Source organism: Haemorhous mexicanus, chromosome 2 (assembly GCF_027477595.1).
Source record: "Haemorhous mexicanus isolate bHaeMex1 chromosome 2, bHaeMex1.pri, whole genome shotgun sequence".
NCBI lineage: Eukaryota > Metazoa > Chordata > Aves > Passeriformes > Fringillidae > Haemorhous > Haemorhous mexicanus.
In genome coordinates this window covers 70860068-70932156 of record NC_082342.1, presented here as the reverse complement: position 1 = coordinate 70932156, position 72089 = coordinate 70860068, and the positions used below count along the sequence as shown (strand labels likewise).

Below are 72089 nucleotides of genomic sequence, written 5' to 3'. Positions count from 1 at the left end.
TGTACACTATCTTATGAATCAGGTGAAGCAGCTTGTCCTGTTATCCCATCCATAGCTTCGATAATAATGTTGTGTTATCTGAGAAGACCTCATTTCTCCCTCTTCCAGGAGGAAAAATTATCAAAGTGCCTTGAGAAGTGAGGTTTAGTCTCAGTATGTATGTTTCCAGAACACAAGAAAAGGACTAACCCGTATATTTTCTGACCTTCCCACCTTACCTTCCTCTACCCCACTACTTGTGGCAAGGTGCCGTATGTGTGTTGCCCTTGTGCTTCTCCCCACACTGTAGTCACACCAGCAGAGAACTCCAGAGTGGGAGAGTCAGGCCAGCCTCACTCCAAGCCACAGCTGGAGACTGGATATGACAATGAAATCTCTGAAGCCATCTGAAAGAAACTGACTGCTTAGTGGTTGGTTGGTTGGTTGGTTGGTTGGTTGGTTGGTTGGTTGGTTGGTTGGTTGGTGGAGGTTTTTTCTGCAAGCCCAGCTGACTTTTACCGATTTCAGGTGTCCCTTACTTCAAGGACTTTAGTCCACTTCTCTAACCTAGCAGGAATTGCTGAGTTTTGCTAAGCCCAAGCCACAGACAATAAAGCTCATGTAAAAGGTGAGAAGCATGTGCAGGTAGAACCCATACACTCCAGCCAGTTTTTCAAAAGTGAAGGTGCTACTGGGACACCAGTTGGCATGTATGGAGAGTCCAGGTATATCTGAGATAGTTTTTATTCTGATGTGTTTAAAATGAGAATGTCGATCAATGCCTAGAAAGATGTCATTTCTTTTCCAAAAATTTTATTTGTTTTGACTTTGGCAAAGACAAGGCGGAAAAATGTTTCATATCTTTCTGTTTATTTAGTTGTGTTTATTTCTAAACTTCTAATTGCTCTGAGGAAATCACCTCATTAGAGATGATTTCCAGAGAATGCAAACTGAACTGCTAGGTAGCACTGTAAGAGCTCTTTCCAACAGGAATTAGGAAAGATCATTGGAAATGTTAGTGGTTGTGTTTATAGGGCTTAGACAACTTTTTTCCAGTTGGCTTTAAGGTATGATTAAATTGTTTTGCATAGCCAAGAACTGCAGGAAGACTGCTGCTTTTGAATACTTTACTAGGAAATTGTTTCAGCTAGAACATTATTTTTGAAAATGTTCATTTGCTACTATTCTGGAAATGTTCACGCCCAGCCCTCAGTGGGTTTTAGTGCTTGCAAAGGGCTCAATCAAACTTCTACTGAAATTAATGGAAAAATATGAGTAGTGGAAAAGTCTCTAAACATAATCAAGTGTATCCTTGTCTACTTACTCAGAAGACTTAACTGCCATGATTCATAAATGAACCACAGAGAAGGAGTACAAGAGATAAAATCTTGTCCTATCTGAACAAAACTGGGCTGTCAGCTAAAAGGCAAAGATGACATCGCCGATGCAGCCTTTTTTTGCTTCTCCTTTATTCTCCTCTACTTCTGTCATCCTTCCCAAAACTAATATGCATTGCAAATTAGATTTTCACTCTGAATAATAACTCACCATTATCAAGGCCTAATTATAATCTCTCTTTATATTTACTATTGATTTTTTGTAATCTTGATATATAGAGAGATAAGCATTAGAACATTTCACCCTGCTTAGATAGTGTACTGTTGAAATCAGTGGGAGCAGCAGTTGGTCCTTATCCAAAGCCTGTTGAAGGAAACTAGGATCTTTTCATTAATTTGGACAGTTTTCATTTCAGATTCTTGTGGAGGACCAAAGGGAAACTGTTGCTGAGGTACAAAAGCTTTTTTCCCGCCTTTCCAGATTAACCTTAAAACTCAGTTTATGAAAAGGTTTACTTTTTTCCTTTCCTTTAAACTCAACAAGGTCTTTTAAAATAGAGTGAAATTTGAGATTTCCATTGATAATCCCTTTCATACAAATAAAAAGAGTCATCTTGTATAAATAACCTTGGGTTATTAAGGAAAGACGACTGCAAACAAAAAAAAAAATTGCATTTGCAATACTGAATGTAGGCAGCATTTGTACCTGGCAAAAACATTTTGTATGCTACTATATTGTCTTTGAACTTATTTCCCATGGGAGTAGCTGTTGCTCAAGAAAACAGGTGTTTCAGTATAATACCTGGAGGGCATCATTTAAGTAAGTTAAAACATTATTTGTTTAAGGAACCCACTCAAGGTTTCTTGCACTCTGTTTTGACACAGTTCAGCAGAAGATATTTATTAGGATTTAAATAGTCTATGGTTCCTAAATGCAAATGCCCATGACTGCTACATAAATCTGTTTAGACCTGCTAACAATTTAAAACTTAACCAGGACATCTCATTTTCTATGGTCTAGCTTTGTTTCAAAACTCTGAAAAAAAAGGGCATTAAGCCTTTTGTTTATCCTGTCTATAGTATCAGACTGAGACCACTGCAGTCACGTTGGCCGATGTCCTGCTGCTGACTCCTGTGAGTTGTGCCCACTCTGTGGAAAGTGCTCACATTTTCACCCTTGGGGAATCAGATTTCTCTTACCTAATGCCAGCATCTCCAAGTTAGACAGAAGTCTAAGGTAATCACTGCAGTTCCCTTAGATAATAAAAAAGGAGGACATTTTCAAAGGCACACTCATCACCCCATCATCCGGTGCGAGGGATTTCCAGTTGAGCTGCCCAACTCTTGGTTGATGACAGAGAGAGCCTCTGCACCTAGCAGACTTTCTGTGGCCAGATTTCCATGTGGATGGTGTTAAGGGAATTAACAGAGATGTGACTCATGATTTATGGAGCGTGCCTGCACTGGTGGGTACAGAGAGCCCCAAGTTCATCCCATCCACACTCTAGCTCAGTCAGCTAGCTCTGAGGAAAGGCAAAATGAGCTCAGGGCTGCCACCACCTTTCTGGGTAAATCACGCCCTTGCAAGATGAGGTGTAAGTAGCCAGTTACTGCTTTCAGCTGCACCCAAAGATATATGCTGGTCATTCCTGATAAAAGAAAATAATTTAAAAAATCAATAAGAAAAGATAACCGAATGATGTCCAAAAATGCCCTCTTTCTGACCTTGAGTGTGAAAATAAGAAATGGAGAAGAGAGGAGCTATGTCTCACAAGATAGAACTAATGAATATGTGAGAATAGGATTTCTTTTTAAAGTCCATTAAGCTCTAATTGCTCTAAAAGGAGCCAAGTTCCCTAACAGCAGCTTCTGCACAGTGGCCAATGCTCTTCTTCCCATGTGCAGACCACTCTTCTCTAAGTGTAGAGCAGATTCAGAGGTGTCTAGGGCATGAGTTAAAATACTTATTTTTGAAGCTCTCTTCATCTTCTCTGAGTGCTGGGAGTTCTATTTTTATGGTGAAAGTAAGCACAGTAACACAAGTGCTACTTTTTAAATGGCACACTTGATGCACTTTAACAAGTTAAGCATATTGAATGTGTCTGGTGGTGAAATTTGTGAAGAAAAATACAGAAAATATTCTTTTTCTTCGTGCCTAAATATGTGATTTTAAAGCTGGCATGTGTGCTGTTTTAAAATGTTAAGCTTTGCTTTTGAGTATAGAACTTCTGATTTTTTTTCCATTGGAGATTAGATGAAGATGAATCAATTCTGGAAACAGTTATTATGCTGTCTATCATTTGAGTTCTGGTTCTCCTAACAGAGAAAATCATTCTCTAGTTTAAGTAAATCTTGATAACACTATATCTCCTTATTTCCATCTACTTCTTTCAATATTGTAACTAAATTGAATAATTTAGTGACAAATGAGGTCATAGATGCAAGACAAATCTGTTGGGTCATCTGTTTCAAAGCTATTTAGGAATGCAGAACTTGATTCTAAACTCTCTGTAGATAAATATGACTTTTTAGTTTTAGTCCAAATATGTAGTCTAAAAGCAAAACATTGCTGATGTCCATCAAGGATTTTGACTAAAAATAGTTTTATTTTGAACTTTTCACCTTGTTCTTTACCTATACATTTTTGCAGTGTATGGAATTTGGTATTTCATCTATTTTTCTCTGTTTTCTTTGCATATCTATGGTTTTATGTGCCTGTGTCTAGGTCAGAACTTACTGCAGTGTGTAGTCAGAAATCAATATATGGTTAATCTTTGCTGTGTTCTCTTCAGTTCTCTTTTCTTCTACTATGTCAATCTTCTTGTGTCATCTTCAGATAGAGATGTCAGTGAAAAATTAGTCCTGTTTGTCTAGCTTACACATCTAACATGCTACTAAGTTTAGTTTCTTAGGGAACTTATTCTCTATAATTAGGTGCTTATAAAGTCAACAGAAAAATGTAGGTGCTTTCAAAGTCATCCAAAAAGAATTACTGCACATTTAGTTTTAGATATCTAAGCCAAGCACCTACTTTTCTCTTTTACTATGCAGACAACTTCACTGATCGCTGTAATGATTCCCTAGATCCCTGAAAATTAGTTGCCTAAGCTAGACAGCAGCAATCCCTTGTAGAGGAATTCATATGACCTGTGCTGAACTATCTGCATTTGAAGTAGTTATATTCTTATACATCTGACCTTTGTCAGAAATCTTTCTCAAGCATTGCATAATAGAATATTTTCACTGATTATAAAAGATTATTATCTCAGAAGGAGGTACAAATGGAGTGTAGGTATTGAAATTTGGAAAGATTAATACCACTGTTTGTAACAGTTGCCTCGGTAGGAAAGGCTTCTGAAAAGGGCAGGCTGCTCATTAAATTAGGAATCATCCCCTCTCAAGTTTTCTGAGAGTCATTGTGTGAAAAAAGAAGTACAGCTTAAGACATACTTAAATATTTGAAGTGCACATGCCAAATCCAGTAAAGAGTTTGAATCAAAAACTTCTGCGGGGTCCATCATGATTTCTACCTGTATTCATATCCTTGCTAGTTACAGCTGTTTTCTTAGGTTATTATTCACAGTATATTTATCTTTTGTTACGTGAAAATCAGGTTTTATAGAATAAGGAAAAAGCTGAAGAATAATTTTCAGTTTTACTGGAAGATAAAGGTACTCCAAGCACACTCAGCATCTTACCAGGTAAGTCCACAATTAGAAAGAGGCTCTTTATATCTTCATCATAAATCACAAGAAATACTTTGAAACAAGACAGGAGATCCTCAGTTTCATGTGACTTCAAATTCTGTGTTACTAATTAACATTGCTAAGAATAAAGGCCATGTGAAAAGCATATCCCAACATCGTACGCAGCTCCTCGTTATCATGAGCAAACAGACTATAGAATGCTTGTCATAAACTGATCAAAGACTTCTAAATGGTTAGGTTTCTTCCTTCCATAACTTTTCTTGTAAGACTTACAACTTTTTCATGGAATCATAGAGTCATGGAAATGTTTGGTTTGGAAGGGACTTTAAAAATCATATCATTCTAACCCCTCTGCGGACAGGGACACCTTCCACTAGACCAGATTGCTCAAAGCCCTATCCAGCTAGCCTGGAACATTTCAAGGGAAGGAGCATTTATATCTTAGAATCCTTTTTTTATTTTTTACTCTGAACTCTCTTTGTTACTAACTTTTAGCTATCTGTTCTGTTCCAACGTGATAATTTAGTTTAAAAGAATTCTTTTGCCTTCTTATGTTTGTCCCCTGAGCTTAAGAAGAGACCATCCATTTATCCTCTAAGCTTTCAGTCTGTCTAATTAAGGAGCCAAAGACTTGGTTCTACACCGAGGGACTTAGTACATTAAGGCCACACAAATTTTTGATCTTTGAATGCAAGAGTGGAAATCCCATGTGATGCATTTCAATTCTTTGTCCGAGGATTTGGTACAGCCCGGTGCTAATAAATGACATTCACTCACAAGACCCAACATGCCAACACCTAACTAACCCCAAAAGACACCGCAGAGTGAGGGGTGTATCAGAGATTCTCACCATGGCCTGTACCATGATATTCATTTTTCTGGTTTTACTTTCACTTGAAATATCTTGTCTGGTACACCCTAAGAATAATGTGCTAAGCCATTGTCTTCAGAGATCTGAGTTCCTAGTTCAACAGAGAATCCAGCCAGGATATACTGGAGCATTTATGCACACAGCAGAAGTTAAGACTTGAAATGGCAAATAGGAATTGATGTGACTGGTAGAACTATCCCTGAAATTGTTCACAATGGCTGTAGATTATTTTGAGACATGCTGGGATATCCATGTCATCCAAAATCTCAGCTTTAACAACAAAAAAAAGAGAAAAGAGAGTCAACACCATCAATGTTCCATTATTTTAATAGTATTATGTCATTGCAATTAGTTGTTTAGGAAGAAGGATTTAGAATGTCTTTATTTTAAAAGCAAAAGTAGGGAGAATCATCACCTGTGTAAATTTTACACAAAAGCATCAGAGCATGTTAAGAAAGCATACAAAAGCAAAACAGACAAAAAGTGACATAAAATGTCATACACAGGAATTCTGATATTAGAATAGTTTAGTTTAATACAAACAAGGTGTTTGAAAAAATTATTTTGTTAATCTATTAGAACAGTAAATTTTTCAGCTTCTCTTAAATCTTTCTCTTTCAGTCTGAGTCATATTTCTAGGCCACTAAGAGAACATACCTAGATTTTTTCACATAGTGTGAAGGCTGTTGTCATCCTGATTTTGAAACTCAATGAAATCATAATTGCAATTGTAAGACCAAATATAACCTTGTTATTAAGCAAATAACTAGTTCGAGCTTCCCTGAAATTTCCCCCACCCAACAGCATACAATATATGAAGGTTTTCACATTCTTTGTCAGATTTATTTGGTTGTCAGTTCAGTTACTGATGCAATTAAAAGGTGCTAGTAAGTATTAAATTTGTGGCAGGAAAAAAACCCCTATTTGTGGACTTCACTCATTCATCACTATTTTAAAGACACTTTTTGGAGTTTGATTACATAGCAACATTCCATTAAAAACTTCCCCAGCGGCAAATTTGCTGTAGTTGCCAGAAATGTATCATTCAGCAGTCATGGTGGCAGTTAGATTGGGTATTCTGGTAAAATTATTTTGTTTCAGTGTTATAAATATTTGTGGACGCACTAATGTAAAATTTAAAATCTTCAGTTGCTTGAAAATTAATATAAGATGCTTTTATCACTATGCCTGTTGAAATTTTTTCATTAAAAGAATTTTTTTTTCTCATTGCAAAGACCCATTTGGTATCTATGGCTGTCCAAATAATACTGGTATGGATCAGTAGAGATTGCATTTAATTATGTTAAAATAATTGCACAGGAATAGAAGAAAAAAGAATTAATCCTTTAATAATTAGTCTAGACATTTTTTTTTTCTTTTGAAAGCCATGTGCAAGCAAAGTTAATTTATCTTACCTGTCTTCAGGGCATCAACTCAGTATATAAGTCTAGGACATCTTTGATTCCTTAGATGCACCATGCCTTCAGCAGTCTTATCAGAAGAGTGCAAGACGTTTGGATTCTGTTCAATGTCAAGTCAACACAGATTTTTTAGACCATCTAGGATATTAGTGCATTAGTGCACTGGGTGCTGGTGTTTATGCAAACAACGTGACACCCAGACAGTTAAATTGTCATTTGGTTGAGATTCATTCATCAGGAGAGAAGTGTCTACACATAAGAGTACCCTCTAACATGTGAAAGCAATTTGATCTCCAGTCAATTCACTGAATTCAGCTGACCACATCTAGGCCTCTACTGTAGATGCAATTGAATTGGCTCTCCAGAGCTTATTGGTTCTATTCAGAGTCAGCTCAGCTACTCAAAGGTAGAAATTCTGTTCCCTATAAGCTGTTCTAGGATACTCTGACTGGCTTCCAGCTTCTGATCCAGAAGAGTTTGGGGTTCTCCTATACATATCTGTCTGCCAGCCCCAAACTATGTCCCAGGTTCCTAGAATATTCTCCTCAGCACTCCTGAAAAGATAGCTGAATCAACCCTTGAATAACTAAAATGAGAATTCACACACCTATCTCATGTGCAAATACTTGTACTTGTTCACATTAAATTTCCCCAACCTGTCTGATTCCTGACAGAGTCAGCCAAGCCTAACCTTGTTTCCCAGTATGCCTCTAGAACCAGCAACTGCCATGGGTACCTCCAATGGGAAACTCAGACTGTTCAAAGATCAGGGATAGGTAGGGTGAGATGCCCATTTCTCTCCCTCAACAGTCCTTCACAATTCCTCCAGAGAGCTGAAGACCCATGTTATTCATGAATGTTATGGGCACTGCAGGTGAACAAAGGTGGTGCTGAGGTGAGGAGTCATATGAAGCCTACAGACGGAAGAACTTTTTCAGAACTGCTTTTAAGATTCCAGGAAAAAGCCAGCAGGAATACATGCTGCTAGGGTTAAGTGACAAGAATTTAAAAACCAGGATTCAGATGGAAGTCACAAAAAATTAATTACTTAGGGGTCACACTTGTGAATTTTTGTAGCTCAGATCTTATCAATGTATAGGGGAGAGGGGAAGGGATGAGTGTGCTGGTATTTGATTTTATGCCTTTGTCATAAGTTCAAATATGTATGAAACTTTAGTCAGATATTTTAATTATTTTGTTTTCACCAAGTCAATTAATAAATAAGGCACAATTACAAAAGAATCCATAATCCTAGCACAGAACTGTATTTAGATGCATGTTTTGGGGAAAAAAAAAGAAAGGCACTGGGAATTCACATTTTGAGAACTTCCTTCTGTGTGGGCTAATTAGATGCAAAACAGATAGTTTCCTTTCATTACTGTGTAGGGCTGTCATTTAAGGCACAGTCTGAATGGATATGGAACAGCTGTTCTTTAGTTCTCCAGACTAGAATCTGACAGCTAAAGTTCAGTAAATCAAGAGCTCCAACAAAGTCAGGAAAAGGCTGCTGTGCTTAGTGCTTTTACTAGGGCTAGCAGTTCATGAAAGTGTATCAGGCCTCTGCCCAATGTACAGGGAGATGCAGAGTCAAAACCTTGATTTAAGATGATGATTTCGTGGGTCTTCATTGGTACCTCTTAAAAAGCTTAAAGGTCTTAACCCATTATCTGTAACCCTCATTAATTAACCTAGGAATAATCTACATTAATCTAAGGTTAACAACCTGGCACAATTTAAATAGGTTCTTATCTTCTTTCAAAAAAATAGAAAGACAATGGCAATACGCAATTCTTCGACTGGACATCAACTTCCGATTTTTGAGACAGTGGGAGCCAGGACAGTTCAGAACACTGGAGAATTAGTGACTCTCTAGGATCCACATCTCTGGATCCTTTGATTCCTTTAATATACAATCTTTTAAGGTGACCCATTTGTTTTCTTCCACAGATCTAAGGCCTTTCCTACCTATTCTTTATGTCTCATCTTGAAGTGGGATTAATGAGATTATTTCTCTATGCTTGGCTGTAACTTAAACCAGTCACTCCATCTTCATCCAGATACATCTAGCCATTAAGTCCTGTCACTGTTGTTTTAGCAATTATAAGTTATGACTACCATATTGCCTAATTTTGACACTTAGATTCTTCCTGAAGAAAAAAGGATTTGAACAGACTCAGATGTTAACTACAGCAAGTCTGAATTTTTAGACCACTAAAATAGTTTCAAACTGAGTACATTTTCAAGTCATAAATACATTGAATATATTTTTAATTAAATATAATATTTGTATTTATAAAACATGGGAAGAAATTCTAAAAAAATTCTCCTACCTGTCATCTTTTCCAGTGCCTCTAAGGTGTGCTTGCTGCAGCTGTGGATGAACATGTGTGACACATCTCATCTGCTTTTGTTGTAATGTCCTATAGCACTGACAGGAATCACACAAACACAAAACATCAGAGCCAGAATGCAGTGCAAAACCCACCAATCCAGGTACTACTTCAATGAAGATTTTTACATTAGTGGATGTAAAAAGGAAATTTTGAGACCCAATATATCACCCTTTGGATTAGGTTAGAGCCAACTGGTTTTAAATTCTATGCATCTGCTGAAAACATAGAAATCAGCTTAGTTCTTTTCATATAGGTCTATTTGATAGGGTAGGTAGGTGCCTATATTCACATGGGCACATAAGCATATCTGGGCAGGATTTTAAATTAATAACTATTTAATTTGCAAAGAAGGTTACCATTATTAAAGACATGTTAATACCAATGGATAAGATGGTTAACCTCCTTTTATAAACTGCCAACATGTAGTGATATTTTATGGGATTTTTTATGAGTTTCATCACAGTGAAATGCTGGTTCTTCTTTATAATCCAATCTGTTTTACTGACTCACAAAGGGTGGAGCAAAATGTCAAAGTCTTTTAGTCCTTCACTTAGAACTGTTTGTAATACTGAGCAATTATATATTTATCTGCTTATTAACATCAAGTACAACATTATGTGAACTCATGATCCACAATTACCATTGTAAAACTAACTCTAAAGTACAACAGAACAACCTTGACATGTAAAGAGAGAGAATCCTCTGGATCTGAGGATATACAAACAGAACTCCAGCCTGTCATTAGGAAGTGTCTGTGAGGGGAGCCCCAAACATCACGCCAAGAAGAATAGAATTTGGCCAGAGATCATGGCTTCTGTCTAGCAGTTACTAAATATTGCCTGTCTGCTGTAATACAGGAGTACTTGTATTAGCTGTTTTGGGATAGAGAGGAAAGAGATCACGTGTGTGCGAGTCTGCTTTCTCTCCTGTTAATTCATGGAAGTGAGGAATTTCAGTTTACATCTTAAAACTGGGATAGTTGGATTAACAATACACATTGTTTTCTTTGCTGGTCAAAAAAGAAAAAAAAAAACAAAAGAAAAATGATGTATATAGATACATTGTATTGCATGGAGTTTCTGGTGATTCATGTCAGGTAGGGAGGAGTCAAAGTTTTGTGAAAACCTCTCATGGGAGTCTGTGCTATGTGTCTATTCCTTGAGGAGTGCAAGAAAACCCCAAAGCTCCTATTCACAGCTTTTCCAAGATTTTAGAAAGTGTTCTTCTTTTCTGTAGGAATGAAACAGAAGATTTTCACAATCAACAAATAAAAAATGAGAAAGCCCTGTTTCCAATGAGGTTGGTTATCACTTAGCTTTCGGGTACTTTCCTGTCCTGTCATTTCACATACCTCAGGTTAGTACCCTTATCACCTAGTTATTACTCAGTTTTTTAGGATGAACCTTCTCCATTACTCCTTATGCAATTCATAGTAATAAACTTATGTTGGCATCTAAGTATTAATTGGAGAAGAGAACTCAATTAGAGTATTATTCATCTGTGGTAATTGTACTAAGCACTGGACCTAAACTAGGGTAATATTTAATTTGATTTTTCTCACTAGAACCAAGTGAATTAAAAATCTCAATTGCAGCAGGGAAGGGAAGAAAAGAACAGAAAAAGAAAGAAAACCCAAAAATTGATATCACATAATAGTCCAAATTTTGGCAAGGAGAACTGTCCATTTTTAAGTGACTTGGGAGCCCAAATTTTGTAATTCAAAGAGGCAGATTTTTAAAGATAGACAAAGATTTAGAGAGAGACGTAAGGTGAAGATTTTTTAAAGCATGGATCAGTCAGCAGAATAAAATCATTGAAATCAGTAGGAGTCTGTTCTGGAAATAATGCATTGTTTAGAAATCAGCCAGAGCCAGAATGTCCAAGTCCATAGAGCGTTTTGATTGCCCATGCTTTTATTGATCAAGATAATACAGCAAGCTCCAATGACTGGTGCCCAACCATTTTTGAGGTACAATACTCAAACATAGAGTAATTGTTTTCCTATAACCTATTTCATAGTAATTCCAGAGAAACTGAGACAGCCCAAACAAGAAACAATGAGACTTGTTCTGTCAGAATAACTTTTATCTCAGCACTAAGATACCTTTTTGGGAGGTCAAAGTAAGATAAATGCTGATGGTAAGACCCAAACCTAAGTCCTTCTGAGGGGTCTGGTCATTTAACCACTGTGCTATGGAGGGAAACCATAAAATCTTTCTGGCTTTCTCAGATTTCTTGGTCTTTTCTCAGATTTCTCAGTCTTCTTTTCTCCCACGCAGGTGGCTTGATATAGTGGAGAAGCCTCGTGACCTGAAGCTGCCAGGTGTGGTAAGTGGGGAACATGTAGGTTGTCCTAGCTTTTGCTGTCTAATGTGCCTGTATGCAAGCTAGTTATCTAAATTGCTAATAGGTAAAAGTTTAGTGGAGTTTTGGAAACAGCTCAGCTGACCAGGTGAGCACTGTCACATTGTCTTTCTGAGAGTGACCTACACAGACTATGTCTCAGCAAGATTGTAGAACCATTCGTGTAGACTCCTACGTTCTACATACTCAATTTCAGGCCATGTGCTTTGGGAAGACCAGTATTGTTTTGTCTCAAGTAAGTGCAAACCCACCCCACACTCAGCAAATCTAAACTGTTTCTGAGTGTGTAACACTTTCAATACCTAGGCCTGCCATCAGTGAAAAGAAACAAGCATCATCAGAGGAGAGCTTAATTCTGCAGTGAGACAAATCTCCCTCCAGAGATCTGTGTCTCTTTTGACAAGAAGGGACGCTATGTTGAATAGCATCTAAGCAGTATGAAACCAGCCTTTCCAGTCTGGAGCTGCTGTGTTGTGGCATGCTTTGGACAAACTCTTCTTAATCGTTACCTTTGGCTCAACAGATCGGTTCTTATATTTCTGTGCTGCTGTGTACACACCCTATGTACACGTGTGTCAATGGACATAAAATACAAGTGTACTTTTGGTGAATCTATCGATTTCAGGAAGCATGACTACTATGAAAAATGAAACTTTTTATCTGAATTACATAGCTTTTACAAATATAATTAGTGGGATGGAAATGACAACCCTAGCCATTGTCATTAGCAACTATGACAGCCTAGATTTATTGTCATGACATATCAGTTGTAAAAGGGACTTAATCCATGATTCAGAAGAGGGAGTACCCATGATCACAATTGTTTTCATTAATAAACATCAGCTCCAACACCTATTTGAACTCTAACTGCTCTGTTACAGAGACTTCCAGAATAAGCTTTTTAGTCTGTTTAGCCCCAACTCTCATGACTACAAGCAAACCTGAGAACTTCCTACAGTCACCACAGAAACATAAGTAAACAGTCTAAATTCTTCAAGACAGCATGAATACAGAATGAAACTTTTAATGAGGAGGTCAAAGTTTCTAACTGCGCCGACTTGAAGAGCATGTTAGGTAAACCTACATAGTAATTAAGAGCAGTCTTGAAAAAGCAGGATCCTTCCATTTATATTATTCCTTCAAGGACTGAATGAACTGGCTGTGCCTGAATTCCTAATTTGGAGGAACCTGGGTGAGAGGAGAGAGAAGTCACCATGGCAGGGCATGGGGAGGCATACTTGCCCTGGCAGATCTGGGAGGTCATGGTTTGTCCAAGCCTCAAGCTACTGCTGCATTCCTGAAAAATGCACAGAAGTTGAGTCTGATTTTCAGGGTGACTGCATGGAGGTAGACACCTTGCTGTAAGCAAATTTAAAGGAGTTTCTTGGAAGACTTAAAAACCAAGGTTGAAACCTACTATTAGGATCACAGCATTTCTGTCTCACATGATAAGTTGCCTATTTGATGTTTCATTAAAGTTCAAGTTCTGAGACAAAAGGTTATCTAAAGATCTTTTTTTTTATTCTTAATGAGAATTTAAGACACATTGCCCTTCTGTATACAGTCGATGGAAGGAAAGAGACACCTCCAGTAGGTGATTCATCTCATCATAAGATAGGCATTCAAGATAGGTCATACAATTTGCCTCTGGTCGTGTTTATTTTCTCCTACACTAACTCTAAAAGGAGCCTTGGTTGACTAGGTCACATTTAGGTGTCCAATTTTCAGACAGCTGGAAGCCATCTGAAGGCACTGAGAACCTCAGCAAGGAGACCAGTTAGCCTGGGCTTTGTGTTGCATTAATGGGATGCACATGGAGTTTGACTTCCTTGAGGACTGGGCAGAGCACTCAGTGACTGAAAAAGACTGCATAGGCACACCCTGTGAGAGATTATCTGAGGGAATTCCCTGAAGAGAGAATGTTTTATCCTACCTGCAGCAAATCTTAAGCAATAGTGGCAAAAATGCTGTAAAGTGCTTGGGAGAAGTGATGAAGAAAACAGAAAGATATCTCCCAAGGAGCAGAATTTCTTTATCTGTCCTGACCTCAGTATGGGAGGAGGACAGCCACAGGGATTCCTCCATGCATCTACCACCCTGAATAACATGAAACCAATGACAATGAAATATCTGCAATTTCCAGGCACATTTGGCCTAGGGGTTCAAGTGGTCACAGCAGGTTTCCTTCGTCACTCCAGTTTTTACAACATGCATAACAGACCTTTATTCTTCCACTTTGGTTTATGGCTTCTTGTACAAGACAATGAATACTAATTGTTGGCCATGTTTATGACAGCAGTGTCCCCAGCAATTCATCAGATGAATGGACTATCATCTCGGACTTCACAAACCTCTTGTAGGTTTCATGGTTTTGACAGCTAAGATTTATGACTTTCAGGATTAACTCTAAGGTGCACCTGCTTTCCCAGGCTTTGACTGAACAGAGGAAGAGGAAGAGTGGATGGACTAAGTGAATAATGGCTTTTGAGTGGACTTCATGTGGAGATGTCAAAAGATTCCCTAGCGGAGGCTGTGCAGCATAACTGGATAGCTTAGGGGTCATTGCACTGTGCAGAAAGGTCTGGATGATCCAATGCACTTCAAATCACTGTCTTTATACTTCAGTCAATAAGTTATTCAATATGTGCAGTCTAAGAGGTAACCACAACAAAAAATCTAGACAAAAAAATCAGTGAATTAACCTTGTAATCATCAGTCTGAAAAAGATAAGCTTCCTTGACTGGCCAAACATGGCTGGGATAAATGGTCTGGCATTTCTCTTCACCTGCTCATTTGGGAGCTCGAACCCTAACTTAATAGTGCTGTCATATGAACTAAGAGTTGCTGGGAAGATACACACCACGTAATTAGCAAAACTATTGAATCTGGGTACAGCATATGGAAATGAATGCCTCATCCATTTCCCTCATGTCCCAGGAAAACATGCACTGCTTTGTGCATAACCATTCAGCACAGTTTCACTCAGTGATCATTCAGTGCAGACCACAAATGCTGGGTCTGCAGTGCACCCTGAAGTATGTCTGGATGCACACCACACACTGTCGCTCTGGCAGGTCTGATAGATTGAATTTATTGCTTCAGAGCAACATGCACACTTAGTACCCAGATGCCCAGAGCTTTCAAACAGTCCTGCCTAATTCTAGCAGGAGCTGTCATGAGATTTTCTTCACAATGTTCTTTGACTAATTGCAGCCTAAATTAACCCTGAAGTAATTTTAAAGGTATTTGAGACAGATGCACTAGAGGTTCATATGACCTAAACAGTCAATAGGGAGAAGCAGACACTTCTCAGAATGCTGAATCACCTTCCAGAGGTGCTTTACTTTCTTTGCTGACTCCCTGGGGGCCTGGAACAATGAAGTTTCTGGCTTGCATTCTTCAGCTAAAGGTGTTTGGGGGAGGAATTCAGGCCATGCAATCCCTGGTAGAAGAGCACAGAGCAGGTCAGACTGCATTCCCTTGAGCAGCTTTCTCATGGAGCCCCACAGGGCCTGGCTACATGGTCTTCACCAACAAACAGAAGAGATCTGGGACCTGGTCCCAAGTCAAGTGATGCTATTTGCCTCACATTCCCTCTTCTCTGGGCTGGCTGCCTCTACAGCTGGTTTCCTCTGGGCAAAAGCAACTGAAGCAGCCCAAGCTGAGACCAGTAGCAATTAAACTGTGAACCATTAATGCTCAAGCTTGGTCAATGGCCCTAGCTGACTTTTCCAGTCTCATTATTGCCCTACACACTAGCATTTAGATTTTTGAGAAGTTCTAAAAATAGCACTTCCTTAGTCTCTGCCAATATTAGTCAAGGATGCATTTATACCAACAAGGGTTTGTGCTTCAGGTTCTTTAGCAAAATACCTATCAAGTCTTCCCATTCACTCCTCAGCTACTAGTACAGATAATTAGTCTAATTTTGAAAATTATTGTATATTTGGACAACATGCTTTTACATGCTGCCTCCAACAGGACATATGAACCACTTTAGCACAGGCAGGTACTTAATTCCCCCAGCTGAGTCTTTTTGACTGTTTTAGTTAGTATTGTGGCTGTATATATCTCCACATTAATCATAAATTTTAGAATTCTTTGGAAAAAATGGCAAGTTTGGCATAAAAAGGCAGCCAAGAAACCAATTTGAGAAACCCTGCTCTTATGCTGTAGCCCAGCGTTACTCATTCTACTGTCACTGGCAGATGGTTCATTAAATATTTATTGAGAAATAATAAATAATAACAACAACATTGACAACAACAGCTTATTTACACACATCTTCCCACAAGCTATTGAATGAAAACCTTTTCCTCTGTGAGGATAGTCAGACAGGGTGCAGGCTGTCCAAAGACCTTTTTCAGTGTCTGTCTTTGGAAGTGTTCAAGATCCAGCTGAGCAACCTGGTCTGGGCACAGAGCTGCCTCTGCTTTGTGCAGTAGGTTGGGCTGGAGGGGTCCTCCAGTGCTATGACCCCACAATCCTATAAAACCAGTGAGAATGAGAATATATTAGAAAGAAAATGTCTCCTGACATTTAGTCCAATATTGATTTGGTTGTAAATGAAAAATACTGTAGCAACACAGCACAAGATGGTTCTTGTGTCTAATTGAAGAGATGAGGTGGTTAGTGAAGGAAAAAGTTTTTTGTAGAAAATTTCATCTTAGCAGTTAATTTACTGGATTTTTCTTTTTTAAAAGTCTAATTCATGTATTTGCATACTTAGAGTGCTGCTTGCAAATTGTTAAGAAGTCTTGTCAGAATCTTCCCAAAAAGTAAAGCAGTTTCATCTGAATACATAAGTTTGTCGTTGATTTCAGTAACTCCACCACAGCAAGGTTCAGCTAACTTCAGTTTATTTCCACGTCAAATGAGTTATCTATATTCCTTTATTTTCAACACAGGAACATGGGCTGTATCATATAAATGTTTGTATTTTACTGTTTACTTATAGACTTGTTGTACTGAAGTGGTTCTGTGTTTTGTTCCATAGTTCAGTGCTTGAGTCATTAGAAATTGTCCATTTGTTTCATATTTTTTAGCCAACTATTTAACTAGAAATTGATCTGACACATTTTCACATATTTTTTCTGAGACTGGAAAATATTTCAATGGTAATAATCACAGGCACGTCTTGGATTCATTTGCTTAGTTTCTACACATAGATAAGAATCACACATTCAAAATGCTACAGATAGTGAACATGACTGTTTTAGCAAAACATGCTGTTTTGAGATCAAAGGTGAGGTATATATGTCACCTGGAAAAGACTGTTTTATAATTGCATGGATAAAAGGAATCCTGCTTATATTAGTATACTGTTATTGATCTCTTTCATTGTAAACGAGTCCTTTGGGGATAGGCAAATTACCCTGGAAGATGAGGGAAGAACCCTACTTCCTTTATCTCTTTGTCTTTATCTCTTCTACTTGAGCAACTGATAGACAGTAACCCCTGATCCACGGAGCCTAGTGAATCAAGCAACCTACAACAAGAGCAGTGTCTGTCAGCTGCTCAGCTCCCTGAGCACAGCACAGGGGGCTATTCTGAATGCCAAGATTTGGTAAACAGCCCGAAAAATTAAAAGTTGCCTTATCAGATGCAGCCTGCCTGTATTCACTAGTGTGGATGGAAGGGATGGAAGGGATGAAAGTCTCTGTCCATTCTCCTTCTGTACTGAGCTGCTGCTGCTTGGTGCTGCTATCACACACCAGATGTGTTTCAACCCAGAGGTATTTGCAGACAGTTTGATATCAGAAGCAGAATGTCTGAAACTCACACAGTGCTTTGTGACTGTTGTGCAATCTGTGTATATGGGGATACTGTCCATCATCTCACCATACTGACCCAGATCAGATCATCAAACTCACAGAGGCTGAGGGCAGAGCAGGAACCCTCAATATCCCTCTTCATCTGTAAAAAGCCTCACACAATGACCTTGGTCTGTAGTGATCCTTCAGTGTGCTGCACATGGGGGATTAGGAGGATTAACATCACAGAAAATCATATCATAGCCATTTAAATGTCTTCATATAATTTCAAGTATTTTCCATGGTGTGTGGGACTCAGAGAAATCTGGAATTTAAACTGACACTGGCAACAAAGAGATCCAGTCAGCAACTTCTACTCACTTTACAATTTGATAAAAATCATCATTGTTCAGTTTGAGTGAAGAGTGAACAAAAAGCCTTGAGTCATCCCCTGCAGAGTTAGCTGTCAAACTATCAATGAAATATTTCAGTCTGTGTCTCTGCTTCTTAACCACTTACCAACTAACAGTTCAAATACTTTTTTCATTTTTCATGGGCCAATTCTTCTCATTCCTTACCCAAGGTCTAGTTGGAAAAAAATTGTGAAAAGGAGTTTGAACTTGTACAATCAAGTTGTTTTTGCATTACCAGAGTACTTGTAACAGTGAGAAGTGTATTAAATAATCACTCTGCTGGTGTGCAATTCAAAAATTACTTGGTAAATACCTTTTCAAATTCTCCTAAAAGTAACAAAAACTTTCCAAAGTCAAGAAAAAAATGTTTGCTCATTTGATGTCTATCTAACAAAGGTAAAAAACAAAGAGGCAAGAATCTAACAAGTGCTGAATAGAAAAAAAAAGTATTTCAAGAGTCTGAGCTTGCGACCTCAGTGTGTGGTTCTCCTTTGAAAAATGATTCTCTACAGTTTTTCCAGTTCCCATCCTCTACTCCAAACTCTGTCCCTCTCTTTGCTCATTATTCCCAGTTTTAAAGATTGTGTGGGCTAACTTTAAAAAATTAAAGAAATCTTTTTAAAATGGGCATTTTTTTCCCTGATTGCAGTCCAATGGAAAACAGCTATAGGCCTCCCCCGTTGGTTTCCCAGCTCCAGAAACATGTTTGCCAATTTGCAGTTTATGTAATTTGCACTTCAAAATGTGGGCACATAACCTCAATGCTCTCAGAGTTGTGGGAATAAACAGAATTTCTCCACAAATCTTCAGGGGAACTTTTAATCAAAAGTCTGCCTGGGGCCGGATGTTATCATGCAACATGAAGAAGCAGGATTGTGATAGATCTACTCCCAGAAAGGTTTAATCAAATCTGTTCAGTCAGAGTGCTCTACCCTTGAGTCACTGATGGGCATAGGCAGTGCAGGAGTGTTGCAAGAATGTCTTTAAAGGAGCTCGGCACGGCATCCTCGTGTCCCTGGCGTTCAGCGTGGACAGCATAAAACACCAAGCCCTGCCTGCCTCTTGCTCCTCAGGTGATGGGTGATGTGTGCTCGCTCCCCTTCCCAGCTCCAGAATAAACAAGGTGGAGTGAATTCAATATCCTTTAAAGTCACATGTATTTGCATGTGCCTCTGGATAGTGTTTTCAAAACTCATTACTCCACAAATGAAGAATAATAAAAATATTTACCCTCATCAAAAGAGTAACCCTTAGGAAAAATCCATCAGAAATGGGACACCAGCAGTACAATTTGTTTCTTTCTAATTTTGTTGGGCTGCATATGAATTTGATATTTTGAGTATTTAACTAAACATTTATTAATACTACCGAGGTCTAATTTTGAATCTCAGTTGTGCTGGTGTTGTTCTGAAATAATTTCACCAAGTTAATGTTTTTGAATCCAGCAATCCATTAACACCTTCAGCCTGGAATTTGCCCAAGCCTACAGTTTTTTATCTGAGATTGTGGAATGAAGGCTCATGTCTGAAAGAGGCTCTAAAACAACCATTTAGCAATTTGCTTAGGATGCCAAGCCATCAGAAGGAGATCATCAGTGAAAAGTGGTTTAAGAATTTACTCCTCAGAGCAGACAGTGGGACAACTTACCTGTGGTACTGAAAAACACAGATTATTTTTTTTCTTTCCTCCAGGTACCTGGGTTCAGAAACAAAGGAGCATTTTATATAAAGTGGAAAGTCACAAAAGTGAGGCACAAAATCTACGTCACCAGGTTCACCCAGAGCTGTATTAGCCCAGTGCAGTAGAGCTTATGGTATTGATCACACCATGCCCTTGTTCAGCAGGGCCAAATTGCCCTAAAATTAATAGGAAGTTCATTTTCACCACCTGATTGTAAAATTAATTAAGTGCTCTGGTTGGGCAATATTTATTTTAACATTTCCCCCTGTTTCTTAAACCAAACACCTTCTGCTTAAAATAAATGGGACATGGAACTTTTAATAAATATGACTGTGTTGGAATGTGGTTACACTACTTCTTGCGTATAAGGTAGGGGATTATTTTGAAGAAGTAAGAGGACTCAGGGTATTACAAATGATTTCTCAGTTCAGTAAAAGAAAACATAACTTTTAGGAAAATGATTCGCAGTAACTCAGGTTTTGGTTTTCCTCCTACAGGAAAAGTACAGGGTAAGTAGGGATAGAGCTGAGTAGGAATTTTCAACAATTCAGACTTTCAGCTGAAAATAACGATCCAGTCAAGGGAAACCTTAGCTGGGAAAAGATTTGGTTTTAACAGCTTTTTTTTTTTACCCACAGGCTTTTAGGAATTATTTTCAGAATGTGCTTTTCTGTTGCTAATAATGTTGGAAACAGTAGTAGAGGAAAATTGACTTCTAAAAGAAGAAAAAAATGAATCCACAATGATTTCTAGAACACAGCTGCTCTGCAGGAAAGCTGCTAAGAACTGACTATCTTCTTCTTCTTGTCTCTATATGTATTTCTTCTTAAACAGTTTTTCAGATATATGCAAGTAATTCTAGAGCCCTTTGGAATACCAGGAGTGTTGGTATGATTCCTGCTGCCTCCTTGGCACAAAAAGCTTCACTAACAGTAGGAAGCACTTGATGCAAGAAAAAGGGTGCTATCCAAGCCACCACAGGTTTATGCCTTCACCCCTCTGTGCTCAGACATGAAGCCCCTTCAGAGAGCCCGTGAGAAGGCAGAGGGGAGACAGTTTCACCTGCAGCTTTTTAAATCATTCTGAGAGGGGTAGATTTACAGCACCCCTCCAGGCTAATGTAAAGGAGGTGTACTATCCTGCAAACAGGGACTAGAGATGTTTTACAAATTGTAAAAACAGGGAGGCAAAGCCAGAGCAAAGCCAGAAGTGAAATCTAGCCAATCTTGCAAACTGCTTGATTATTCTGTCTCAGAGTAGAAGCTGAGACTTCATCCCTCGAGTGAGCAACCTCTGAACCCATCTTATGCTAAGGTTCAGACTGCATTGATGATGGCTGTAAGTGTAAGGAGTACAGGTTTCATCAAATGTCTGAGAGCACACATGAAAGCACAGCAATTACAGAGGACAGGAATGAAGGGAAAAGCATTGACTTGCTGTGTGAATGTGAAACAGATCTTGTATCTTTCATAAATATTTACAAAGTAATTAGAAAAAAGGAAAGAAAATACACATCAACAAATGAGGCACATCAAAACACTGTCACTAAAGCTTGCATTTCAAAAAAGTTTCAGAGAAAGAGAAGCACAGCTGTAGTCTATAGAAAATTTCATTAATGTTTTCAAATCACTCATAGGATTTAGGTGCTGAAAGGCATGCTAAATTGGGATTTATACATAATCAGATCATTGAAAAACATACAAATGGCTGCCAGAGAAAAGCACAATGTTCACTTTTGAAATTACAAAAAATCCTTTGTTTCAAAGAGTGAATTGACTAAAGTATAGTTTCAGTGAAGCATGTTTTTGCTTTGGGTGTCATTATTTAGTTTGGCCTCCTTACCAGAGAAACCTTTTTACTGACTGCAGTTCCTTCAACTGTTGTTTTTATTCTCCAGCAACTTAAAAAAAAAAAAAAAAAGAAAAAGGAAAAAAAAAGGAAAATATCAAGGCAGCATCAGATGCTTCAAATTTAAATGAGAGCTGCTCTGTTTACCTTTAATTTTGAGATGGCAGTGGGGGTGAATTGCATGGGGCTTGATTGCTTGCCAGGATTTCTCAAACAGATGTATTTGAGCCTCCTCACTTAAATAATCTGGAAAATCAGGTTGGACTGGTTGAATCAAATGCTGGCAAGTGGGTAAAGAAAACATCCATCCAGCCATCCATCCATCCAGGCACCTCTATCGCTCCTATCGCCATGGTATCTGCACACCTTCAGCAGCAATGTCATGCAGCAGCCTCAGATTCCACACACCACCAAACATGCCCTTGGCAAAAGCCCAGCAGCTGTGCCAGAGATAAAGGATTATGGATGTTATGCCTATGCATACTAAAGAAAGGGTTTTTGCCCTTTAACAGCAGTTCCTGAGGTTTCTATGGCTAAGATATTCAAGCACACACATATCCTAAATCTCAGGTCTTAGCAATGATGAATAGCTCTGAATGTGCTCTTACAGTACATTCATTGAAGCCTTGTGATTAGAGAATGAATAAAACACATATTTCCTTTTATAGACAGATAGAGCTAGGAGGTAGCTTTTCAGATGGTTACTAGGTAAACTTGTTTGTCATAATTCTGTTTTCTCTTTTTACTTCTCTCGCTCTTTTTTTTTTTTTTTTTTTTTTTTTTTAATGTGAGAGCTGCCTGTCTCAACACCTGTAGAGACAGGAATTATTTAGATCAGAACACACTCCAAGGAAGGGGGAGGAAATGGGGGCAGAACTGAACTCTCTGTTTGGACAGCCACCCTTGCTGAAGGTAGTTCCCATGGATACAAAAGAAAAATACATTTCTCTGCAAAGAAAGAAGTTCCAATAGATAAATAGATAAGGTGTCCTGTACAGTGAGAACAAACTGTGATCCTCCTGAGTGGCACAATCCATAAAGAATATTTGAGAACAATACAGAGGGCAACCACAACCTGTATCCAAGAGTAGCATGACATGAAAAGGTCTGAATAAGGACTTGAATAATTTCTCCCTGTCCCCAGCCTACAAACAGATAGGATACTTCATGGGATTTTATATTGTGTGTACTTTGTAATGATTTAAGAGTCAATTCATTGCCAAGAATCAGAATAGGAATAAAAAAAGACTATCAAACTTTTCAGTATTACATTATAGAGATGTACACGGTGTGAAAGGTTGGTCCTTTGCATTGGTGCACTCTGAGCAACCACTGCTGGTCTCACAGCTCCCATCTTCCTTGTGTTCTACCACTTCAAGAGGCTGCTTCTTTCTTCTATTCTATACAGTCAAGCTGTGGAAGTCCTTCCCACAAGGAGCTGCAGATGTTGGATCTTAAGGTTGTTCTCACAAGACTGATCAAACACAGGATACACAAGATCTGTGAGGGCTGTTAAACACTAAGCTACCACCACTGGCTCAAGAAACACCTCCTGCCTCCGTGAGGAGGGCAGGAACAGTCCTTGCAGCCACTGGGGGAGGAAAGGTATGGGGAGAAGGACTTTGGTTCGACCACTAGAGAGGTTCCTACCCTCTGCTCGGTCTCAAGGCTTCACAGAGCCAAAAACCACCACTGCTCTTCTAAATTTAAAGGTCTAACTGAGATTCTCCAGGTAGGAAAGGAGATGCACCGAGGTGCACCCGCAGAGCCCCTGCAGAAGGGCTGAGAGGGAGGCCCTCCCTACACCCCCACCTAAAACCTGAATTCCCCCCCAGAGATTCCTCTCTTTCCATTGCCTGGAGACTGGTAGACAGCCAGTGCCTAAAGGCTTAAATTTAGGTAGGATAAATCCAGGCCTATCTTTCCATGTGAGCATTTACACAGGAAATAATTGTTGAGAATGGACATCTAGAAGGTGTCTACAACAAAAAAGGTATACCATGGAGGAACCAGTTCATTCCAAACTGTGGAACCCATTCCTGCAAATCTAGCTGGGAAATTCTGACTTCTGAGAATTTTGGTTTAATATTTTTAATACATTTTTTATTTGTGAAATGATTCATTTTTCATTTTATTTGTGTCTTCAAGTAACTGTAAAGCTGAAAAATGTTTTTGAAAATGCATTTCAAGACAAAATAGCAAGTTGTTTTCTTTTGAAAGTCCTCAAAGGTCACTAGGGGACAGCTTTTGTTTGCAGATTTCCCATTAAAATGGAAAGAAAAAAAATAGAAATGTCAGACAGAGTGGTCTAAAAATTGTTATTGTGGTCAAAAGCCACATTTCAATTTAAAAAATGCCAGTGACACAGTGCTTTCAAGTTCTGATATCCATTTCCGAAGTGATATAAGTGCTATCACTGACTTTGTTAAAATGCCTTGTAATTAAACCAGTTGTTATTTAAAGATGTATATAACATACTCTAAAATTATGGTATTAAAAATGATGCAGTGTTTTTCATTCATGTTGATGCAATTTGAAGTCTTTCAGTATCTTGCAAAATTCAGGTCCCTCAGCTGTTACTGGCAGCAATGCTTCACATATCATTTACTGTTCCTGCTTTATATTGAAATAATGTCCAGACCCCAGGCCTGGACAGAGCATTAGTCCAATGCATACAGCTGCAAGGGAAGGACAGTTTGTAAAAGGTTTCAGAGAAATCACCATGACATGTTGCAATGCAAATGTAAACAGCTTTCAGTTTGGCTGAGATTAACACAGCTATGTGGCCAAGGTTGGGGCACTGGAGTTTTGTGCATGCTTATTTAATTTTGGCTCTTCTTTGTTAGCTTTATTCATATGGAGGAGGAGTAGTCGTGCAACCCATGTCAGAATTAAATTATATTTATAATAAAGCTGATTGTGTCTAAGGTCACGTTTACAATGAGAGTACAAGTTGATGCAGAGAACCCCAATTCAGTTCCTGAACCTGGAAAAAGCAGAATACTTGTCATAGATGGAGCAGCCAGAGCCCATGCTATGAAGAACACGGCTCCATCTCTCTTCCAAGCTGTGTCTATGGCTCTAACAATCAACTCTTCATTTCTTTGTGCTTTTTTGCATCTGCTCAGGGGTAAGGGGTGTGCTGTAACCTACCAAAGGACTGTTCCTGCACAAAGAGTGTCAGCTGCTCCTTGGAGTGGTCTGGCAAGGGAGTGGGTGGTGTTTAGGGACACAGTGTCTGGTGGAGGCAGCCCAGTGCCATTCAATGTAGTTATACTGTTTCTGGAGCAAATATCCCAGAGCAGTGTCCAGGCTTTATTTCAATGGAGAATCAGGACCCAGGAGCACCCTGGAGAGAAAAGCAGTTTGGTAGAGTAGCTACACAAATCTCAAGTGTGTGAGGATCCTTTGCCTAGCTCCAGCCTCCCCCTCTACCCAGCAAGCTCTAGAGACACCTGACATGAGGCACTATACAGAAGCCAGGCTGAAGGGGACACAAAGCCAAGAGCTCAGCATGCCACACTCCACTGTTAGCAGCCATGGAGAAGCCTAAACTGACTCATGCTGGTCACTAAAGAGTTAAACAGCCTACTTTCGCTTCCACTTTTTTTCTTTTCCCCAAAAATGCCTCCATTTGTTTTCCTAACCTATCCGGTCTTGAGGATTCTCTCTTCATCTGCCTCTTTGTGCTGAAGATTTGTGTCTGCAGTGTGGACTGTGGTGTCTGCACAGCTGCCAGCCATCTTGTCACCATAATTTGGGTCACAAAACTTGAAACTAAATGCAGCAAAAATATAAAGGGTTACTTCAAAATGGAATGTGTTTCCTTATTGTCTCAATTTTTTTTTCTGTAAAAAATGACCCTGGTAACAGACTCTAATGTTATTTTGTACTTTAGATGCTGTGTCAAAATATGTATTTGTGTCTCATCTCTATTAGATACAAAATAGCTGGTGAAACAAGTAATTCTATCTGAAAAGCAACAGATTCAGATTCTAAAGTGCTACAGCCTAAGTGCCATTGTTACAGCATTCCAGCAAGAATAACAGCCCCACAAAGGTAGGAAGGAAGGATGGTTTTACCCAGTGTCAGATGTGATCCAGCCTTTAAAAGGGTCAATAGAGCAGAATAAGCAATGGACAGGATGTTCTTCATCTCACACTGGTGAATACGTGAAAGGTTAGATAAAGAGGCTGCCTGCATTTGTTTCTTTACCCTGACAATAAAGGGAGTATAGAACTATGCAGATGTCTGCATTATAATGTTTGAAGTTTGGTGTAAACAAAATATTTACTTCTGGACTAGGATGTCTTGGTGCCATAAATGCTTAAAACTTTTCTTTCATACCTGCTAATAATTATGAACTTGGCCCAAATATCAAAGATATTTAGAGATGAAACATATTTTAGACTTTTTTTTTCTAATTTACCTTCTGTGTTGTGGGGGCAGGTTCAGCCTTCAAGGCACATTTCAGTCACATATTTAAACTCTCCCTTATAATCCAGGCAAAGCTGAAGCCTAAATGTCTCATGTAACCAAATTACTCTGGAAAGTCAGGTTTCACTATTCCTCTTACCTTTTCTGAGATTTATGGCTGGGTTTATAATGTAAGAATTTGAAAGCTTATTTCCTAGAAAAATGTTTGTGGCTTCTCTGAAAAGATTAAAAAGAATGTGTCTCTTTTTCACAGCGAGTTCTGTGAGACAAATAATTTCAGTACAAAAAGAGAGGTGGTTGAACAGCTACAAGCACTTACACAACATACTGCTTTTTGAATGGCACGTAGTCACTGTGGATCCTGTCTGAGGAAAATGTTGCTAGGTGGCTGATAAATAAAAACAAAGTGGGTTGGATGCCTAGCTGAGTCTGAACATGAATTTTCAGAACTAGCAAATGAATATGGCATGAACAAAGGAGCCAGCAAGGAAACAAGGAAAAGTTTCAGAGCAAAGCCAGAACTACTTGCATTGCTTTCCAGAGGTAATTAGGCACAGTCAGGTGCAGCAGCCACCACTGTTATGTGGCTGCAAAAATTAAGACAATCAAGACAAAAGCAAGGTATATTTAAGGTGGAACTAAGGCAGATTTCTAGTACAGAACTGCAGATTCAGACAGTGCAAATGGTGGCCTTGGAATAGGCACAATTTAGGTAAGGGATGAAACCAGGTGCAAGCACAGCAAGAAAGAACATTTGAAATTATTTATTCTGAGATTTACGTGGGGTCTAATTCTATACAATTATTTGACATAAAATAAAAATACTCAATACAGAAATGCACAATATATAAATATTCTTCAAAGTGATAAGCTTCAAAATTCAGTCAATTTGGGGCAACTTACAGATGTAGAACTTGAATTCACTAGCTCAGCAGACTGAGGTGGGTTTTGATTTTTTCATAGAATATAAATAAAAGTTGGCAACTATAGTCTCAAAGTTATTATTTCATTACTCTTACCACAATTCCATATAAGTTTTTCCTGTAGTGGGACCCTAAAAGTGGGATCAGGCAATGCCTCTAATATAATAACTATAATTTGTTTGTATTGAAAAATTTCCAAATATTTTTTTAATCACAGTTTAGCACAACATACCTACAGGCCTCAAACAAGGACAGATTTTCTCTCTTAATACAGAAAATAACTTTTGAATTTCACTGATCTAACAGTACAGGAGTATCCATTTTAAAGTCAGTGAAAAACATTTCCTTCTTTGCTTTGAAATTTTCCCTCACTGTGATGGCAGAGAAAAAGGGATGTTCAGAATAAGTGACATTCAGCCATATGGAGAGGTGAATTTAAAAGGCACCTTATGCAGACCATGTGTTCAATAACTATTTTTTTAAAAAATTTACAGCTCTGCAGGGCTAGAAGCAAGAACTTCACATTAATGCTTACAGTTGAAGAGGTCCTTCAATAAATATTTGCCCTCAGAATTGTGACACTTTCATACTTGGGAGTAGAGATTTTTGAAGATTTTTATGGTTCTTCTTGACCCCTGAAAGGTTGGATTCATGGTAAGTAGGGCATGTGATTTTCAAGGCTACATACTATAGTCTCAGTAAAGCCAGGCAAAACTTCCTCACTGCTCTGATGGTTACAAACCTCCTTCTAATTTCCAGCTTCAATTTATTCATGGTGAGTTTATACCATTTGTTCTTGTGCCAGCCTTACCCTTTATTTATAATGGCTTTTCAACCTCCCTGTATTTACCTCCCTAATGTATTTATAGAGAATGATCACAAGTCATGTCAGATCTTTGCTAAGTCTTTCAGTGTCCTCTGGTAAAATACATTTAAAAGATTATGCTCTAACTACACTGCACATTCAGAATACATATTATGGTATAATTTTTCCTGCCACTTAGACAGAATGATCTCCACAGTTTACCCACAGGTTTCTACTGCTGAATACATTACTCACCTCAGCTTGGGTGTTTATTTCCTTACTAATATAGTAATGCACACGTACATGTATTCTATGTAACTTATTCTTGTTATTCTTGAAGAAATTACATTTTGCTCAGGCTGGAATGACTATAGGACTATACAGTTTATTTTTGCTAATTAATCATCTATGCTACCTTTGACCTGAAAGCAATATGAATTTCAAGGACTCAGCACAAAGTAAACTGAGGTAATACACACTCATCCCATGAAAATGGGTAAAATGTTGATGAGACTGTATAAGCATTCAAAAATTATAAACCAGACTCTCAAGTTAGCCATAAACCCCATGAAATTAAGAAAAAATCTTGAGGTTTTAATGAAGCTTTTGACAGTTTAAATTTTCATGACCCAAACCTTTCTCTGCAACTTAGAAGGATTATGTATCAATGCCATAAATAAATGAGATAGAATTTTCTTGTAATTAGCTTACTTCAGTGGAGGATTAGATAAAAAATACAAAATATTATGAGACTTATGATAAAATCTCAGTAGTCAGCACTGCTGAGTTGTGGAAACAGAGAACTGTAGGTGGTAGGAGCCAAGGGAACAAAACAGACATCGCTTAGCTGTTGATTACCTGGAGGTCCAGAGAAGAACATGACTTTAGGAAAAACAGGGGGTTTTCAAGAAAAAAAATGAAAATCTAAGCAGTGTTCACACTGCAGTTTTGAGAACTGCTGCAAAGAGGATCCCTTCTCATGAAGAATTACTTCCTACAGCGCCTATCATAGGTCTGTGTCAGGAAAGAGGCTTTTGGATTCTTAACGTGTCATCAAATGCATGTTTAGAAGTCCTGTGGCTGTTTAAAAGCCTGCTGGAGAGTAGCATTGCACGAAGGGGAATTGCACAGCAGAGATCACTGGAGAACAGCTTGCTCTGGTCACAGCTGCTCCAGCTGGGAGAGAGGTCAGCTGCACGCTTCAGGCAGTTCTTCAGCCTCTTCTGTAGCCAGGATCCAGCCCAGGATGAACGAGGCACAATAGCTTCAAGCAAGTGCCTGAAAAGTCTGTAAAGCCAGGGGAGTTATTTTGAACTGGATCTTGAAACCAGAAAGGAACTATTACTGTTGCTTCAATGTGGGGGTGATGCACTCTGAATTTGTGAAAAGGTGCCAGCAGCACTCCACACCAGTTCTTGTCGGGAGGTCTGGGACTTCTGGAGGCCAAAGAGAAGCAATTGCATTGATGCCAGTAAAAAGTATAGGGTATGCTGAGTTTTAGTTCAAAAGCAACATGACTAGCACACCTTCCAAGGGAACAAATAACCACAAAAAAAAGAAAATCAAACAATGGAAATAGTTTAAAGACGAAAACTCACATTTAATTATGAATTGCTTCATGTGAGGCAAGGGAGCCAAACCCACTGAGTGTTTCAGCTATGCTTGATTTATTGAGCACAGTGGGCTTGTCTCTATCACCTGACATGGTAATTTTAAACTATCTTTGAATTATCTTTTTTAATTAAATATCTGTGGGATGATTGGATTTTCTGTTCGAGTGATTATTTGTTTGCTCAGAAAACACACTAGACATCTTGCTGTTTGACCTTTCTTTTACTTCAGATGAGGGCTTAGAAACACTGAATAGCTGGGCTATGCTAACAGCCAGTCAGCTGTAGTTCCAAATCAGGAACATCCTTCCCTAGCAGGAGTCCCTCCACCACACTAGAATTATCTGGTAACATGCTGGCAGCAGTCTGCATGCTTCCCACCAGCTTTTGCTGCTCATGAATGATATTTCATGTCTGTCTGTTCCTTGCCAGCCACACTGAGCAGCCCTGTAGCCTTTTCTGTGGCTACAGCTTGGCCACAGCTGAGAGTACCAGAGAAGGTGTTGAAGAAACTTTAACTTGTTATGTGTAGCCATGACAGGTGCAGAGGAGAAGACAGGTGGTGGGTGATGAGGCTGCAGATGAAGCTCAGCCTCAGCCTCTGTTTTGTATCACTACAGCAATAGGAATTGTTACACCTAGAAACAAACAGAACCAGTTAATTTTCAACAGATCACAGTACAGCCAGAAATGGGCATTTCACTGTAAATTCAATGCTAGTAGAGTGAAGCAAACCTGAACGTTTCTGTCTATCCCCCTCCTTGATCTCATATCACAGCATCAGAGGCACAATATTGCCAGTGGTTTTTGGCTGGTAAAAACTAAAGAGGGGATTAAGCTACTTGGCTACATTACCACTAGAAAAGCACATCCTAATAGAGACTGAACAGGCAGCAATCATTCTAATGTGAATGCTGGAATAAGACCAGAAACAAATTTTAAGAGAATGACCTTTCCAACCACTCATAGCCACAGTTAACACTGGAATTAAGGTCCAGCTCAGATTAACACTGATCTATGGATTTCTTAGATTTTATGTCAAACAACTCATGAAATTATCAAAACAGTTTACCATTGCAGTGGTCTGGGTTTTTTTCCTTCCTTTGAGGGAAAGGTAAACATTATCACTCTTATTAATTACTACCATTACTATTAATAAAAAGGATCATAGGCAGACCTGGTTCCTCTGACTGTTTGCCACACTCAATTCCCTCTTTTGTTAAAAACTCCCAAGCAAATTTTTCAAAGTTGAGTAGGGGTCTGGTGAGCCATTTGGGAAAGGAGTCTTCTCACCTAATTTTGCCCTTGTAGGCACCTACATCTGATCTAGTCGCACTGGTTATCGCTGACGAGAGGAATGAGCGTACAGGACATATTTCACCTGAACTGCCTTCATGTCTCTGTTGTGATAGACACACATCCTGGTGACTGCTAAGGAGAGCCATGTGGATTAACTCAGATGTGAACATCTATTCCACAGGTTATGTGTCGACATTTGCATGCAGTTATTATGCTCTACCCTTTCTTACCCTTATGACATAACAGCACACGTGATCCTAAGTCTTTCTGTTTTGCCTACCTAATTGTTGTTTGCTTGTTTGTTTATAATGCATTGAATATTTGCACATAATCACCTTCGCACACCCCGCACTTTTTTATACAGGCGCAGCAAATTTCTGACCACACAAGGTCTGAAACATTCATTCATTTTGGCACATACAAACGTACAAGTTCTTGCTCATGCCCAAGTAGAAATCACATTATGGCAGTTGATCTCATAATACCAACAAAAAATCATGATTGTTCTGTGCTAAATGACCTCAGTCATGACCTGCAGATTATCTGTGGATGATCTGTCCTCTGTGACTTCCTGACTGTTTCTCAGGCTATTCTGCTTCACAGTTATGACTGGCTGTGATGAACTAAGCCAAATGACTCAGTTTCTTAGGATCTCTGATTAAAATGTTATGCTTTCAAAACCAGTTAAACAGTTTTCATTTAATTCTAATATGAAGTTTTCTTTCTGATGGGAAAAAAATTGCTTTATTTAAGATTTTCCTTTTAATGTTTCTGTCTCTCCCTGTTGTTTTGGGGGTGGATTTTCATGCTCTTCATTTACTGGAAAAAATCATCAGCAATTTTTTTGAATGATTGTAAGATATATTTCTCACCTTTTGAATCCTTTGATACATTATTCTTGAAATATCTTGTTACAAGAACACTATTCAGTCTGTTCAGTCCCTTTTCCCTTGCATTCTTCATGTTTTTAGTGGGAGAAAATGCAGGAAAGAGGAAAAGACAATAAATGAAATCTGATACATAATTGAAGGAAGAGGGCCATAATTTCTGTTGTAATAGCCTTTGAAGAATTAAGCATTTGATCAAAAGAATTTTTTCACGTTATTTCTGCCTTTTTTTATATATACACAATATTTCTTTGAGAAAATTACAATAAATTATAATGAGTAACTCAGAGTCTCTTAAGATAGACTCGTATTTTCTTCAATTGCCAAAGGCAAAAAAAAAAAAAGAAGGATATTTTCTGCTTTAAAAAATGGCTTATTTCTTGAGGATTTTTGGCTAGCCAACCCTGATATCTCCTCCAGCTCCTGTGTTTACTTTCCATTTTCAAGCAACCTAAATTTACATTCACACTATAAACGTTTTTGAGCATTAATACTGTTCCCAGAAGAGGTTTTTAACTGCTACACCCAACCAGCCACACAATACTGCTCCAGAGGGAAGGAAAGAAAAAATCTCTGCGGGTATTTATACTCCACCAGGTTTCTTAAGCCCTTCATGCATGAAGTTTTAACTAGATTTCTATGGAAAGCACTCTTCCCTCCTGCTTCTCCTTTCAAACACTGGGTTACTCCACCAGCATTGTATCCAAAATTACTAAGGACACAGAGACAAAAGAGCCCATGAAGGCTTCTGGAAAGTTTCTGAAAGTTTCAGCCAGCTCCTGACTTCCCCAGTGATCCCCAAGAGATACACAAGGGAGCATAATGAGCCTGAATGATGAGCTGCTCTTTGTCACGAGCACCTTTGGAGTCTCTGTCTGCAGAGAAAGAGCATAGCAGCAGATAACCTTTGCATTGTCCATTCTGCTCCCAATGGGCAGATGAGAATAGCCAAAATAGCTCTCAGCAGATGTAAAGGTAGAGATAGTAAAAAAAAAAAGAGAGAAGGTAGAGCTCTGGAAAATCTCTGTGAGCATAGTGGGGAGTTTGGGACATCTGTGCAATGAGGAAAGGCTCTAGGTGAATTATCTGTCCACGTGACTTGATTTCTGAGTCTGACTTTCATGTGGCCTAAATACTTTTATAAGATGGTCCTTCTCATAATTTTTATTCTCTTTGCCAATCGCATGAAGCAACAGGGTACAAATCAAGGAATTTAAATTGCCCATCAATGTCAGCTCCGGTGCTAAAACCCAAGATTTTAGCAAGCTACCTGCTTTTACACGAGTACACAAATTGTGCTGCAAGCATACCCATTCCAGAGTTTAGACCATGTCTCAGACTAGGTAAAGTGCAGGCAACAGAAGAGGGAGAATAAAGAGTCAAGCTTTTTTCCAGCATTCACTGAATAAAACTTCCAGTTTGATAGCTTTAAAATATTTCTCACGGAGATGAAAACAAGCCATTGTTTTCTCTTGATTTTTGTTATGAAGTGTCAAAACAGTGTTAATGCGCTGTTATTTGGCATAACAAGAGTATGGCTGAGAAAAAAAAGTCTCAAGCCCTTGATTGCAAAGGTGTTAAAAGGTATGAATTAATGGATTTTTCAAAGGTAAGTATTTAAGTGCTTACCCATTTAAGTCCTTACTCATCTTTAATCCCATTAAAGAGCTCTCTACATCTGACATCTCTTACAGGCTGTTTTAAGGACTGACCATCTGTTCTAAAGAGGAGTTTTATCAGGACAGTCATCTTGAAACCACTTGTACTCCTCTTTTTTTATAAAAATGGCAGTAATTCTAGGAGGTAGCAGGCATTAAGGTACCCCACAACTAAGCAAACAGCATAGTATCTAGCAGAGTTTGAGGGTTCAGTTTAAATAGTTTATGAATAACCTATATGCTCAAAATGACTTACATGGAGTTTTTAAAGAAATATTTCTGAGATATTTCACAAAGAGAGAAAAAGAATAATTTTTTTTTGCTATTTTCCCAAACCTACAAGGCAATAATAGGAGTTATAAAAATCAGGTTGGGTTTTGGGGGGCTTTTTTGAGTTGGTTTTTGTCTATTTGTTTGCTTTTTAACACAAGCTACTCTTTCTCCTCCCACAAGGTTACCTCCTGTATTTTGTAAAAACAAAGCATGTAAATGCCTACTTCAGAAACTGGAACAGGGAATTAAAATGATATTCAAAAGGAGCTGAATTCATCTAAAACTAAAGTACATTGTCAACCACCTCCACTTGCTCCAGGCACTGATGCCATGATTAGCTATGCAAGAAGCTACCTGCTGGTTTAGAATTATATGAAGTCACCTCAGGGTATCTACAAGCTTCTCACGCACAAGATACTGACAGTTTCTTTACTTGGCTTGAAACACAGTCGTTGCTACATCCAAGTACTATATCATAGATTGTTATTTCACAAGCTGTCATTAAAGGAGCTTGCCTTATTCTCACCAAACAATTAGTCTGCAAACAGTAATGGTTTGTTCCAAATACCCTCAAAGACTACAAGACCTCTAGCATTTTTCAGGTAACAACTTCTCATTTGAAGTATGAACGTGCACTGCTTTTTTAATAGTAAAGAATTAGGGGGGCAAAGAGTATCATAATCTACCTTTACAAAGCAACTTAAACCGGGGAGTGGTGGCAGGAAAGAGGAGACTTATCATGGTACAAAAATGCCTGGAAAAAAAGGTACCTGTGAACCTGAACAATAACATGTATGTACAACAGTTTGGAGCTAAAATTGTTTTTACCTGAACTGGCCAACTTTCTTTGGAGACCAAATATAATAATGACCAAAACAATATTTTATTTTAATTGTTTGTTGTCAGTTACTGTGTGCATGACAAGCAAATCAGGACTGCGCTGGGAATTAGATATAAGAACATATATAGTTTAGCTGTCTCAAGATAAGCAGCATAAATGATTTTTCTTCTTTTAAAAGATAATACTTCATTCAGAAGGGGTTTGACCTGCATTTGCTGGTGTTTTTGCACACTTTGTCTGATGATTCTTGGTTCTCACCAATTCACATCTCACAAGGAAAGGATCAGCAGTTCCACTTAGATCAGGTGTTTTATACCTGTCCACATGCAAATGCATCAATAAAACTCAGTGTGCACAATCAGCTCTGTCTTAGTGTTAAGGTTTGTCCAAGGCTGAAGTCAGCAAAACTACTGCCTTTTGCAGCTCTCCTCTGACATGGACACACATTTCCTTGAAAAGGTGCTTTGGTAACGGCATACTCCATTGTTCAAGATTTAGTTTGGATCAAGTGACTCATTTTTACTTGTTGTCTAACCAGCTCTTCATTGCTATAAAAAAATCCATCAGTCTTCGCTCTGATCTTCCCAGCTTCTGTGCTTACTTACTCATTCCCCCTGAAGTGGGTCCATACAACCTTCCTCATCCCAGTACTTTTACATTTGTCAGATGGCACTAATCATATTTACATGTGTTTGCATGTCAGGAATCCCTGCTTGGCACAGCAGGGCACGAAGGTGCCTGCTAATAATTCTAGCAGGGAAGATGGGAATAGATGCTGTCAGCGCCAGTCAGGAGTAATCTGCACCTTTGAAAATGAAACCATTTATATTTAGACACATAAATATAGACTGAAGAATCTATATTTAATTCTTAGGCTGCAAATGTTGACCTCAATGAACAAACCCCTCTGGTAAGAGCTGCAGAAGAATGAACAGTTGAAGAGGATGATCAGAACTCTTCACTGCATTAATCTCCTGGTACAATTCCATGGCCCTTAACCAAACACTTCCTTGAAAATTATCTTGATCTTAGCTAGTACACAGGATTAATGTTTTAAAGGAACTGGCATCAAAACAAAATCCAAGTGCTGATCAATTAAAAAGCTATATTTTAATAGGTGAGGAACTGTCACTGCGACTATTTGGGCTTTGAGAATTCAGGAGCGTGCAGAGGACTTAGAACAAATGAGATATCACATAAAGAAACACAGGTACACAGACGCACATATGGATGTGAATACATAAATAGGCAGCCTCCTTGTCTCAAAGATCTTACCCTGTAATCACCAACAAAGCACAGCACCAGAAAACCACAAAAATAGGAAGTAGAGGGAAAGAGGAAGAACGGCAAATAGTCACCCTAATGCTAATGTATTTACTGCTTCAGCTGAGATTTCACACTCTGTGTTATTCAAAAACATACTCATCAGTGACTTCAAAGCACACGGAAGTCGACATAAAGGCTCCTATTTGTCTGCCATAGACCTTTAAGCAGGCGTTTGAAAACACACAGGGACCTGCTTTGTGTCAGATGGTGCTAACCAATGCAGTGTCACTCACCAGCGCACACCATTCGCATGAATACCTTTCCTGTTTCTTCCACATTTTGCTGTCATCTTGTCATACACGAGTTGCTTCACAATAATAAACAGACCATGGCAGGTTGGATTAATATCAGTTTTTATTACAGCGGTTGCAACCATTAATTATCTGGCTGACTAGTAATGAGATGTGGCTCTTATCTAATAGGCAAGGGTATCAAGTTCATTAAAGTTCAGCAAATATAAAACTAAAAAAATTGGCTGCTGAACTTTTCTAGAAGTCTCATTAAAGAAAAATCCTCATGCATATACAGTCACATGACTTTTGCTTTTGCCATTGATGTATAAAACTCAAGCTTGCATTAAACAAGAAGAGCAAAGGAAAATTAGCTGGAAGAGTATTTCAAATTGCTCCCATCTTAAAACCATTTTCCTTCCCAAAAAAATATTTAGTAGCTTCCTTAGTGGGTGTTTTCTGTTATGATTTAAAATTATGTCTTATAAATCCCTTGAAGAATTATCCTAAAAACACAGGGTGAAACTCAGGCCTATTGAAGTCAATGCCAAAACTCCCATTGACTGCAGCAGAGCCAGGATTCCACCCACAAAAAAGATTCAAAACAAGAAATTACAGAATGTCCTATTTTTTTTTTTTTTTTTGTAAATGCTTAATCCCATTGTTCAGTGCCCTGTTCTTTGGTGGTTTTAGTCTTCATTTTTACCTTGTCTTTGAATGAGGTTTTTCAGTCCTAACTCAGCTCACAAAGCTTACCTTTAAGTGTATTTTTCAATGCATTTTTGCTGATATTTTTAAAAATATTCACTGTGTGCTTATACAGTACCTAGAAATAAAGACAGTATGTGCACTTATTTCTTGCTTTTGTGTATCCAAACATTTTGCAGCTTCAATTTGCATGTATATTAAAAAGCTTGATTAAGGCAACTGAAAATATCTACTTGTAAATGACTTCAGGGATAACTGTTTGCCTTAAAGAAAAAGCACAATTTCTGTAACACGAGATAAGACTCTTTCTTAAATGCACTACGTCTTGAATTTTAAGTGTTTGGCATCCAGCTGACATTTTAAGAATTTAATGTTATTATCCAGGAAATAATAAAGTTGTTATAATTTATACACAGAAATCTTGCTTGTGAAGCTCACAGGGCTGCTTCATATGCAATGTATCCAAATCAAGGCTAAGCAAGGAAATGAGACCATAAGCTACATGAAAGCATGCAGATTCTACTTTTCCTTTCAAAACTCACAACTGCCAGAGCACAAGCTGCCTGACCCTAATGGAACTTCCTTAAGTACACCAAACTCCTGCCCATCACTTTAACCACTTTTCCCAAACAGTCATTTTACAAGTCTTAGCACACAAAATGCAAAAGCCATGGGATGAATACAGGGAGTCACTATCATTGAGAGACAGGCACACGGAAATCTCAAATCCAAACCAGGAGGGAGAAGGAACCTCACACGAACAGAGCAGATGCCTGGAGACAGCAGGATGGGCATATCTGTCTCTTGCAGTGTCCTGAGCAAAGAAGTCCAGGCAGCCTGAACCAGGCAGTGCCGCCTTCCAGAGATGTTGGGATTCGAGAGTCTGGCCTCCATTAATGAGAAAGGAATAACTGACGTTGTCATACAATTCAGTCCCGTCTGAGAAAGTTTTAATGAGATTAGGAATCACACTGAAAATGTGTAATTAATCCACTGTTTTCATTCTAGCTTTTTGCATTTGCTTGCCAGATGAAAATGATAATAGGATGATATGGTCTCTCAAGCAAGAACATAACTGCCTCTGGCTTCAGGGTATTCGATGACTTATTCTCACAAAAGGATATATTAATAGTACTCATTAAAAACAGACAGGCTTTCTCTCTATAGAATTACAATAACTCAGAAAGGCAAGAAGTGTCTATTTTAGTGGGGCCTGGGCAGTGCTTATCAGCACAGTAGGAACACATGTTGGTGAGCCTGAGTTTTTCAGGCAGAAAAAGGAACCTGTTACCCTGAAGAACTTCTGGGATTCTGGGAAAGCAACTTGTCAGCAACTTCACATGACATTTGTCAGAGGGAAAATGACTTGATGTCACCCAGGAGTATATTACTCGTCACTGGTCTGAGCTCTGCAAGAAGCAAAGGCAGCATAACTGCATTCAGTTCTAGGTGACATCATGTTCTGAGTTAACTGAATTCTACATCTGGCCAATCTCCACTCCTCTAGATGACTTCAAGAAGGTGGCAACTTTCTAGAGAGCTGCAGAAGCTCTTTACCCTTTGCAGCTATCTCACCCACCATATTCCACACTGCTCTTCTCCTACAGTTATGAGAATCACCACTGCCCTGTGTCCTCAAGGTGTCACAGAGGCAAAAGCATTTTCCTTGTGCTGAGGCTTCGCAGGACTAGAAATAACTTGCTCCTATGACCTCTCAGAGCCAAGTCTATTGATTTTTTCAAAGGTGGAGCAGACTCATTATTAATTGTAGCATTTCCTTCATGTAAACCTGTAATAACAACTTCCTTGTTTCAGTAGTCTTTCAAACTTATAAACTCCTGAAAGGCTTGACAAGTGTTTACTTTGATAATCACCTCTTCCCCCACTCTGTGCTGCTGCTGCTGAGAAAAGGCAGCTGAAACAATACTCCCAGAAGACAACAAGCTCTTGGCATATCATGGAAACAAGTTTGGTTGGATATCTGGAGGATAAAGGTTATTACTTTCCTGTTGTGGTGAACTGGACTGCACTTTCAAGGATCTTTAGGGGATACTTGCACCCCATTGCAATGAACTGATACATTTATGGTATCGCTGTTGGATTCATTAACTCCACTATGATACAGAATGGGAGCACGAAAACAGGCAGCAAAAATGCCATGGATCTCATGTGCTGTTAATTCCCCAGGAGGACATTGCAGACCCTTCCAGTAGATTCACACAAAAACTTGGTCCCTTTTGCTGCTCTCTCTCAGGAGCAAGTATCATTGCCTTTTTATGCAGCCTGGCATTTCCAACTCCATGCCCACAGGTAGGAATCACAGCAAGTTTCTTGATGACCCACAAATATTTTTGAGGATGTACCTGTACAGTTGGATAACTGTGGCTTAACTGTGCCTGGAAGAAATCATCACCAATACTGCCTCAGTCCCTTCTTTCCTCAGGATCTCATCCTCTTCCTTTTTTCTCTGGATATTTGGTCACATGAAAACATGGCAGCCAGCATGAAGGCAGCTACAGGTACATGTGTGATAGCTTTAGCCTCTCTCTCTGTTGGAAACAATTTAACTCATTTCTCCCTGATGGGAGTAGTCTAGACCTTTCCCCAGAACTATTTGAAACAGGTGTTGTGGAGCTTGCACTGGCACTTCCAGTAGTGTGTGGGGAATCTCACAGGTATTTCAAGCATTCCTGCACTCACTAGTCTGTAGGCATGTAAGATCCTACAGACCCTGTCTGCCATGGTGAGACAGTACCTTCTCTCATCTGAAATTGTTTAAAAGATAATTTGATAAGAATATGCTTTCATGTCAATGCTGTGATTGCTCCTTCTCAGCACACAGGAGACTGTCAAGAGAAACAGGGATTTTTCAGGTAAAGCTGTGAAGACTGCATGGCACCTAGTGATGGGACTGCTCCACAAGGATATAAAGGCTGTGCACAGATAAGCTGATTTAGTCTAATGAGGTTCACCACCCCTCCTGAACAGGTTCAGGGCACTTAAAGCCAGGCTTCTGCTTTGCTTTATCTACAAGGCAGATTGTCAAGATTGTCCTCCCCAACCTGATGTCCGCCTTTGAAAGCATGAACCAGAAAACAGTTTGCACCTTTCAGAGTGACTTTTCAGAATGAATTTCCAGAGCAAGTGCTTACAGCAGACATTATCCCAGCATCTGGGAACAGAGAATGCTGTTGGGGACAGGGAACTCATCTGTCAGCACATATCTGAGCTGCCCGCCGGCCAGGAACCCTGTGCATTAAAAAAGGAATTAATAAAGCAAGGAAGGGACACACAGAGAATAAGTCTCAGGGGATAAAGCTCAGGTAAACATACCAGAGCTGCTCATTAGTTCAGGCAAAGCTAGAAATGTAGCTGTGACAACAGAGAACTTTGGGCAAGGTGCAAAGGCTGATCAAAAAGCCGACAAAATGCTTGGGTAGTTAGCTCATGCATGAGCTATGTGCTAGCAGTACCTGGGGAAGGAGGCACAGTTGAGGATGACAGAGGGACAGCTGCAGAAGCTGAAGTTATTGCATGAGGCTACACAAGGCAACAATCTCCCTGTCAGAGATGCGTGGTGGGGATGGAGCAGTTCACTTACCAGAAGATGTTATTTTTTCTTATTCACTGCAGACACAGATGTCCTTCATACTCAGCAGAAGAGTATCTAAGAGATAGCAATATTGTACAAGTGCTTGCACATTAAAACTATTTGTGTCCTTCAACCACGGACTTTGTTCCACTAGACTTTTCCTCTTGGCTTTCTGGAAAGTTAGAAAAGGTAAATGCACTTCTCAGGCCTCATTTTTTCTGCCAGTATTACCCATGGGGGTCAGAAACCCCCTTACATCATCTTACATGCTTGTTGCCTTCAGAGGAATGTTCCTGCCTCTAAGGAAAGCTCAGCTGTGTAGACCATGACCAGACTGATTGTGTTTCACAACACAGAGTTCAAGTTGGAGGGAAAACAAAGCAAAGTACATGTGCTCCTGTCCTACCCCTGCCTCTGACAGAGGTGGTGTTTAAGAAACCAAGTAAAAATACCAACAGTGCTAAGTGCTGTTGGACCCTAAAGCTGTATTCTGGCATTCACAGGGCATAATTGGCTTTAAGATCAGAGCTGTTAAGGGGCTATCTGTAAATCAGTACAGTGGCCTCAGGCCTCCCTTTGGAATAAAAAGCTCCACTTTTACAGCACCAAATCCCAGATACTCAAAGACATTCAGATGCTAAATTCCCATTGACCTCTCTTCAAGGTTTCGGGCTTCAAATTTCAGCATTTTGGAACCAAGCACACAAACAAGTTTCTCAGGTCTCTCTTAAATCAACATCAACCTTCCATTTGTTTCCAACTTACAATTTATATCAAACAGCGATGACAGAATTCAAGGTAGACTATTTGACAGGTAATAATAACATCACATCTGCTTCTTGTTTCTGGGTGAAAATCCAACAGGAACAACTAACACCAAATTCTTTCACTGAAATGTCGTCTTCACTCCCATGACTGCTGAAGCAAATTGCACCTACAAATGCTAAAGGCATATGTGGACTACACGACACATGTAAATTCAAATTGGAACTGACAGGATGCCCTAAAAATTCCACTCCCAAAATATGAAAATGCTGAAAAATAAAAAAGGTCAAAAAATAATTTATTTTGATGACTTGTAAAAATTTACAATAACTCATATAATCCTACAATGTTTGCTATTTAAAAAAAAAAAGATAACCCAGTGATAAGATGCTTTGAAAAATTTGAAGTTGTATAAATTTAATGTTACAAATAATTTATAATTAATTTTTAAATTTAGTTCAAAATAGCGGAGATGTTTCATTTGAAAAGCTTGTAGAGATATAATGGTGAAGAATATCTGAGAACTTAAAATGTCTTGTTATGCTGATCTTGCCAGTTCATATACACTGGTCATGTGGATGGGTATAACATTACATGTAATGGAGAACGAGAAATTTGCTGAAATCCATGCTTGAGGAGGGATGGAATACCAATTTTCAAGAAGTGCCTGGTAAATACTGAATATGAAGGTCTGTAATACTATTTTAAAAGGAAGATATGCTGCCAAATTAAAAAAAAAAACCTAACCAAAACGAACAAACAAACAAAAAAACCAAAAACAAGAACCGCCCCCCCCCCACCCCCCAAATGATTCCTGACTGAACCAAATCCATAGTCTTTAAATGGAAGCTCACCAAAAACTTTTTCCTTGCCCACTGGCCAACAAGTTGTCCATGAATATTTTTGGCAGTAAGTAGTTTAAATTAAAACCACAGTGCTCTATTTCATCACGATTTTTCTGATACCCAATGCCAGACACTATAAGGTTTGAATGACAGAGCCACATAGCAGTTTTTAATTCCAAGTGTAACCTGTGGAGAGGCGCGAGCATTCCAACTGTGTCTAGAGTATCTGGATTGCCAGACTTCAAATCCCCTGTAAACAGCCTGTTGCAAGCCTAAAAATAGCTGGACATGTGTAGAGCCTGATGCAGCAGCTTTTAGAAGGAAGATTCCCCAGCCAAGGGACAAGCAGGAGGCATTAGGAGTTCAATGAGCTATTATAGCTGATTTTCATTTTAGGTTTTTCTTCCTTTCTGTCTACCTCATTTTCATGCAATAAATAATACCCTCAATCAAGATAATATTTGGAGGATTCTGGAACATATTTTTTCAACCTTTTCCATATGCAAGGTGTAATTTAATTTTAATTGGTTTTTATTCCCACTTAAATATTCACAGAACATTATAGACAAGGTCCACATTATACTACATATGTGGACCTTGCTTTTTGACAGCTGAACTCCAGCTATTACAGGAATAGGAGAATTTACTCTACTTCCCCCTCACTCTTGTGAATTGGTCTTTTGGCATGTAAGATCAGCTCAGTGTCAGAGTCCATGGAAATTGTCCCCTGAATTTTCAAGAATTCTCTTAGCATATATGGAATTAATTTGTGGTATTGATGTGCCTTGGGTTGCATGACAGTCATCCAGAAAGAAATGCAAATTGCCACAGGCCATCTTAATTGTTCTCTTGCAACAGCTGGCCTAAGTGTATGGCATACATGGCTTTGAACAGACATGGAAGTGTAGGTCTTTGGCCATGATCTGGCAGGCAAGGGAAATGCTGGGAGCACTGCTAGCAGTATCCACAAAGGATATGCACCTTTAAGCACACATTCTGAGAAAAGCGGGAGGTTCCCTTAAGAAATGCTTTTCCGTAGCACTACACTTCCTCGGCAAAGGTCTTGGTATCAGCATGTCTTTCCCTTCAGTAATGCAACACTATGTAATAATTAGCACAAAGGGATAAAGAGAGGGATAGCAAAATACTCACTCATTGGTCCAGGAGGAAAGTGCAAACAATTGCAGCTCTGTCAAACTTGTGTGGTTTAACGAATAAGTACATTTGAAATATGATTTATGTATAAAGCTCATGATGTTCTTTTCTGATGATTGCTTTGCTGGAATGACAATGTAAACACGTTATATAAAATGTTTTCAAGTCTTAAAATAAAAAAGCCCTGGCACTTGTTATGTTTTGCAAATATACATGCAGGCTGAAATAGGCATATTTCAGTGTCTTATAGAACCTTATATATGCAGTTCATCCTTTCCAAAGAATTTCATTGCATGGATGTTTTGAGCACTCTCTATTTATATTCATCCTGCAGCAAAGTACATTCAGGAACTACTTCCCTGACTTCAGTACCTATTTTGAAAGAACTCTGTTCTGGTGTGTTTATGTCTTACATATATCCTTAAATCTGGCATAACAACTGCAGGCAGTTGCCATAAGGGTGTGTATTCCAAAGACATTATGCATTACCTAGATGGACTGCCTCAGTCATTTCACTCCACACAGAGCCAGAGGAGCTTTACTATTTCTATGTGATACAGACAAAGAAGCATCTCTCAGTATATCATAGAATCACAGAATCATAGAGTGCTTTGGGTTGGATGGGACTTATAAAATCATGGAGCTCCAACCTTGCCCACCATTGTCAAAGCCTGCCCCCTGCTAGAGCAGGTTGCTCTGGGCCCCATCCAACTTGGCCTCAAACACTTCCAGGGATGGAAGTAATTTTTATGTCCCAGAAATTTTTGTACGTTCAGATGTGATTATGAAGCATAAAAATTCACACCAAATTTTCAAACATGCAAAACCTCAAATCAAAGCAGAAGCAATATTATTTTATTTCTTGCAGGGGAAAGTAAATCAGTAGTTCTTCTTTGCACTGAAGAAAGTCAAGGTGCTACAAATAGTATAACCTTCATTTTCACAGTGGCTCCTTCCTACGTGATAGTCCATTTCTTAGCATTTACATATGTGAACATTTTTTTCTCCAAATTCATGCAACTGTAAAGACAATAGACAAATTTCAGTACCCTTTGATACTATCATTTTCTCTTTGTATGTCACAAATACTCCATTCTATTTTGAATTGAAATGTGCCCTGAAGCGTACAATTGTGTCACTGCTCAGGGTGGGCCAAATGTGAAGACTCAAACACAGTCTTACTGAAATTTACAAAACTTCAGCAGATTCCAAAACCAAACTGTGGTTGAAAGCCAAGCTGCCATTCAGATGGATATCAAATCTCATCAGAATGAGTCTCCTAACTTCTTGTTAGCTTTTCCATCATGCCTATACTTGAAACTTCACTATAATTGGGTTAAGAACCTAATCTATTCCATATGGAATTGACAGTAATTTTAATGGGTTGTTTTGTGGAATTTTTTCCCAGTCGTCTGCTTTTCTGAGCGTAAGCACAGGAAAGAAGCACACTAGGAAGTTAATGTGTACTGAAGCCTAGGATGTGATTCAAGGAAGTCATCATGAAAATAAATACAGGGAAGTTGTGAAATAGGGCACAGAACTGTGCTATTAATTAGCAAACAGCACTTGCTTCAGCAACCAAGAAAATAATAAACAAATGGAATGTCTCCTCCCTTTTGCCTCCCCGTATATATCTCTGCACTCGAGCAACTTGCCATCTGACATTCAAACCATGCTACGCCTGGAATTGCATAGTGCCCATACTGAACATATATTCCATGCACCGACAGACACGAGTGACACAGGAGCCACAGCACCCGCAGGGGCAGGGGAGCCCAGAAGTCAGGGGGCAAACAGACCCCTTCTCTTGAGTAACTCTGGGACTGACTGAAAACCAAACAGCTCTAGGCATTCACCCAGGAGGCTGCTGCAGCAGGATTTTCTGAGTACTGCCCAGGTGGGCACCTGGGACCCAATGCATGCTTGCCATAAATCCCAGCTGAGGCACCTACGGAGAATTGTTAAGGTTGGAAAAGACCTCTAAGATCATCGAGGTCTTGAGGACTTCTGCCAGGAACTGCATGGAAGAATGTTGCCAGGCCCAGGTCTTGCAAAGGCTTTGGCTAGCACGCTAACCACCAAAGAGTCTTTCCTCTTGTTGTTCTTTATCATTCAGATGTCGAAGAATGGTCTTGCGGTTTAGCCCCAGTCGGGATCAGAAAACATGGAGCCAAGCACCCCAGGCGTAGGCAGGAGCAACATGAATTGTAATCACTTGGAGGCACACCCGCCCTAAATCAAAGTACATTTGCTTCCTGGCTCCTGTTCCTGGCTTGGACCATGCACAAGTCACTTGAACTGTTGGTGCTTCTCTTTCCTCTCCTGTAATTTTAGGATAACAAAACTGGCCTCCCTCCCAAGGCTGTTGTGGGGATCCATCAATGCAGACTCCGAAATCTCCTAGTGAGATTGTGGGTCGGGAAGCTGTGTCTGAATGCATTGTATCATGAATGTTACTCACAGAGGACTCGGATATGTAACTACAAAGCACACAATCATTTAGCTTTATTGCTTCATTATGTTCCAGTGAATTATCTGCAGATTACTGTGTCACTAGTCTTAAATAATACTCTTTTCAGAATTAGTGATTTGCTTGGTCACGTGTCAAAATCTGGCTGAATATCCTTTAATAATTTAGGTCATTTTTGGCTTCATATGAGTGGCTGTGGTTTTACAAAGCTGAGAACCTGACTCCCAAATTTTTATTGGGTAAGGTTTCAAACCATGCTGTCCAGCATCACAAAATGTTCTAAACCAGTTGACAATTTTGTGAAAAATCAATAATCTGCCCTGTTAGCCACATCCCTTTTTCTGCTCCAGAGCTGCCCATGTGGCATTGCCGGTCAGAGGCTGGGCGGGCCGAAGGGCGAGCACGTGTTGGGTAAGGAGTCAGGCTGCAGCCTGGGTCCCCTCCCAGCAGCAGTTCTCAGGCTTTCCCGGTGCAGCCCAGACTGCTGCTGCATCACTGGTGGCACCAGCCCAGCTTTAGATGGGGCTGTGTAGCTTGTTGCTGCCTTGCTGCACAGCCAACATATTCCTGAGGAGCTCAGTCAGGAGGAAAGTGGGAAATGTTAGTAGCGTAAAAGCCAGCCAATTCTCTAGAAAAGGCATTTGTTTCCCTTGCCAAAAGTCAAAGTCTACTATATACAAAGGAGGCATTATAGCTTCTCATAAAAAGGTCACAATAATCTTTTGTAATGGAAAGTGGAGTACAGACTAAATATAGGATCTCTCCCAGAATTCCTATAGCATGTAGATTAAATTCTGTTTATTACTAATGTGTGGATTGCTGCTATGCTGTGCTGTACAAAACTCAGCAGCTGAAAGAGAAGAAACCCAATCTATTTTATGTGTAGCTATGTAACTGGAAAGAGATGTTGTTATATATATTTTAAAGCAGAGGAATTTCAATTCATGTCTAGAATATTCCAAGATGAGTTACTGATCTCCAGCCTTGTATGGAAAATGTGTCTGCCTTTTTTGTCTTCCTTCATCAGAAGTGTAGCTTGTGCAACGTGCACGGACGTGAGCTTTCAAAACATATCATAAAAATACATATTATGAGGAGTTCCTGGACAACACCTGCCATCATGTAAAAATTCCTGAGTATAGAATTACATCACAAACCATTACTGTGTCAAAATACGTAAAGATTGGCCCTTAATGGCCCCTCAATCAATAATGAACACGTGAACTGGCCCTGAATTTGTATTCACGAAATAAACTTTTGCAGGCTTGACAGAATTCTGACAAAAAGGTGATGGAAACTGATTAATTACAATTCAGCATAATCCTGTATAGAAAAAGTAGTAGTCATTTAATAATCATATGCTGCCCAGGGAAATGGGAGCAGGGATTCCTTTCCAGTCTATCTTTTGCTGCTATGTTCCTGAAAGCTTCTCAAATCCCAATCCTTTGTGGTTGCCACTACAAAAACCTCATGCAAGAAAAGTACCCTCAAGTCAACTTATCCACTTAGCCAGTGGTTAAAAAAAAAAAAATCAAGAAAATGATGGAATTTACAAACCTTATCTTGGCCCTGCTAATCTAAAAATCCTGCTTGGCCTTTCAAGTATTGTTGAAAATCTGGCAAGCATCAAAAAGAGCAAAGCAATACATATTATCTGTGCTGTTAGACATTCAGTTCTAGGAAGCTCTGTCCTTTTGACATTTCAGATCCTGAAATGGGAAATTACTGGCAATTTTAACATCAGAAAACTGAACAAGCCTTTTGCATGGAATACCTTTTCCTCTTCCTGGCTTTATTTCTAACCATTCTAAAGCAAAACATTCCTTATCTACCAGTACTTTTTTATTCCACTCTCAATCATTATTCCAGCAACACCCCCACTCAAAAGGTGTGCAGGTTACTATTAATAAAGTCATTTAGAAGAAAATCAGCTTTTGCTAACTGATTCTTTTTCTTTTTTTTGGTGGCAAAGAAACAATCATTAACTTTTATAGTTTCAGCTCATATTACTGCTTGCGTGAAATGGGGCAGCAGCCACTTCTACTGCAAACACAGCAAAGCATTTGCAGAAGGCACGTGTCTTTTATTGGTTTTATATAGACATTTTTATTAATGTATGCTTGCACATGCACTTTTGTGCTATATCAGATCTGTGAGAGAAAAACTGAACAGCAACAAAAATAATCAAACTAGATTTTCAAAGCATATATTTGGAAATTGCTACACTGATACACAGAACACTATATAGAACAGTCATAATTTAAAAAGATATTAATATGAAGAACATGTTCTGGCCAGCCATGAAAGCCTACAGTATGTTCATCCTGCATAGCTAGGCTGAGATATCAGTGACTCTGACTTCATCTGACTTACACCAGGAAAAGAAACAAATAATGTCACTGACGAAAGAAAGCACATTTTTTTTAGAAAAATATATGGTTGCTGGAGGCCATGACTCTGGTGGGGTGAGATTCCTCTCCTTATTTTTGCCATCTAAAAATGAATTGTCTTATCTAAACTTGTCACCTTGATTCTCTCTGGGGAAGTCAATGGGAAATAGCAATTCATCTTATTCCACTATAATTGTCTAAGATAGGTAGATGAGCTGCCCTTTGTAGGCATCTAATTCTTTCCATTGACTGCAGAGAGCCAAGATAAATTATTTTGCTGTGGTCTTTAATTTTTAGGTGATTAATGGTCAGTTAGACAAATACCACCTGACTCCCATGGGAGAAGAGGCAAATTTCTCACTGCAAGGCAAGTGGAAGGATGAACAGACCACGGCCAGGAGGCTGCAGACAAGAATGTGGTTTCCTTACACCAAATCAGCAAGTCTGGAGGGAAGGAAACAAAGGGTATGACCTAATTCAGTAATAAGGGAGAAAGATTTGGATTTCCCATAACATCACTGCCTTTGAATTCCTCTCTGCTTCTGTTTCTAATGACAAAGACTGGCTTTCCAAAGAAAAGGATCAGACTACCCTTTTTAACAGATCTAGCAGTCGTTTTTATGGTGCCTCTTAGTCATAGGCACTATTAGATCTCTTTCCAAAAGCATTTCCTGGAACACACTGGTCTTTTGGAGAGTATAACAGCTCACGTGGAGGAGAGACATCCACGAATAATCAGTGGTTTTAGCCCCCATATGCAGAGTGTCTGTTTGGCCTGCATCCTTTGAACTGCCAGTGGATGCTGACCAGGAGCACGTTGTGCAGGGGTGAGTGTGCCACAGAAAGAGAGCTGAACTTTGCACAGGTAGACAAGGCAGTGGGAGATCATTTGCTCTCCCTGACCACTCCATCACACCTAAGGAGAGGAATTCAGTGTGTCATTATGGAAGACTGAAGAGGTTCTGGCACCCCTTGTAACTCCAGCAAACCCAAATTGAGCTACACTTGATACTTAGACAGGCTTCCAGATGAAGCTTATCCAACTCACGAAGACTTACCTGTATCATGACCAGACAACTGTCCAGAGAGCAAACTGGCATCACAGGCTGCACACAGGCCTGAAGGAGGAACACAGGCACGACAATTTGGTTTACAGTTAGATTAATTACCAGAACAACCACAGCTCAGCGCACAGGGCTGAGCACTGATCTAATCTGTTTGGCATGCATATTTTATTCTACCACTCTCCATTGCATTAATACCCTCTAAAACAGGTGTCAGAAGGAATAACTGAAAGGGTAACTCCATTGTGATGGTTAGCTAAAAGTTTTAAGTAATGTCAGTAGTTAAGTAAGAAATAATCAGCGACTTTTTTTTTGGCAAAATTCTCAAAAATACAACTAGCAGGAGCAGCTTAAGCTGAACTAAGAGACTGGTTTCTCTTTGTGTCATCCTTGCAATTCCACTATAAAATGTTGACTCCATCAATGAAACAGTTGTAGGAATTTTGCCACTTTCTTTGCACTTCATGAGGAATTACCGAAGGACACAACCACTTTTTTGCACATTCCTATTTCACTCCTCTTTGTTGCAAAAGCTGTAGCTGCTGTTTCCTACACTCAGGAGGATTCAGATAAGGGCAGCAGGTCTGCTCCATGTCCTGAGCCTCTTTTGCCAGCCATTTCCCAGTGCTGCTTCTGGCAGCTTTTCTGGTTTTTCTGTATCTCCTCTGCCTCTGTGGTATTTCTCACACTTTTACGCACAGATGCAGCTTGCTAATCCCTTTGCCTCTGGGGCTTGTCTTCATGATACAAGCCAGCAAAGCCATACCCCATGCTTGCCCTGAGCTCCAGAGAGCAGCAGAAGGATGTCAGTGTGGCTGCATTGCTTAAAACCTGGGCAAGGCAAGCATCTGCACTGTGCAGTGTGTTGTGTGCTGCAGACACACTCAGCTAAGCTTTCCATCATACACCAGTGACTTGGTAATGCACTTTTCTTGGCTGAAGTGCTCTGCTGTTTCAGTTACGCTCAACTGCATCTTAAAATTATCCTGAGTCAAAGGAACTGTGATAATAAATAATGCTAGTGAAGGTTAGCTTACTAAATAAAAATTTACTGTACTACATTGGAAGAGTCCCTGACCCGACAGAGAAATCACATATAAATCTCTGGTGTTCAAAGCAATTGAAAAATAAATATTGTAAAAATCTGCTGCAATCAACTGCAATTTTTACTAAATTCTCGACTGTTGTTGTTTACATAAAAAAAAAAAAGTAAAAAGAATTGGTTTTGATATCTTAATCATCCTAATCTCTGTTTTATATCAGCTTTCTGTTTCTGGAATGTAAAGCAAAGATATTAAGTATCCCATAAATCTAAAGCCATGCTACTGGGAAGGAATCCATGAAAAGCAAATGCTGTAAGAAATACAAAAGCTGGTTTCTTTGTCTAGTTAAGAAATTTCTAGTCACATTAAAATAGCTTCTCCTAAACAAAGTAGTACTTGCTTGCCATTAATCAGCTGTGCACTAAAGCAGTTTAGATTTTTGTCTTGGAAACGTGTACACTTGTTACATGCATAGGTGCAGGTTGCCACTTTAATTGGATTTTCTTTTGAACAAGACACTTATTCAATGGGACAGGAACAATGCATTTATTAATAAATTATTGAAATAATAAATAAAACAAAGGCTAATCAAAGAAACCCTGAGAAAAAGTGTGCACTCTGAGCACTCAAACTGTTTTGAACAACTGGAAAATCTTCAGTTTTTAACATTTCAGGCCTAGGGTATTGCAATGGCTTCAGCATTGATTGTTTTTTGTACTTCAAGAGGATACATATACATGAAGACAAACTGAAGTGATGTAGCTTATAAGTCCAAACATTAAAAAAACCAAACAAACCTTAAACTTTACCCTGCACATAGTCTGCCCTTGCAGAGAAGATCTTGAGCATCACACAGCTGTAGAAGACTGCATGCTAACTGAAGAAGGGCTCCGGAGAGGGAAAGCATTTTCAGAAAGGGACTGGGCCTCACCACAGCCATCATGCACACTTGCTTTTGCCCTGTAGTCTTTCCCAAGTGCACTACTTAAAATGAATAAAGTACTTTTTATTTTTGCTTTCTGATCTGTTTATTTTTTGTTACCCTCTTCCCCAATGAATTTCACAATGCCTGTACTTATCAAATAAAAACCCCCAGTACTTTCCAGCAGTATGCAAAAGACCTTTCTCCTGTCTGTCACCATGAATGGCTACCCTGTTCTTTACAGTTTTCTTCCAGAATATTTTTTTTACTGGCCACTCTCTATGACAGGATGAAGCACTATAAGGATGTACAGTCATATTCAGTGGGGCTGTTTTTACACTTTGTTCTTACAATAAATAGAGCTTGTGTACACTGATCTTCTGCATGTGAGTAAGGCTGCATTCCATAAACTGTGTGTTCCTAAAAATAAAGAGGCAAGGAACTATGAATAAGGAGAGTAAAATCTCTGTCTTCTCATTTAGGGATTGAGAAGAAAGCAGCAGCCCATTTAGCACCCACAGAGGGACACAATGCCACCCAGCACACCTGAGGATGTGTACTGACTGAGGTTTGGCTGTGGCCTGGGCAAAAAGAATGAACAATAAGCAGCAAGCTGCTAAGTTCCATGAAGGCTGAGGTGCTTTCCATGTGTGTACATAGCCATGGAACTTTGAAGCAAACAGAACTTTGAAGGTGCTGACCAAAGGGATCTGTGAAGTTTCATCACACCTATAAATGTGAAGATGCTGAGTGTGGGCTTTTGAGGTGGTAATTTTCAGTATTCAAATACATGGATTACCCTGTCTCTTGAAACATTGCAGCAACTGGTGGTAGTGCTGCTGCTGGTGCTTTAATTATTCCTTTTTATAGGAATAGGATTGTTATAGGTCCTACACAAGTTCCAGTAAAACTGTGCAACAACACTTGAGCTGTAGGATAAAAGCGTGTTTTTGTCATGGACTCTATTACTACTGGTTTGATATTCTCAGGACTTAGATGGTAAAGAGCTTGTTCAGTGGCTGAAAATTAGGTGTTTCATCAACAGTGTTCTGCAGTTACAAGCAGGTAAGTGTCCCAGGATGAACCAATAAATAAATAAGGCCATGCTTGCAACAATTCCTTCACAGACTACATAGGATGTTCAGCACATTAGGATCAATGTTACAGTAGTTTCTCTGGTTTTTATAGAAGAGGAAAAGGAGACAGAGGAAATAGAATTAAATAAGATGATATTTCAGAATGGAATAATGGAAAGCTGTGGGTATTGAGTTTGGATAGACTTGGGCTGTTTTCCTAGTTTTTTAAGTTTTTTTAAAACTCATAGCCTCAGTCAAATGTAAATAACTTCGAAATTTATACTACAGAAGACCTTGTATCTTACTCTTTTAAAATATAGAGCTTGTACATTTTCTGGGCAGAAACAGTACTTGCTGTTGGCAGCTCAGGGTTTTGCATAATGCCTGTAATGAGCTATGAAAATTAGACAAATACCATGAACTTTGTCTTGCCTTTTTTCTTTTTCTTTTTTTTTTTTTTTTTCTTTTTTGCTAATCAAAACAGGAGATCCTGATTATGTTTCCTTATGCTCCAAAATATACAACTTAAGAGGAGGGGGTTGTTTTTTCAAGAATATTTTCCTTTTCTTATCCCTTATATAAACTCTTTCTGGATCAAAACAACAGACTTTCATTCCTGAAGTCAGCTATATATGGAATCTTCAAAACACTCTCCTCACTTAAAAAAAATAATAAATTAAAACCTTTTCCCCTTGAGGGAAAGGTATTTACAAATCCAGGTTAAAAAGAAATATGTGACAAATGGGATAGACTGAAGAATATACTTCCTTGGGCTTCAAATTTTATAGAGCACCAGCATCACTGTGATTTAAATTGGTAATAAAGACAATAGTGTATGGAGCCCCTGATAAGGAGTTTGTGGAAGCCTTAAAGGGAGTGAAGCAATCACAAACACTCATGCCTGATAGATAAAAGTCTTCAAGGAGACTTCACCTCCAGATGTCCTCTCTGCCTCCTAAATTACAAGAAGTTATCCACAGGCTGTGCATAATTTTATTAAGTATGAGGAATGCATCCTGAATAGGATGCAGAGAACTATATGAAAGAACAACATACCAAATACAAAAAACCCCATGAGATTCTAATCCTAAATGTGGCAATTCATTTTATTGTTCAAGTTTGTTTTCTACAGAAAAAAGTTATAATTTTAAAAAATTGAGAATCTCAGACTTCAGATTTAAATATTTCTGTGAACATGTGGAAAATTTTTTTCAAGATCTCATAAACAAACAAACAAAAATTTTAATTGTTTATAGTAAAAGAAAGCCAGTAAAACCCCCAGCCTTTCATGCTTTGTATAGCTTGTTTGTTTTCTGCTTGGAATTTTCACAAACTTCTGAAGGTGCTTGAAGACCCCTTGCCACATTATAGTTACAATAAAATCAAACTTCACATCTCAAACTCTCTCCAGAGGCCTTCTTCCTCTGTGTCAGGAAGGAGTGGGAAGAAGGGGAGTTAACCAGATTAATGTTTGTCGAGCTAGCAGAGTGCTCGTCATCGTTGATCAGGACTCTAATTTATGCGACCATGAGAGATAGAGACTCTCACTCACTACAGGAGGAAGACATTGGCCAAAATTCAAACTTACTATTTATTTTGAAACTACAAATACAAGTTCCACTGGGATTTCCCCGTTGAGTAAGTGTAGCCAGAGAGGAAGGTAGAACTAAATTAACATAGCAAGAAAGCCACATGCTGTAACCACTAATATGGCCAATGAAAATCCTTAATGTAAAACAAACAAATCAATCATTTCTTGTTAATTATTATTTAATATTATGGAAATTAAAAATTCCATACCATTTCCTAATATTAAGCAAAAAAAACCCCAGGTTTTCTTTCTTTGAATTGAAGGTGAGCTAAGAAAAAGGACTTGCCTCAGAAAGCAAGCATGAAAAGATGAAAGGATTTGATACCATGGCTGAAGACCTCGGTGATAATAGGCAAGGAAGGATGAACAGTGGAGTCATTAAGTATCCACAGAAAAGAAGACTGGCAAGGCTTGAGGACTGTCTTCCCAGGTGGGAAGAACTGAAATGAAAGCTGATGACTGGGTTTCACAGGAGAGCTGCAAAATGGCAGCAAGCTCTGTGAAGCATCTGGGTTAAACACAGCGAGAGAAACTGTCCAAGGAGAAGGGTATTGAAGATGAGAAGCATGTAGGGTGAGTTTCACCTCACCTCACTTTAAAAGTCTTTGAGTTAGTCATTCAGATTCCCTTTATAGTCAATAAGTACTTCCAGGGAGTGAGTCACCTGACCTAAATTAGACATCTATCTTGAGATGGGATGAATCACACACTCAGAGTGTCTATTGATATCTATTGACTATAAAAGGAACCAGGACTTGCTTAGATGCAGACATCTACACTGCAGATGAATCCCATCCTTAGGCATTTTACAGAGTAGTGTGATAAACACCAGGAAAATCCATTATTTGGGGCCAAGCTACAAACACAGAATGGGCACAGGGAATCTGGTACCCTCCCCCTCACAATGTAACTGGAAATAGGACTAATAGAGACTGGGTTTTAGGATAATCCTTTATTGAGTTGAAAAGAAGAGGCCACAGCAAGGAATGCTGCTCTGCAGAAAACTGCTGCTAATGACAATAATTAGGCTGAATCAGAGGCTCTGCTTAAAAGACAGAAGTAAGATATGTGCTGGGAGGAGGAGAGAGGGAGCAAATAGCCTGTCTTCACTTTGGAATGTGGGATACTGCATCTAATCAGAGACTGATATCAAAGTGTTAAAACTTTATTAAAAGCAGAATCTAAACAAATGCCTTTCTACCCTGCTCACCCTCCTTTCTACCCTCCCAAATTCCTTAATGGAGAGTTTAAACGAAAATAAAAGTTCAAAATAAGTTCAGTCACTCTTGAGAAGCTCTTATATCTGAACGTTCTGCAATGAGAGCAATTTGTTATGTATTAACTGTAAGATTTAAGAAGTTAAATTTTAGAAAGGTGTGGCTTGTGCTAGCAAAAAACTACCACATATTTCAAATTTCCCATTCTTTTAAATGTCATATGTTGTAATTACACTAGCAGATTATTGAATATAATCTGGTCTTAAATCTTTGTTTTCTGGTCTGGAGTCTCCCCTATGCACCATGTCATCACTTGGTTGAAGTAGACACTGACTCCTGCGGGTGCAGTCTCAAATCTATTGCACATACAAACACAAGATTTCCACCATCAGTAATATTTTGCAGAAGATCAAGCAGAGGTGTTGATTTTGACTGCCTTCTCTGGTGATGATGGCAGTTTGAGAACCCTGGTAGAACCTCAGGTGCTATACAATATTCACTATAATATCCACTATTTTTATATATATATATATATATATATATATAAATCACTATTTCAGTAGTGAAAGTAGTTAAAAATTCCAATTTTGCTTTTTATTCTACCTTTTCACATAGATATATGCTCTGTTGATACACAGCTTCCCTATTTTACAATTAGCCTGTTCCAGAATGCCCTGCCTGGGACCACCCCTCTATTTTGTGAAGGAACGGATTTCAGAGTGTTCTGGGCTTTGTGGGACTTATTGAGCTGTAATAATTAATAAGCAGAGAAACAAAGCATTTGTTGAAGGTCGTCATGATACGAGTTAAAATAAAGATATCTAAGTCAAATACTGTCATTAAGCAGATGCTGTACTTATAAAAAATTATATTGTGTCTATAATACAATAAGGTTACATCACTGATGACAGTAACTTTGTTTTCCTTAATACTGTACAGGAAATTTTTGAAGAGGATTGTGACTACATTACTGATACATCAGCAATAAATGCCAAGCAAATAAGCAATAGGTTTAATGAGGTATATGGTAAAATTTGCCCTTTAAAACTACAAAACTCAGGCAGGCTAAAACATGGAAACATCTACATAAAAGTTGCTTGCATAATTCATGACAAGGCTCAGTATTATGTCCATTAGAGCCAATATAAGGAATACAAAGACAATTTTAAAACAACTAGTGAAGCATTTAAATGTACTCTGCATTCAGACTTTGTGTGGAGATTCCAGTGAATCTTAGAGTGCATTTCTTAGTTTAACATTTGTTTTGCTAATTCCTCCATGTCTCCATGGATTGTATTTACTGTTCTGTTGCTAATGCATTTTAAAGCTTTAAAGCTTTTAACCTTTAATCTCCACTTATTCAAGTGAGGTTAAGTGATCTTTTTCCTTACCTCATGTCCAAAAACAGGTCTTCAATCAAACATTCTTCTGAAAAGACCACACTCACACTTACCTATATCCTCATAAGCTTCCTTTTAAATGTGGAATCCTTTCTTAATGGTAATTCATAAGAAACATATTAAACAGCTTGTGCAGCACTCAAGAGCAAAATAAACACTGTTTTTTTCCCCGTCCTATCACATTTAAAGAGGGAGACACAAAGCACATTTGACGGATACACACAGACAGAGTGCTTCAGAGAGAAACGATATTACATTTATTTGAACAAGACTGCAAGACTGCTACTGTACTGCAATACATAGATTTTACTGAGCTAAGAGCAGAGCGTCAGGGAAAATAACAGAAATGCTGTATCCAGGCAGATGTGTTATTAAACAAATCAATTTCACTATTAGTTTTGTCAGCGTAAGGGCTGAGTTACAATTAACTCAACAGAAACTTCAGGAAATAGCAATGTTTTTAACATTCAGTCAACTTTTCCATTGGCATTCCTCCCGATTCAATCCCCAACACATTTATCTGTTTTGGAGATGCCTTCTTCTTTCTCTTGATGAAGAGGACACGTGGGAGATGAGTTCAGAGCCAATGCCCAGCCTTTAGACAAAGAAAGTCAAGAGTTAGTCTTCAGCCACCCTGCACTACAGGGAGGCTCACAAGTACTTGAATAATCTATGTCTATTATATCCCCTTTCAAATCAAGTTTTGCATCTTTGTTCTTGTTGTGCATAGGTAAGAAAGGAAAATCAGTACAGCAGAAAAAAAAAGGCCTGCAGAAGAGGAAGCTTGTGTGTAATAGGTTGTACAGATCTACAGATCTACAAATTTACAGATATACAGATCTATAGATCTGGGTCTCAGAAAAAACCCCTAGTTCTTCTAGAACTGAGGTCTGCAGTGTACCTAAACCAAATTCCCATTTACTCCTCTGCCTCTAGGTTGAAATTCTCAACAAAGTCCCTAGTTAGCTACTCTGAGACTTCCTAGTGGAATCTCATTATATGATCTGACCATGAAATCTGTCTTCTAAATTTTTCCATATTCTCCAAGGTTCTATATTAAAACTGTGTGAAAACAGAGATGACATGGAAGTATCAGCTCAGAGAAATGCTGACATGCTGTTTTATCCTATGTGCATTACTGAACACAGACAGTGTCAGTCTTAAAATGAGGGCAAATGAATGAGAAATATAAGATGCCACATAAACTGTGACTTTCAGTTATCCGAGACAGATTCAAAGCTGATTGTTGCCAGTGGGAATTCTTCTGTTTACCCTGAAATCTTTCAGTCAGCTTCCAGATAAATCATACAGCAAAATATCCTTTGGTATCAAAACCTCAGGGCTGTTACTTGACTATTTTGTTCACACGGTAAAAAGTTAGGGGAAATTAGTCCAGTAACTCATGGAAAGTGTAAATGCAGTTGACTCTCAGATGATGTAACAATATAAATATCATGCTCAATGACACGGCATACCAGCAAATACTTTATTTTACTGTCCAACAACATTTAAAAAAAGAAACTTTTAAAGGAATCTTGGGCAAGTTTGTTCAAAGATAGTGTTCTAGAGCGTTTCTTTTTTCATTTTGATTTTAATTATAGCAATTGCCTTAATAAAAGTTTCTGAGGTAAGGACTTACGCATTCCATTCACTCACTGCTGCGTTTAATTCCTATCACTGTTCAATCACTTGTTACTTTATTTTTAGGGGCAAATTTATAGCAAGCTGCTGGATCACATGTACCCAAGTATTTGAAGTATCTGCAGCTGCTTACATTGCAAGAGATCCAAGCTGCATTCCTGTCATGAATCATAGATTTGTGAGGGCAGAGCCACAAATATATATTAAAAAAATGCAGCTTACATGGCTTGAAATCAGCTTTTAAACAACTTTCCTAAAGGATTCATGGTGCTGGAAGAGCTGGGCACTCATTCACTCAGGTTATGATCTATTTCTCAACACAGGGCATCTTTAGATTCTCATTATGAGCTGCTGCTGGGATGTTTACTGGAGGCACACAATAGTCACTGTGTGACTGTAGGTAGAAAGGATAAATAAGAGACCATTAACAGAAAATCATTCAGGACCAGCTACCCAGGGGGTTTCCACTTGCAAAAGCCGAGGGACAATAGATTTTGCATTGTCACTGATGTAAATTCTCTTTTGCAGGATTTGCTTGTGCAAACAGGACTTGGACCTATAACTTACGTAATTTTGCTGTATATGAGACGTCACCTAATTGCACTTATGAGTTACTGGTGGTGAAACAGGTGAGATGGGAAAGTTGTGAAAAATCATTCTGTGGTGAAGGGATCTTTGTATCAGCAAATGCATGTGTGAATGGACACAGGCAGTGCCAGTCATTCTCAATCACATTTTCTAGTCTGAGAATGCTGACAATTGCCAGGTTACTCTGAAAGTATTTGGGACTAAAAAGTTTCCCAACTGCTGCTGTGACTAGATAATAAAAATGAGAGTAATTGCTGTTACTCACTAGTGATTGTTTTGTGATTCATTTTTAACTTCCGATCATGAAGGAAAAAAGTTATCAAGTGACACAGATATCAACCCAACCAATACAAATAGAGTCAAACAAACAGTTCATGAACAACATGTAGTCTGAATTTAAAGTTTTCCACCACTCCCTTTGTTTTTCTTTCATTTACAGAATGGAATAATTCTGAAGAGAAAGAGGGTAAGTTCATACATGAGTCACTAACCAGAGAGGGTTGAACTGCTTGCATAAAGTTTGAAAAGTTCTCTGTATAATAAGATTAAAATAACAGTGTATGTTCATTCAACAAGTCATAACTGTAACATTATAATATGAAAATTAGAATGGATCAGAATCCCTTTTACTCCATACGAACTTCTGTAATTTTATTATATAAGCCGAGAAGTCTCAAATATTGCACATGCAAGACAGGTGAGACTTAGACTGTAGAAAGTTCCAATCTAAACAAAAGTTACGTCTGCCAATTTTTATTTGAATCTCAAGATGCATATGTTTTACTCTTTAAAATGGACACAAAAGCACTTGTCCAATTTATTTCCTATTTTCCTTATCTTATATATCTTTCTGCTTTTTCTTCCTAACCTACAATGCCAGTTTATTGATCCAAACTTAATTTTCCTTTCAGACTTTTTTTAATAGAAAATTAAAGTTCAGTCCCTTGATAATTAATAAGAAGATGTGGTCATCTTGTTCCTTGCATTCTAAAGGAGGTATATATATATATATACATAATTTCTTGAAGAAGGGACAACATACAAACCTTTGTCTGAGATAATAAGAAGAGAGTGAAGAATAGTAAAGAGGATTTTCATGAGGCAGTATATTGGTAAGATAAGAGTAATGCTTTATTTCAGTATGTAAAAGCATCGGGTAAGCTTGCCATTGTTTAGTTCTAAAAATACACCACTTTTGACATGTATACATATAAAGAAATTAATATGGGCCAGTGCTTTTCAAGTATCATGCATTTGAACAAATAGTTGCTAGATAGACACAGCAGTAGTAAGCCTGATATCAGAAGCACAGTACACAATCACTCAGAGTAAAGAGCACCTGAGAACAAGAATGGACTGGGAAAGAGCCTATGCCTTTTATTTTTCCTTTAAAGTTTTTCTTGTCAATGCCTTATCTACCCAACAGAAGGATGGATAGTTATGAGTTCAAATTATGAGTTCAAATACCATTTCTGAGTCCCTTCATGCCTTACTTGCCATTTGAGTTTAACTTCCCTCTAAATCAGTTATTTATGTGATCTCTTAATGTTGGGTTTGGAGATAAGAACAAAACATAGGGTGCCTTTTGTTTTTTCATTTCTAACTATTATTATAATGTTTTATACTAGGTTTTGAGGACACACACATCTGTTCAATGTCCATGAAGTGCTACCAAATAATAATGACACATTACTTGTACGTATTGCAAAAGTGCTACCTGTAAAAGGGTTTTCTGAGAGCAGCAATCTATTACTGTCCAATCCATGCTTGACCAGCAGTCCTTCTCAGACAATTTCCCACACGTGGTACATGTGTGTATGTTTATGTGGACACACAAACCATCTCAGGGCCCTGCTGAGATTCTCTGTTGAAACCAAGGGCAAGCTGAGTGCCCGCCAGTTCTACAGCTGGAGTGCTCCTGAACAAAAATAATTAGAGGAAGTTTAGACTGGATATTGGGAAAAAGTTTCTTCACCCAGTGGGTGTTTGGACACTGCAAGAGGCTCCCTGGGGAAGTTGTCACAGCACCAAGCCTGACAAGAGCTCAAGAAGCATTTGAACAACATCGTCACCACATGATGTGATTCCTGGGATAGGTCCCTTCCAAACCAGCATATTCTGTGATTCTGTAAAATTCCCTTTCTTGCACAGCAGTTCTCATCATGGAGATAGGCTCTGTCTCAGTCTGTTGTTAAAGAACAATATATATTACTCTACACATTTTCCTGAAAGTATTTTTTTGGATTGATGACAATGCCTAAAGAAACACATAATATAATTTCCTTCAAATTCCTTATAAAAGTTTGTTCAAATATTTGTTAAAGAATTGCAGGGCAAGCATTTTCACAGCTAATTTGAAATCTGTTTGATTTCTCTTCTCTTCAAAAATGTTGCAGTTAATCAGACAGCAGAAGCAACACCATATATTTAATCTCAATAAAATTAGAGAACAATTTTGTAGAGAATAAAGAGAACAAAGATGTAGTCAATAGGACTATCCTAATTTAGACTGCACTGTTACCAAAACAAGAAATTATTTTCTAAGAAGTCTAACATACCTATGACACTTTTTCCCGTAGTCTGCTTCAGGCTTCTGGCTGCTACAATACAGGTTATTTTTGTCAGAAAATAGTAAAAAAATCAGCCCCAATCTGATTCCTCAGCAAAAATATTAAACTATTTTCTTACTGCTCCTATTTTAAAGTATTTGCAAACAGTGACAGAAAAGGAATAAATTAAATCACTTCTTATGTAAAGTTACAGAAGATTATTTTGTTGGATATGACATTTAGTGAGACTAAAGAGCTTCTCATTTGCATATCCTAGTTTCAGTCTTTGTATTTAAAGTAAATGATCAATCAGCAGAGAAGAGACTAAAAATCAATAAAGCAAATACATTTTCCTTGTAATTTGTCCAAAGGTTGTGATTTAGTTACAGTGCAACCTAAGTTGTTGGTCCAGTTACAGCATGTACGACAGCAAAACGTCTTTTTATTGATCACAAACTTGTGGCTCACAAAACAAAGACAAGAAGGTTTAAAAATGCCAAGTCCAAAAACCTTTGTCCTAATGGGTATACCCATTTCCCAAAACTGTGTCTTGATCGGAAGCCTATGGGAGTCAATAACTGTCTTCCCATTGACTGCAGTGGGTATTAAAATGAGGGTTCGAAATTTTCCCTATTTGAAAAATAGTAATAAAACCTACATATGAAAAACATTCATTTGTCAGTATTCCTTTACCATTACCATATGAGGACATGGTGCTTGTGTTGATGACCATGACATTTTGCCATACAGAATGCAAGCAGAAGAACTATGTAAAGAAGGAATAACTCACTGTGAAGAGGAAAAATTCCGATCTTCCTCAATTTGTAAAGCAAATTTGCTTCTTCAGTATTTTAAAAAGTCCTCTTTCCATGGAGGACATTCTTGTCCATTCCCTCAGTGGAGGACTTTGAAGACCAAACCAACTGAGGCAACAACCACCACGTTGTGTACGGATTTCTGTGTGTGAATGCACAAGTCTATATGCATCAAGTGTAAAATGCCTCTTCCTAAAATCAGTTGCAATTTATGGCTTGGGAAGGCTGGCTAAGGGCAAAGGGAGAGGGAGAGAGATTTTGTTACCATAGGCATAAAATAATTCTGGCACCAGCACTTCCAACTGCAGAACAGAACAGCGTAATGATAGTTTACATTTTTTAAATTTCCAGCAGGACATATTTGACATCCTATGGGCTTATCACTTAAAAATATATGCCATCCATTCCCTAAATAAAATTCCTACTTTTAATAACTTCTGCTTTGACCTTGCAAAACAGACAATGCCATGATCACTTACCTTCAAAGTCTTCATTAAATCTCCTCTGAAATGCTTCCCACTCCTAAATAGGATTAGGATTTTTTAAAAATCCAAAGTGAAGCAGTAAGTGACTGTCATCCTTTAAAATCAGAAAGATTTGGACATGAATTTCCATGTGACCCCTCGTTAATGTCCATCTCTACCAAAGAGACTACTGAATTTGCCTTCACACAGCTTGAAGTGCCCCAGAAGGTCCAAAGAAATGAAGAGAAGTATGTATTCCTGAGAAATTGCAGTTTTTACTCTGCAATTCCTTAATATAGAATAGGTTTAATGTCAGCCCATCAATCAAAAGACAGTGAGATTCTGGAAATTATTGTAATTTGAAGTCACTCACTGTCTGCTTAAGACCAAAAGAGAAAATGTTTTTCCAAGTAACTGGGAGACAATTTGCCTAAGGAATGGGACATTCAGGTACAAATCCTCACTTCAGAATACTTTTACACCAAATGAAATAATTGTGGCAAGGGGAGCTGAAACCAAGGAATGCAGCAGAATAGGTTCGTGGATGGCCTGAGTCCAGCCTCTGCTGTCTGTCAGGAGAGAGCCTCTTTCAGAGTCACTCTCAGAACAGCCCCATTATTCATGTGAAGGAGAAAAGCATTCCCTGCCTATGCGTTTTGCCTATACATTTTGTTGCACTCTGACCATGCTTGCAGGATCAGACCCAGGACAGCCCTACTCTGAGATTCCTGCTTTGGCTTGAACTTAAAAAAACTTCAGCTCCTGTTGGGATTTAGGCTTTTAAAAGCTTTTCAAGTCAACCCTAGTAACTATTATATAGTTATACTTATTATTACTTAATATTACTTATTAATCTTCATTTGCACATAGTTCTTTCAGGGTTAATTCTTGTGATTTAGGAATTGCTTAGTTCATCAGAGAGACCTGATCTCTACCATGAGGTGGGAAAAAGAGAACAAGGTATGTGTGCCGAGATAAGTGAAGTAGCTAAACACGGAGCTCCCCACAGGCAATCTCTTGCTTTGGCCTTTGTACACTCTGTGACGTTTCGGCAATATCAGAGACCATGGTACATTCTCAAAGTATCTTAGAATGGGCTAGCCAAGTGTCAAAACAAAAAAGAGAGCAACACAGCCATGCAGAATGGTGAGGAAGGATTCAGATTTTGAGTAAAAAAAATGCCAATGCTCTAAAAAGTGCAGTCTGGGCTGTAGGATGCTGTGTCCTTTTTTGTTTGCTTTTGTTGTGGGATTTTTTTTTCTTGCTTCTTCTTGTATATTCCTGAATTTGCAATCTGTAAAAAACCCAGTATTGCATCTTGGATCACAGTTGCTTACTGCACTGCAAAGCAGTACTGAATTTGTAAGAATGCATGGAAGGTTTTAAAATCACATATACCACAGATTCTGCAAGGAAAAGGGCTGACATTCCTGGGAGACCGAGTGAATCAAAGACACTGTGGATGTGGAGGTTGAGCTACTGATGGTGTTTCTCCCCAGAAGATTATATGAAAGACACATTTAGCATCTTTGCTGCAAGCTTGCTACTCCTTTGCCCAGAGCAGGGAAAGACTTGGAAAGGATGTGCCCCATGTATTTAAAGTGTACAATAAGGAGCTTCTAAAAAAACTGAAAACAAAAGGCAAATTTTAGGAAAATCTAGTAACAAATAAAGATGAAATGAAGGAATATTACTTGCATGAACTTGGCAGAAGTATGAGAAAATGCTTATCTACTGGGGAGTCAAAATGTAAAAAGATAAAAGACTTTGAAAATATATCTAAAGGACTTTGAAAATACATCTTCGGTTTATTTGGCTGCTTGGTATCATAGTTCTTTGTCACATTAGTTTTTTTAGTACAAATAAATTTTGTGAAGCGATCTGTTGCATTAAAGGGCTTTGATCATGAACTGACCTGCAAGAACAGTAAAAATATGCTCTCATTCACATTACCCTGAACAGAATAAATAGTATTCATTTCTTTTCCTGTGGAAAAAAATCACTATTATTCTTCTGTCCAACAGTTTCTCACTTTCCTGTATTGCAAGCCAGTTGCAGTTATTCTCACAGGGTTGTGTTGCCAGGAGGTTATTTTTTATAGCCAATGCATTATTCCAAAACATTCCACTTTATTTTCCTTTTTGCTAGAACTTTGTCTACAAATAACTTTGGCCCACATAGTCCTAGATTTTTCCCATTCAGGTTTCAAGCACATAACTAATATGGGAGGTTAACAGCTTCCTGGATATGCAAGAGGCACCTTCAAAAGTTAGATTCAGTTTGACTCACCACAACACTTCCTATTCTCATTTTACTCAAAAGTAGGAAAGGCCGAAGTGATTGCTATAGGCACCTCAGTTAGGCAGGATCACTTCAGGCCCTGGAGTCTTTAAATCTGTGCTAAACACCTATTTTTAAAATGCACTATCTTTCATACAGATACTATGTCTTTGATGCAAAATTTACTCATGAAACTGTCAGACATTGGGCAGACTTGATATTCATAACGATGTTTATCACCCTTAAATCCTGGCACCCAGAAATTATGGCATAAGGTATAGGACTGATAGGAAAGTGTCTGCAGGTAGCCTGGCTACAAGAACTTTCACTGGGTGAAAAGTATATGAAATGTGTAAAAATGGTATATGCAGTCCTGTAATCACCAAATCACAGTGGGAAAAAACTAGTGGGCTGCAAAACAAAGTTTGGGCAACCAACTTAAATTTGTAATCTTTTATATTATATAATGTTATATATATTTACATATAATATAAATACAATATATAACATAATTTGGGACAAGATACACCAAGATTTTTGGTTTCCTTCAGATAAATTTGGGTTGCAGAGATTTGCTTCCCTTCCCTGTATAAGCGCCTTTCCCTTTGCTTTGGAGGACCATTTCCCAACAAACTGATGACTGATATTCAGCTGATAGCAGAACTCTTTGCTACTGTGTAAGTGAGCTCACTATACACAGTTGCTGACATTGCTGAGATTGCTGCAAAAACTCTTCACCAAAGTGGTTTTTATATAAAAAACTGAAGGGAACATTTTCTGAACCTTCAGTAATTGCCTCGTTCCTTCCTTTGTGCTTATTTGTTTGTTCTTACTCCATCCCATCATCTTCTGGCATTGTTCTTGACTAATTGTAATGGACTGATTCCTAACACGTGTTGTCAGTGGATTGTTTGCTGGCATATCTGACAATATTATGATCTACTTCAAACTCTTCTAAATTTTGATGGTTTTATACTGTGGAAATTTAATAAACAGACTGGTAATTTAGAAAAAGAAATGTCAGCAAGATGTGTGGGATAGTACAAGGCCTAGTCTATATCCCATATTCTTCAAATGCAATTGTTTCTTTTCAAAGCATCCCAGCTGTTCAGCAATCAAGGACTATCTGTATCCCATATGCTAAAGCCAGATGTCAATATCACTGTGTGCACATTTGCAGTTCACTGTTCCGAAGAGTCAAACCATATTTCAGGGGAGGACATTGTCCAGGGAACTGAAGTGGGAGAGTTTCCAGCACAGCTCCCTGCCAAAATAGTAATAAATCCTTTCTTTAGGGATTGGACAAAAGTTTTGCATTATGTGGAAAACTAACTCTTCTTTCTTTACCAATAAAGCAGCAAAACAACAAGCTAATGTTTTTAAAAAACACTCACCTCTCTCCACTGCCTGTGAGAGGCACAAAGCGTGAGCAGCTAGGATAAAAACATCGACTTTTTGTGAAATGAATCCCACCCTCAGTGCATAGTCACAAGTGATTATGAAAGCACAGATTTACTACCATCCACCCCTACAGCACATGCTGTATCTTCCCACTCATTCCACCCCCTTTCATGAGGTATGTTCATCATATGTGTCTCCCCCTGTGATCCCTTTAAACTCTTTCTGCTCAGCCAGCACTGCTGAGGTAGGTGGAACCTACCACCACTCCGGTGACCCCAGCAGCACTTCAGAAGCATTGCTTCTTTGCTCACTTACTTTCCCATCGACTAACAGCCCCAGCAGACTTCCACTTTTCTTTTCTTCTTGCTCCCTAGTTGAATGCTATCACTGCACACCACTTATTTGGGTAGATTCAGGGAGGTCCCTGACAGATCCTTTGTCCTTTGGAGCATTTGTGTGGGAGGGGTAGGAGGTTGGAGCAGAGCCCTCCTATTAAAAAAAATTGTGACTTCGATGGAGATCCTGGTAGAGACCCATTCCTGTGATGCCATGAAACAATTTCTTTCTGGGGTAAACCAAATGTTGGCAATAAGGCATAGAGGTTCCTGGCAAAACTAATGAGAAATGAAAACAGAAGTGATGTGGTATTCAGCCTTCAGAAAGGCAGCTCATAGGCAAAATGAAGGGGAAAACACTTAGAATACATGCCGAATAAAAGGAAATACATTATTGGATTTCCTTTTTACTGATCAAAACCCTAGGGTTCCATCACATACTGAATTCTCTACAGTAGATTATAATATAAATCTCACCCATTCTCCATACACAGTGCACCTATTCATTGTCAACGAACTATCCTTACATCATTAATTTTTTGTACATTTGCATCTGGGACTAATGCTGGCATGGAAGCCTCTAGACCCCCCAAGATGCAGTAGAAAACTGTACACTGAATCATGAGCATTAGAAGTTGCATGAACACAAATGAATGACCTCACATCTCAAATAGTTTGATCTGGGATGGTCTTTTTAAGTAAGAAAGTCTGCAAGTTGTTTTTTTTTTTTTTTTTCGTGCATGTAAACCAGTAGATTACATGGAAATGAGCAGCATATAAGAATAATTTGTGGAGAAATTTTGCTCTGTGTATGCAAGTAACAGTTTGAGAGGCACAAAGCTTTCACCAAAGTTGAAATGAGTCTCTTCTTTGTTGGATATGAATATAGCTGTCGCTGCCCTGTCCCCCGTCCACCATACCATGAAAAGGACAGATGTAATTTACATTTTCCTTTCCTGGATGATACCAGATGGTTAACAGAGTGCTTCAGGAGCTGAATTCAGAGGAAAAGAGGTGGATCCTATTTCCAAGAACTGTGTAAAGTAAGAATTTCTGTTTGAAGGTTTTTACAGCACTTAGTTCCCAACTGTTTGTTGTATCCTGACTAAAGCAATTTTGGCATACAATCCCAATAGGATATCTGTGTCCTCATATATGTTAAAACAACTTCAAACCTCTGCCATCTGACTGAAAATGTTAACTTATTAGGCGTTATCTTTAGCTTTGCTTGTCAAAGAATAAAAGAGAGCATGTATTTGGCAGCACCCAGAAAAGTGACATCAAAATAGTCCCCAAAAGTAATTCAATCTCCTCTTACTTCACCATAAGGCACATTTGAATCTTTAAGGGATTGTATCTAAAGAAAAAAATGTTCTAAAGCAGCAGAGTAGCTTGACAGACCAGGTCCAAATTTCAAGCATGTGTTCGCTATTACCTGAAAATCCTATCCACAACTTGAAGCATGTTAGTAACTTAACAGTTTGAGTCCCCATGAATGGTAACTCTGAGCCTCAAAGGAGTTGATTTTGCAGGAAACCATTCCTGAGTGATTTGGAGATGTCTGCTTGAGTTCTTAATTGATTAATGCAATCAGTAGATAAGAGGAGACGCTTACGCTGCATGAATGAGCCCTCCTTCTGACCAGAAAATGGTTGGGATCCAGCCAGCAGAAGACAGTTTTGACCTGTCCCTTCTCCAGAACTTAGGCAGGTAACCCAGGATTTGGGGAGAGGCACTGCGAGTTACATAGGTTTCAGACTCTTGTATCCCATTTGAGATCAGGCACTCAAAAAAGCAGAGCTTGCTTTTCCAAATACAGTCTGCCCTCTGCATATCAGTTTTATGGTTTAAACACTCATGAAGGATGCAGGAAGTTTAGATGCCTGAGCCTTTTTAGCTTGAGCTGTGTCCTAAACTCTATGCTGCAAAGCAGCTACTCACTCTACTTTCTTCCTGTTAAGGCTTTGTTTATTTAAGCAAGATTCAGATTTAAGACAGATCATTCCCTTACTGCAGGGAGGAGAACAACAAATAATCTGGGAACCTCTTGGGTAGGTCGCTCAGCTGGGAGGGGGGGAGACCTGGTTCAGGTCCTGATCCCAGTCCCTACTTTTTTCTAAATCTCCTGCATGCAAACTGCATAAACATATCTGGGAGGGGAACCAGGCATCTCCCTGCTCCCTGCAGAGAGCACTAACTGTGAGGCCTCAGAAATCTGGGCTAGTTGTTGCCCAGCATGTGGCAAATTGTATCATCTTCTCAAGATGCCTAACTTTCTAACTTGTCTGATTAAGCTGCCTAAACATCAGATTTAGGTGTTTTGACATAACTCCCTGAGCACTGGGCATAAACTTTGCATACTTTGGGCACGCACTGCAAAGATAAAGTTCAAAAACAGGCATTATCAAACTAGCTCTAAATCACTTTGCAAAGGTCTTGCAGAAGTCCTAAGTCCACTAAATGCGCATGAAAAACAAAATCACCCAGAGTAGTTTCTATTTTTAGATATTTGTTTTGCCTCAGTTGTTCTGGCATTTGTTTGAGTGGTGGAAAACTGCACTAGTGCAGACACTTCCTAACTGGGTATGCTTTATCCACTTGCAGACACTTAGGGTGGCCAGGCAGCTAGCAAGAGACATCATCATCATCATCATCATCATCATCATCATCATCATCATCATCATCATCATCATCATCATCATCATCATCACGGTGCACAGAAGACAGGGCAAGGTTGATCATCTGTATGGCAGCATGCCTGTCAGGATGTGACAATACCCTGGCACAAAGACTGCCCTCAGATTCTTATCCTAAGGAGAAAACAAGACAAATCAGACCACTCACAGGGACACAATGTCAAAGAGGACAAAGAGCAAGCCTAAAGAGAATAGCAGAGTATAGTATAGCACTGCAAAGAATAATGCAGTATTCATCCTCTGCTCTTGCCTCCCAGTAATTTTGCTGCCTTGCCCTTTGTACTTTTTATTCTTTAGCTATTAAAGGAATTAAAAATCTAATAATGCGCATTAAAAACTGAAGCCTTAATCTGAAGGAATGGAAATAACTGTTGAGGCTGTCTAAACGTTCTCAGAGAAAGCACATAAAATCATTTACAAACCTGCAATTCATCAAAAACCAGCAAATTATTTCTTATATATCTTTATTCTATGCATCTTCAAGGCTTGTGTTAGTTTAATGCAGAAGGTCAAATTAATTCCACATGTAATTCAGTGCAGCAAGTGAAGCTGTATTGCAGCTTCACATGGCCATATAGATTATCTAGACTATTCTTTAAAAACCAACAAATTACCGGAGTCTAAAAGTATTTGCAATAAAACAAATAAGCGTTTCATCATGTTCCTTCCTGTAGCACATGGAAGCTGTGGCTGTTAGTCTTTTACTCTTATATTTTAAATCCGTGACAGAGTATTGGAACTGGTTTTTGGCCTGTGGTTTGAGGGGGTGTTTGGAGTAGATGTTTTGTGAATCCTTCAGGACTGTCCTATCTTTTGCATGCAATTGGAAACGATGGGTCTTGATAATCTAGGTGGTCCCTTCTGTCCTGTGATCTTATCCTTTGGCTTTTCAAAGTCTTCACCATGCACTTCACAGAATATGTCTTTCACACTCTTGGACTGGACTGCTACTTTCAAACTGCTGATGGAGAAAATTTAACTATTTGTTACAGAAAAAAATGTTTGAAGGGTCAAGGGCTTGGACAGTATTCACTTCCAACAGTGGGATATTAATCAGAAAAAATACATCTCACCATAGGTTAAAGAAACATCTTTCTCAGTTGTGTGACTTCAGCTCTATTTTGGTTCTACTGAAACAAAGGTATTTTTCCATCTAAGGCAAGTAGTTACTACTGTATCTGGCCTCTACTTGAAACTCTATCAGGTCATCCTGATTTATTTCTGTCAACTAGCAAGCCCTTTGGCTAGAGACTTATTTTCCCCACAGGTGTAAAAAATGCCAAACTGTAATTTATAAAACAGAAGATGACAGAATCCCATTTGTACAATACATCTAGGTGCCAAAAGGTAATCTTATTACAAATAACACAACCTTCTCACAGCACTTGCTATATTATTTTCCGGGTGGTCTACAAAGTTGATTCAGAGAATAATGCCACAACAGCAACTTGTAGTTCCTAAGGCCAAATAGCCAGATGTGTCAATAAACAGTGCAAACTGGAAACAGATGTAAGTCCTTGTTGAATAACAAATATAATGAAAATACTTCCTTAGCTCTCTCATGCTTTCACACACACAAAAATTTATCTCTTCCATATTTTTTTAAATTGAATTATTTGCTGCTTCATTTTTATGTCACCAAGATCTCTTTCAAAATCTTAGTCACCCTCCAATGAACTAATAAAGATTAGTATATCTACAGCAATTGCCTAATATCTGGTCAAATTGCTTCTACCTAATGATTTTATCATGGAAATTCCTTATCATTGAGATAAGATGAAAACTGTTAAAGGCATATGTGAAGGCCAAGTCTGGGCAGTCTCGTGCACCTGCATAGTTTCTGCCCGTGTGTGAGAGTAGACAGTCTGTAGGATTGATAATACATCTCAGACCACTGGCAAAATCCCTGAGATGACTAAATAGACTTCAGTTTTGAGTGAAAGTCAAAACAATGTTTCAGGAGTATTTCACACCATCGGGATCTCTATGAGACCTTGTATAAAGCCACATGTTCAAACATGATCTGTACCTTCAGTCCTTGTCTGCAAGTGATGACAGCTCAGTTATGTGAAAAGCTACTTTAAAATGGAATACCAGCTCAAAAACTAAAAAGGAAATATTTTGTGAGCTAAGAGTCCTGGTATTATTTGCTTATATTGTCATGTTCAGTACCAATCAAAAAATGCCCCCCCTAATTCTTAAGAACAGAGAAGTCACATTTTCCTTAACTAAAGTAGTTTCAAGACTTTTTGATTACTATTGTATTCCAGAAAAAAACGTAACTTCTTTCACTATGCAGAAAATACGGGATTTTGTGCCTTTTGAGACTAACTGGAAATATCACCTTATGAAATTAAACAGGAATCTGGGAGAAAAAAAGTTATCTGTCTTGTTCCCAGATGCCAGCATGCACATTGATCCACATAAAATCTTTACCGGAGAAGACACGTCTGCGTATGAAAAGGGCAAAGAGCATAGAGGAGGAGCTCAAAGATGTGAGTCATTCCCACAACCTGAACCAGGGAAAATACTTCACATGCAAAAACCCTGAAAGGTGTTTGAGCATTCATTATTTCTCCTAAAAATGAGGACAGGAGAATAACCAACATTTCAGAAAAAGGATTACAAACTTATTATCCTACTGTTTTTCAACGTGCTTTCATCCTTCAGGCTCTGGCTGTGGTCTGTCAGCAGACACACTCAGTGGCAGTGCTAGCTTTGGAAATTCCCATCCCACCCAGCTCCAGCTATTAATTCTTTTTCCAGCTCCAGCTCCAGCTCCTGCGCCTCCTCTTCCTGCTCTTTCTTCTCCTCCTCTTCCTCCATGTCCTTCTTTTTCTTCCCAATGTTGCAGCACCAGGTGCTCTGCACTTTATCAGCACAACTCTTTGACAGACGAGGCTTTGAAGCCCATTTAATCAGAGCTTTTCTTTAGCCCAGACCATTTCAGAAGCTCGGTGTGTGCTGTAGCTCTGGGAGCAGTCAGTCAGCACAAATGAGGCAGCCTCTGCTCCAGACAGCAGGGCA

At 38.7% G+C, this 72089-nt stretch overlaps 1 long non-coding RNA gene across 1 annotated transcript; it reads right to left on the bottom strand.

Annotated features, from left to right (window-relative positions):
- Window positions 1-43999: 43999 nt before the first annotated feature.
- Window positions 44000-71790, bottom strand: LOC132323668 (uncharacterized). The gene is made up of 3 exons (XR_009485398.1): window positions 71705-71790; window positions 49039-49098; window positions 44000-44140 (listed from the first exon to the last, which is right to left on the bottom strand). It is a non-coding gene; the product is annotated as an uncharacterized LOC132323668 (long non-coding RNA).
- Window positions 71791-72089: the final 299 nt, after the last annotated feature.